The sequence below is a fragment of the Toxotes jaculatrix genome, chromosome 16, assembly GCF_017976425.1.
Source record: "Toxotes jaculatrix isolate fToxJac2 chromosome 16, fToxJac2.pri, whole genome shotgun sequence".
NCBI lineage: Eukaryota > Metazoa > Chordata > Actinopteri > Toxotidae > Toxotes > Toxotes jaculatrix.
In genome coordinates, this window is record NC_054409.1 from 17,923,495 (window position 1) to 17,981,429 (window position 57,935).

A 57,935-nucleotide genomic window follows, 5' to 3' on the forward strand; every position below is an offset into this window, starting at 1 on the left:
TCACACACCCTGGCCTTTTATTGAATGTTTGCTGTCATTATTACAAGTGATTAAGCTTTACGCAAAGTAGTGTTAAAGAGTGGAATACATAGATTAACTACCCAGTTGAGTGTGCATTTGAAGCCTCAGCAGACTCAGAGAAAATGCACTAAAAGTTTATAAAGTATGTGTATGTTTGTGTCCTCGAACATAATGCCAGCACTTTAGAACTACTTAGAAAAATGAAAGAAAAGAAGAGTGACCGATGGTTAAGTGAATGACGGGGAAACGCATATTTTTAAAGCCATGTGTTCAGAGCGCTGACAATCAGAATAGGGATGAGACTCAAAGTGCACTATGGGAGATCTGACATGACTTGCTGTGCTCTTGCTATTTGCTTTGTCTTTCTCCAGCTTGCTTTGGTCTCTGCTAGCTTACTCTCCAGAGTCGAGGGACATTATGATGTTAACCCCAGCCTTCTTAGTTAAGTGTGTGTCTCCGCAACAAGGACTGATTGATATTTGACTGATACCTTGGTGCTTCATGAACAGAGCTGTTCCATGTTGACATGGACCTTATCTGTGATGCTCTGGTAAGCAAGGGCCGAACTCGGTCCACACAACAGTCCATATGACAAAAGAGGATCTTATCATGCAACCCTACACTTTGATCATGGTAATGTTCTTCACTATCAACAGGGCTTGGACCAGGCCAACTGGGATGGGACAATTTCAATGTTGATACTGCTTTATGTTTAAAATGAAAAATGTTAAAATGTTTATGCGCCTTCCGACTCAAGCATCAATAATATATACAACAAAAATGCAAGTTGCCACTTTTGATGTTGCATAAGAATCTACCTTCCATTACCATCATGGTATTTGCCACCTCCAGTTTCAGTTGTGTAGTCCAAGAGTTCCTGATTTCTTTAAATGCAATACAGAAAAATCTGCTTTCTAATAAAAGTCCTTACTTCACCATATACTGTCCCCCTCTTTATTTTGTCTCTGTTTGAATGTTATTCAGTTATTTCATAAAAACAGCTGTTTCCAGAGCAGACATGGCTACCTTCAGGGATTTGTTCAGTGCTAACCCTCAAATACCCATTACACAAGAGGATCTCGATTGAAAAGATTTCAACCCAAAAGAACCTAGTTTGAGAAAGTTTTGCGAGTTCTGAACTGTGTACCGTAGAAGGCATACAGATTGTCAACTTCTAATACGTTCACTGAATTTACTCAGACCGCTTTTCTAACGTAGGTTGTACAGCCTTTGATCTATCTCTCCATTTGTGTGTTAAAGTTTTTTTTTTTTTTTGGTAATTTGTAAGTGGTGTTTCTTCATAAATCCGTGTATTTGTATTTCTTTCTTTCTTTTTTTTATCTGTCTTGAAGATTGTGAGGGAGGTTTGCTGTATGAGCTCGGTGTTCTGATCTCAGGACACTCTGGTATCCATTTGTCATCCTGCGTAGCAATGACGTTATCTTCTTCGCCGAAATCGCGCGGCGGCGTGTGTACAGCTGTGCTCGCAGTCTAATGTGGCTCACCACAAATATATCTCATATAGACGTTTGGACAGAAATAAACTAATACAACCGATCGACTGGAAAAGCAACACCTTCTGTCCCCCACAATGAGTGACGACACAGACTCCCCTCCAGAGAGGGAAATGAAGGTAGGCTCCGTTATCTGCAGGTTATGTTGACAGGTTAGCATGTCTGGGCTAATGTTTGCTAGCGCTGCGCCAGTTCACATCCTATGGTTTTGGTTAGCTTACATTAGCTGGTTAGCTAGCGGGTCGGTTTTATGTTTAGTTAACCTTCACTCAGAAATCTTTATAGGGCTACGTTTATAGACCAGACACGAGTAAAATTTATCAGACTTTAGTCAGTTTAAAAGCCTCACAAGAAAAAGCGCTCACATGTACTTTCATTCTGTTTGTATGCTAGCATGGTAGGTATTAGCATTTAGGTTAATGTGCTCTGACTGTTGAATGCGAACTTGAAGATATGTGAATTAACAACCGTGTGAAATAGACCGATCAAATACTTCATTTAGTACATTTAGCTGCACCGTTTCCAAAACGGTTTAGCATCATTACTTTAGCTAACGTGACATGATGCACTGTAGCTGTTACCCAAGATGTCAGCTTTCTCTTTGAGGCTTTGCGTACTTGTGGTGTCAACAAACTAACGAACTCAGGTTGAAAGTAACATTTGAATAAAAGGCAAGCATGCCGTTTTATATTTCACGAAGGTAAAGAAAACTAGCTCGTCTTGTCTGTAAGCGCATAAGCCATGTTGTCAAGCATGGCTACAGTATTCTGTTGTTTTTCCTCCTGTTCAGTTTAAGTTTCAGTTACTGAACTGGATCCACATTTGTTTACCATCCATAACTGGTTACTCTGAAGTAACAAACAGTGCTTGTCTTTGTTTTATAGGATTTTCAGTTTCGTCAGATGAAGAAAGTGAGAGTTTTTGAGTCCACTGAGGATTTGCCCAAAGAAAGATCCAGTCTGCTCACCATCTCAAACAAATTTGGTTTAACTTTTGTTGGGCTCGACAAAACATTCAAAGTTTACCAAACTAAAGATATACTGGCTGCTGATAAAGTCGACGGCAACTCAAACGAAATAGGTAAGTATATGACCACACAACTTTAAATTTGAATGCTTATCATGTCATGTCATTCTATGTTACTTAGAATACATTTTTCATTTCATTTCATTTCCTCCCAGCTCTCTTACTCACAAGTCACTCCAATTTTCCTCTTTGTTCTAGTCCGTGGGATAGCAGCACTGGCGGAGGTGACGGTGGAACTGACTGTGCACCACTTGGCTCTCAGTTGCGATGAACTTACTTTGTCAGTATGTGGCATGTCTGAAGGGGCGGGTTTGTCCCTCACGTTCTACGATGTCCGCACCTTTATGAACAAGGTGATTACATTAGTCAGTTTACCTAATGTACCTGTGTTTTAGGCACACAACATGCTTATTTCGGGTTCTGCAAGGGGCTCTATGATAAACATAAAGAGCCAGTTAAAGGTAGATTTGGCTGTTGATTTGGATGTTGTTCTAGGTTTCTAGATCTCTGGCTCACTACAGTCCTCCAGTAAAAAAATTTCCAATGCAGATGAGTGACTGAAATGAATGATGACTACAGGGAAATTACTGATTTGGTCTCATAAAAATGTCCACAGTTTGCACAGAGGGGCCTACGAAATAGACTAATTCAGAGCAGGAAATGCCTGACAGAAATAACAAGAGTAAAAATCTGCACTCTCATCTGTAGTATTCAGTTGATGCATCTCTGTAGCAAAATTAATGACTTTTTGAAGGTTAGATTATTATTCAGTGCTATAGTGTTGGCAGCAGCAGACTTGCAGGGATCCTGATATGCAGCCAACAGTTATTTTTCATAATCTAATCAAGAGAGATTAAATTCAGCATAAAGTCAAATTCATCTACCTTTTTTGTATTATAACATTTATAAATACACAGTGTCAGCCTCCACTGCAGATGGGCATTCTTTAACAGTTAAACAGATAGCAGGAGGCAGTAAGTGCATATTAAAACATATTTAGATTTACAAATTTCATTTCATTTGATCATGTGCCTTACCCAGGTATTCAGCTATCAAATGTCCTAGTATCTGCCATATTTAGCCACTTTACCTTTTTTTTTTTGCTTTTGTAGGCGAGACTACAGAAGTTGCCTTTTGCATCGCTGCAAGCAGCCGTACCCTCTGGCACTTTAGTGCAAGACCTGAAGTGGAATCCCGCTCAAGCATCCACTTTGGCTGCCTGTCTGTCTGATGGCAGTATGATGGTTTTGGATGTCACTGACAGCGTCAAAGTGCAGGCTGAGCTACCTGCTTCAAGTGGCATCACTTGCAGTGAGTGAGACTGAGTATAGCAGATGAGTTTACCTGTACTCCATATCTCCACTGCGGCTCCAATGTAATTAATGTACTTTGTTTTATTCAGTTTGCTGGAGTCCAAAAGGAAAACAAGTTGCTGCGGGAAAAATGAATGCCACAGTCAGTCAGTATACACCAGTGAGTGAATCTAATTTACTGTAATCAAAAATGAAACGCTTATTGCCCACTCAGAGCTGCAGCACCCAATAACTGACAAGATGAATAACCGATTTTCTCCTCTGTTCAAAAGGCACTAGAAGAGAAGAAAGTTATTCCATGTCCACACTTCTATACTTCTTCCTCTGATGAACCTGTCAAAGGTAAGATGGTCACTCTGAAGAGGGGTTTACTGTTTGTAATCTTCATGTATACAATCAGTCTTCATATTCAATGTTTGGTCTTCATGTTGTTCAGTAAAAAAAACAAAAAAGTTGTAACCAGGTTGGGAAATAATGGTGTATTCTGTGATGATATAAAACAGAACCCAGATGATCCATAAGCATAATTTGACACCATTAGATTTTGACTAATTTGGAACAGGACTCAAGGCAGGGTGTGAAAACTACCCAGGAGACCTTGAGGAGACACCATTGTTTGGGAGGCACAGAAAATGGTATATATGAGTTAGCATGGCTACTGTAAAATTCCGTCCTCAGGACCAGCACTGGAGTTTATTTGTTGAGTATCATCTGCTGTGAGCACAGTAAATCTTATGCACCAGACTCTGCTGATCTCTGCTCATCATAGAAGACTTACACTGCTCAACATTGAAGACTTTGATTAGGTACCTAAATTAGCTTGGTGTAAAGTTATGAATTAAGGGTTAGCTTTAAAAGTGAGAGCCAAAACTTCAAAATTCCTGCATCTGTAAAATTAAATGAGATCTGTGATGTATTACCACATATTGATTTGGAGTATTAATGATATAAGGACAGTTTTACTTGCATTTTACTGTCATTACTCTGCCATCTGTGGCTAATGTCATTTTTTCCCATTGTCTGTCACAGCTCTGGATGTGCTGTGGCTGAAAACCTTCGTGTTCGCAGTGGTATATGCTGCCGCAGATGGGTCCCTTGAGACCCCGCCTGAGCTAGTTTTGATCTCCCTCCCTGTGAGTACATTCTACATCCACATAATTCACCTGTTCACATTTGGATTTTTGTCAGGTTGCACTCCTTCAGTCTTCAGTGCTGCCTTACTCATCGGTCTAGATAGACAAACTAGATGTTAGATCTATATCGGACAAAGTTTACAGATTGCAACTCAGTATTGATAACTAGTTTTTTTTTTAGTGGATGAACGTGGGCGGTAACACTGACACACAAAAATGAACTGAATGGGCTTCCTATTGCAGTTGACATGCGCATGCTTATCGTATGTTAGTTTATTTGAGTGGGATGCTTCGTGTAGGTGACTTCTAAGTCATATAAGGCTTTTGTTTTTAGTTTCATCAAGCAACTTGCTGGAAGTGACAGCTCATCATACGTGCTTGTTGATCAACTGTCACAGATAATGAAATTTTAATTTGATGTCAGAGGGAAGCATATTAATGCATATACTTCTCAGTATTTGTAGTAGTATTTTTTTTTCTTATAATGATAGTAAAATGATAAATTATCAAGCAGCTAAAATATGTTTCCACCATGCAGAAGTGTCGTTGTTTAATTTTATCTTATTTTTACAGAAAAAGGATGAGAAGGTGGAGACAAAGTATCTGAACTTCAGTGACACAGTGTATGGCAGCTGCACCGAGCGACAACACCACTACTTCCTTAGCCATGTAGAGGACTGGTAAGAATGATCAAAATGCATTACAGTAGGCACTCAGAAGCCTTATTACTGTTGACATTAAATGTGTTGTTTATTCCTTTACACTGTTGTGTTTGTTGTGTTATAACGTCATGTTAAACTGATGTAACGTTTTGCTTTGCTCCATTGTTTATTTCATCCAGGGACCTTGTGTTGGCGGCATCAGCAGCCTCCATTGAGGTCAGCGTCATAGCCAGACAAGACGACAAGGTACCTAATTAAGTGCTAGCTGAAGATGCTATAGAAATCTTGTGTTTAAATGACAGACAGTTATAAATATAGATAAAAATGAAAGGTGTTTATCACAATTAAATTCAAGGGGAGAAGTGAACTGTAGTTTTCAAGGAAAAAACATGACATTATAAGTGTTTGAGATGCTCCAAAGTATCAAGTTACATAACTGTTCTACAAAGATCTTCTCACTCATAACGCTTTTCCTTTTAAATAATTTAGGCCAACAGAGCCCCCCATCTACAGTCAACAAACATTAACTAGCTCATGTGATGACTGTTAGGGAAGCTTGTGGATGTGCTCAAGTTTTTTAATTACTGTATTATCTCTACAGTGCAAAAACACATAATGTTATCTTGTGTTCATTGTATCTAACCAACTGAGACCTGTGGTTGTGAATTAGACTTGATTCAATCAAAAGTACAACTGAATACGCAACATTCTCATTTGTATTTGACATAACAAGCAGATTGTATTCTCTTTTTTTTCCCTTTAATTTAGTTTGATGCTGACTGTATGGTCATAGGAAAACACACCAAATTTCTGTAGACTGATGACCACAAATTATTGTCCTTCTAGGTCTGGGAACTTTGGATCCTGGAAGATGCAAGTAGGGCTGAGCTTCCAGTGACCGAGACAAGTGACGACACTCTACCCCTTGGTTTAGCCATCGACTACACCAACCAGCAGGAGATCCACATCTGTAAGTGAATGTGGCTGTCTGCGGATTTCCTCTCTTCACCTCTTTAATGTTTGTGGTTGAATGTTTATGTCCCTTCAGAAAAGCCCGCACAGAGATGGCAGTCATTTTGCAAATTAAGAACAATCTTTATTCCTAGTAAAGTCTATTTTAGCACTTTTCAAAAGAAAAATAACTAAGGACTCCTTGATGGGAGTATTAGATTTACAGGATTTGTTCAGTGAGGGCCATGGCTTTGATTTGACACTTTATAAGTCAAAAAACAGCGACTATGCTACATCCCAATATAAATACACACTGTTGTGATATCACATATATTGTCAGAGAACAGGTAGGGCTAATATTTTAGACATCAAGCTCACCCCTGTTTGCAGCCACAATCTAACTGAAATCGCCCCAAGATTTAGAAGGTATTAAATTAGATCCCTCCTTCTTGCATTTGCCATCTGTTTGTTTTCGGAGAATCTCTTTTTTTTTCAGTGTCATTAATCATACATAGTGTTGCATGTCTGCAGTGAGACTCACCCAGTTTTTGAGGAAATGGTTAAATGGCACCATGAATGGTGTGGAGAAAATTAAACCAGGTTATGGAGGCTTGTCCACAGTCTGCCACCAACAATACTGCCAACCCCAGTAATCTTGTTAAAGTATTTCATACTGAAACTGGTAAGACATGTTTTACTGGTTCTTAAAAAAACGTTCAAAGCACTTTAGCCTTCTCAGTTTGTCTTTTCAGATTTCTACAGACTAATGGTTTCTGTCATATTTAAGTTAACTTCCACTTTCGGCTTTCTTTGTGCATACAGCATCCACTGCAGTGCTCCATTGCAGCATGTGTAAAGAATAGTGATAAGCTACCGTCTCAGTACACTGTTTTATCTTAACTGGCCCAGTCTGTCAGACATTCACGTAGAGCTGCTGTTGCCGTCTAGTCACATCTCTCGCCGTTCATTCTAAGAACTCCCTCCCCATCCAGAAAAAAACCTGCAATCTGAGCAACATTTTGACATGATTGTAGTCTGATCAAAACCTTTATCCGAAGTGAGACATTAGATAGAGAAAGCGAAAGGAGAGTAACGAGAGCGTTATCTGTGGAGAAAAAAAAAATGGACTCATTAAAATGGCTCAGACAAGCTAGAGGACCACAACAAACAACAAAGCCCAGACAATCCTGTTGCAGAATGCTGATGAGGTTTACCGTGTGCCTCTCCCTTCTGTTCACTCTCTTTTTCACCTTCTATCTCTCAGCTTCTCACCATCTTTCAAACTATAGTTTCATAACAGAGATGGAGCTAAACATTAGATGCTGTATTTTTGTTCTCTGCATTGTGCGCTTATTTTTTGGAGAACTTAGGATCACTTTTCTTTGCTTGAATATATGTTTGTATGTGTATACTGAAGATGTTATCTAATCTTTGTATGTGGGTGTATGTATCTGTTGTATATATAGGTTTGGATTTATGCACACAATAAAATACTAATATACAGTCATAATGGAATGAATACACAGTAGACGCAAAATGTAGGTAGGACAGTAGCCGGAGAGGTGAGTCAGTGGTAATTAATCAAACTCTGAGATGCACTGAGAAAGCCACCGCTGTTATCCCCTGATGACAGTGAAAGTAGCACTTGAAGAATAGTTTTAGATATGAAACACAGCTGTAGTGAGAACAAAGAGGACAAAGTGTTCAGTATACATTTCAGATGTATCTGAAAGGAATAGTGTCAACTCTGACTAATGCATCTTTAATTTGGGGTGTGAATACTCAGTTTCATCATTCAAATGTTGGTTTAGACTGGATTTGCCATTTTTGTCTGCAGCCCACAGCACAGTGCGTGATTTTTGGAAAGAGCAGGAAAGTGGGTGTGAAGAGCAGGAAAGAGTTTGGGGGTTTGGCAAGAAGAGGAATGCGGTGGACTGTGTTTTACCAAATGAGGCGTCTTAGGACAGTCGTCTTTGTATATGACTACAGTGTGCCTTTTTCAACTGAACACTGGTTTGCTTATTTTAACCACAGGAAGGCGGACTGAGCCAAGGTCAGCGAGATAAATGCAGCACTAACATACAGTCTTTGTGCTCAAATGCTGCCGACACTTTAATGATTAAAGTGACAAACCGCGTTTTGTCATAATGAACAGAGAAGGCACAGTGAGCAGACAACGCTTGCTGTTAATTGTTTCCCTTGTGCAGTGGTGTGAGTTGGAAGCATAGAGCTGTGCAGAACGCTAAATAATTTCTCACAAAAGTCTGTTAGTGTCTAATGTAGATTGCACATGGATATGGCTCTCAATTAATAAACTGCCTACATAGAGCTGTAGAGATTCTCACTAATTCTCTGATCTGTGGAAGGTTATAAAATGGGAGGGAAAAAAGGGAGGAAGATGCACTGTGTATGTATGTGGGCGAGAGTGATGTGTTTGGTATGTTTTGTGAAATTATGGTAAACATATTTTTGTCTCTTACTGTAAATCATGTAGACAGTTTCCCTTTGTCTTTTGTCTGAGTGTGTTTGTATTCTTTTTACCCTCTAAAAGCTGATGAGAAGACCTTACCCCCTGCACCTGCTATGCTAATGCTATCCACGGAGGGACTGCTCTGCCCATTTGCTCTGCTGAACCTCAATCCTGGGGTTAAGCAACTGGTCTCACCCCCTGCCCTACTCTCCTTGGAGGGAGAGAGACTGCCCAAGCCAGGTAAGAAAGCTGGTGAATTGGACAGATGTTTTATTCTAAAATGCTGCTGAGAGAGTTTCACAATTCATAAACACACATCACACATGATCTGTTTCCTCAGGTGATACTTATCTAATACCGTGTTTGCCAGATGTTCCATTTCCCGGTGTCATAGGCTGTAGGCAAACTTGGGCATATCAGAGTTTAACAACCTGGGAGACCAGTCAAATAAATGGACTCACATCCAGATATATTCCTCATTAAGCTTATTTCAGTGTCTCAAAGGACCAAGACTTTAATTCTGCATAAAATTTTAGTTCTTAAACAACAAATCCACTAATGACGTTTGTAGGTCTGGTCACCGTGTACATCAGCAAATATGGCCTGCAGCTTGTTTTAAATTGAATATGGATGTAGTGGTGATGAGAGCAGGAAAGAAGAAGAGACTGTTTTTGTTAATTGTTTTCTTTAACAGTTATTGAATGAGACCAGTTGTTTTGGTCGTCCATTCAGCTTTGACTACACTATAAGGTGCTTACTTTTCGATGAAGCTAGAAAACAAGAGTTTTTTTTATCCAGCCAAACTCCTTCAGAAAGAGGGTCAACAACATTTGTGCAAACTCCTTTGAAGTCTGAGAGAACTGCGGTTGTGAGAATCTCGCCAACCATGAAAAACTGTGGACTTATTCTTCTCTCCAAAGCTAATTCAGTTGCTCCTGGAATTAGACAAAAGAGATGAAATCAAATGACACCTCATTTATTTTCTATTCACAGGTTCTTTGGCAACCCAACCACCCAAAATTGCTGCCTCCATCCCATCTGCCCCAGCAGCATTCCCAAACCTCGGTCTTACTTCAGCAGCTGCTTCCACTCCTCCACCTCCTGCTGCCTCCACTGCTCCATTCAGCATTGTTCCTACAGTTCCTGTGTCATCTTCATCATCAGGCTTCACTTTCTCAGTCCCAAGTACCTGTTCCACATCAGCCGCTCCAGCTTTCTCCCTGGGGGGATCCACGCCTTTTGGCTCAGGATCCTCAGGATTCTCCTTTGCCTCCAAACCTCCTTCTGACACTCCCTCAGCACCTTCAGCGTTTTCTTTCAGCACGCCTTCTGTCAAACCATCAGCAGTGGCAGCCCCAGCACCAGCTCCAGCTCCAGCTCCAGCTCCTGCTCCAGCCCCAGCCCCAGCCCCAGCTCCAACACCTCAGAGCCTTGCTACTGCTTCCCCACCTACAGTGAAACTGAATCTAAATGAGAGGTACTGAGCTGTGATATATTAGCGTATTGTGACTGATACATTGACGTTTGTATACATACATACATACATACAAATGTATACAAATCTGCCTCTTCTTTTCTAAGGTTTTCAGCAGTGGAGACCCCAGCACCAGCCCCACAGTCTTTCTCCTTCAATTCTCCACTTCCCAAAACAGCTGTCTCCGGTTCCAGTGGTTTGACTGCCCCTCCAGTCTCAGTCACTAAGCCACCTGCTGTATTAGGTAAAAAAAAGTCTTGCCCTAGTTCCATAACTGCAGAAGTGTGTCGTTTTTATTTTATTTTTTGTAATTAAATAATTGTTTAACTCTTAAAGGGTTCATGACAAGGACTGTGATTCTAATATTGTTGGTTGTGCCGCAGCCCCAGTGCGTCCAGTTCAAACCAGCACGCCACCCGCAGTTGTCCAGAAACCTACTCCTGCTCCCCAGGGCCGTGTCCAAGCTCCTCAGGTCCTGTCTGTTTATTATGAAGGAATTTTTCTGTTCAGGTTAACCAGATTTCTTTGATTTGTTTTGTTGCCACTTTGCTGGAAAAAACACCATCTAATTTTAAAACGTAAAAATTTAAAAACAATTAGATATTTCTCCACTCTTCGTTTAAATCACGGGAACCCTTTTCATGCAACTTTTGCTCAATGGTAATATATTTTATTTGGAGAATACTAAAGCTAAATAGATAAATTCACTTTGTGTGTATAGGTGCACAGTTATGCAGTTAGCTAAACAAACTTTCAGTAAAGGCTAAACAGTTGGAGTTTTTAAAGGAAGCAGTTGTGAAGCTTTGAAAACGATGGTGGTGGTTACAAATTAGAAGAAGATGAGATACCATAAACAAAAGCTGAGACCAGAAGCATTGTGGCATTAAACATGAATTATTGGAGTTAGAAGAAAACTGAATTCACATTAGCATTAATTTGGCTACATTTATTTTCTTCCTGTCATCTAAAATTACAAGGAAAAACAGTATATCAGCATTTGGAAGAATAATATTCAGTCCACTAAGGGAGTACAACACTTTTTATTTTGCTAAATATACACAGAAAGTCCACATGAGAAAAACCAACAGTTCTAAAACACTTAATTAGCTACACATTAGCCTCAGAGTGCTAATAGCTATATATAATGGCTAACGTGGTTAGCAATAAACTGATCACATGAAAATCCAAATTAACAAAAAACATCAACAATCATAAAACAGATATGATAACAAGAATACTAGTAGATAAAACATGCAGTATTTTCGTGGTAACAGATCTAACCACATGGTGGGTGTTACAATGTCAATTTAACTGTAACTGCTATGGAGCTGTTGCTAATAGCAACAGAATATTCATCTGAAACCAACTGCTGGTGGCAGAAAAAAATCTGTTTTATATTCTAACTGATTTAGGTTGTGTATGTATTTTTTGGTCTTTTTTTTTTTTTTTTTTAACCAACTTTGAAAAGCAGGTTTACTTTGTAAAACGTACTTTATCACTTCGCAATGCAGGCAGCTGTTAGTGTGAAAGCCCTGGAGAAGCAGCTACAGCAAAAGAAAGACTCGGATCACATTATGGCTGCTATATTGGAAGAGGTGAGACATTTCAGCCATTCAGCACAGGAGCCTCGTGGCCCAAAGCCTTTTTGGGGAAATATATATTTTTTACACTTATATTTATATATACACTTGTGTTTATGACTACATACTGCTGATGCCACAAAGTACTTTGCTCTATCAAGAATGTCGAAATGAGTCTGGACCATTTTTCCTCAAATTGTTTTGTAACTAAGCATGTCTTTGACACGTCATCAGATTGCACATTTCCAGAAGGAGCTGGATGACCTTAAGGCAAGAAGCACAAGAGCTGACTTCAAGGTTGGCACCATTGAAGAGATGAAGGAGTTGAGGAAGGAGTCGGAGGACCTCCATATTTTCACCCTGGAAATAAAGGAAACTACAGAGGTACGGCCATGGTTAAAACCAGCAAACCATTGCTTGAACCATTTTTGAGACATTAAATATTAAAATTTAAAGTCTAGGCCCATTGTGTCAGCACCCCATTAACACCCTAATGACTTCAAAGTGATCTCATTTATTTGTACACCCTTTGTGCATGTTTGTGCAAGCGAAACAAACATCTGTGCTTCATTGTTTCTCAAGTTATCACAGTTTATTTACCTGACGTGTAATGTTCCTAACTTGAGAATTAATGAAGCAAAAATGTTTGTTTTGCTTGCACGAATGAATGAGTCACCACTCTGGAGTCATTTTGGATGTTAATGCGGTTCTGAGGCCTGTGCTCAAAAATATAATATTTAATTTCTCAAAAACGATGCAATCACAAGTCTTTATTTTGCCTGCAAAAACATACAGAAACTTAGCAAAATGACTTTCTTAATATCCTGACTGTATGGGATGCAAACTTTTAAGCTATTCCTCCACCAACATTCTTAAATATGGGTTTTATACACAATACAATACAAACAAAGCTTTTTAGTTCTTTGGGTAAATGTATTTCTAATCAATAGGCTGACAAATCTTTGTAGACATTTTAATCTGTTGTTTGTATCTAGACTGGTTTGTATTGGAAGAATTACTATGTGAGCTTTGTCCAAAGCTGCACTGTCATACGTATGCAGTTGTTTTGTTGATTTAGTTTAATACTTGCGGCCTCCTTCACAAATCCAGCTTTATATGGCAGGCTGTCCTCTTCTAACTTTTCTTTTTCTTATTCTCAGTCTCTCCATGGGGACACTGGGACTTTGAAGACCACCTTGTTGGAAGGCTTTGCTGGGGCAGAAGAGGCCATAGCCCAGAGTGAGCTGAGCAGAGACAGAAATTACAGACAGCTGCTGTACAAAAAACCTCTGGATCCGCGCAGTGAGGAACAGCTCAAGGTGAGACACAGAAAGACAGATGACTCAAATAATATTTTCACAAGTGGATACTTTAAACTATCGTCAAGCCTTTAAATGTATCACGTACAAGCTCACAGCATTTTTCTATTTTATTTTATTTTTTCTATTATTCAGGAGATTCGCAGGCTGTACCAATATGTGACGTTTGCTGTGGAAGATGTAAATGATGTGTTGGATGTTGAATGGGAGAAACACCTGGAGAAAAAGAAAAAGCAGAAGTAAGCACAAAAGACCAGCCATTTAATACTCAAAGGAGTGAAAGTAATACCCCAAAGTATCATTTGTAATTAAATCATTTTTTTCACAGACATATGGTTGTGCCCGGGCGTGAGGGCCTGTTCACCACACTGTCCAATAACCTGTACATCATCAACCAGCAAAAGAAAAGATTGGACCAGTTGGTTAAGCAGCTCACTGCACTGCGGCTTTACAACAAGACTACCACCCCAACTATCAGCTGCAACACTGCTACAGCAACTGCTACTGGGTAAGGCCAGGCAAGGAACATGGAGTAGAAATGGAAGATTTTGAAAATGTCAGGATAAATACGTATTTGACTTTGTAGATTTTGAGTTCACCATGAGAAGAGCAGGTTTGGGAAACAGAGCCTTCAACTTAACCATGGTTCAGTGGGCTGCAGTTTGACTGTAGAGCAGTTTTTTAATATTTAAAACTGAATAAATTCAACTTAGTTTGAGAACAGTATAAAGACTGCATTCATTTCGTTCAGTGTGCCAGCCTGTACAGGATTTTAACATTCATTTCTGATTATATGTATCAGCACACTTCAAATAGCTCTTAGAAATAGAATTGATGTCTGCAGCTTAAAACATCTTGTTTGTCTGTTTAATGACAGTTTGGAAAGTGAGCTTGAGAGTTTAAGGGACTCGCTTTTGAAAGCCAAATTGGACACTACCCCTACCAAGGCCAAATCCAAATCTCCAGGTACTAATCTTTTTATGTATTTGATATTAAAAGAATAGCATGTTTCTCAGTATTAACAAATACTAACTATAGATGTTTTTCTCCATCAGTCAAGATATCACCAGCAAAACAGTCCCAGCTACGTAACTTCCTCTCAAAGGGGCAGATGCCTCCTGTCCGCTCAACTGCACCAGGTACACATCTCTTACTCAAACTAATTTAAAAAGGGTAAATCTGATATTCAAGTGGGAATCTTAATTTTTTTCACTTTTACTAATTTTATTTATAGGCTAGTAATTTGTGGTTGTATGAAAGTTTACAAATGTATTCATCAAGACCTGTTTGAATGTCACAGTAATTTTATCATCACTGCAGAAATGTGTAAAAATTCAGCTTGCAGAAAAAATATTTGTGGAACTCTATGATCTCAGAATTACCATACCAGCTTTACCACAGATGTTGGTTATTTAGATGTTGTTCATCTATTCTCTTCCAGCCAACCTGTCTCGCTCTGCCTTCCTTTCACCTAAATACTACGAGGACTTGGATGATGTGAGCTCTACCTCCTCCCTGTCCCAGTCCCTGGATCCCCATCCTGCTCACTTGGAGCTGGAGGAGGAGGAACTACAGCCAGAACCCCTTCCCATGCCTGTCATACCCCCAGCATTGTCCACCCCCCGCCACCCAACAGTTGTGAGAACCCCCTCTATCCAGCCAGGCTTCGGAGCCATCCAGTCCACCCCTTTAACCAAAATTCACTCAGTGCAAGGCATGGGCTTTGGACTCAGCCCTATTGCCAGCCCTGGTAAGTAATTCATAGCAACTGTTGCTTGTTCATCAAAGATGTGATGTACAGCCGATTGGCATTCAAAAGCCACAAGATGACTGCTTTTAAATGTCACGCGTAACACAAAGTGCAACCATTAAACACAAACAGACACGCTTCCTTTCCTAAATTGTTCTCATTGTATTGATATTTCAGTTCCAACCAATAAGATCAACCTCAGCGGGGCCGATAGCACTGCTCTTGCCACAAAGACAGTAAAACATGGAGCCCCACCGACTGAGAGGACCATACCTGTCACCATCCCTGCGCAACAGGCTGCAGCCACTGCCGCTCTCCGAAGGCAAATGGCCAATCAGAAGACAGGTAGGAAGAGCATGCAACACTCACCAGCCTTTGACTACAACTGAAAGCAGTTGTTTCTTTGTTTATTTTTGAACAATGATGGCGATTTATTAAGTTGTTATGGGCAACACTGTGTGTGTAAGAAGCTGTTTAACATTTCCTTGCTATACTCACTGTAATTCACCAGGGGGAGTCACAGACTCACAGAACAAATCCATGTGAAACTGACAGCTTTATGTCTCAGCTCACTGCCCCATCACATCTGAGAATCACTTAGTTTCAGTATAATTCAAACCAGGCTTACATCGCCATGGAAACATTCAGGTCATTCAGTTACATCTGTCTGAACTGTTCTATTTTAAATGTAAACATTATATGTACATTTCTGTCTGTGACCTGCTCACACGTGCATTTGTTTGTGTTCCAGCTGTTGTTAGTACTTCATTGACAGAGTCCACGCTGAAGACTGTTCCTCAGGTGGTCAATGTTCAGGAGCTCAATGACAAAGGGTCTCCTGTGCCAGTTTCCAATATCATCAGGTAAAACTAAAAAAATTATACCGATTTTCTGAACTGGGCTGTGGAAACTCATTAAGTAAGGGACAGTCTCTGCTTTGTAATGATAACTAGTATCTGTGGATGCTAGTTAAACTTTGCTAAAACATGACTCCAGTGACTTATTTGACTTATTTGAAAATGTGTACCTTGGCAGACGTAGCATGCATCCAACGCTACATAATGCTGTGTTAAGGGAAGACACTATTTCTTTAATACCCATGAAATACTTTATTAGTATATGTGTAAATTCTCTCTTCATTCCTTTCCCTTTCTTAGCCTCCCTAAAGCTAATGTAGGTAGTGTAGCTGTCTGTCATGTACAACTCAGTCTGTAATTATTAAAACTGTAATATGTGTTTTATTGCTTTGGCTCTACTCCAGCAGCAGAGCACTACATTTGAAATTAAACAGTGATTTCATGTAAGAACCGATATTCTGGAGAATAAAGTCAAAACAAAGCAGCGAGACTGCACTACATGGCCTTTGCAATGGTCTGTTTTCATACTATTATCCTCTTCACTTCCCTTGATTCATGTCTTTCATATGGTTCTTTATTCACTACATGATTCACACACTCGTTTTTTTTGCCCTTTGCTGTCTCCTGCACCTTATTCTTTCTGCCTCAGTGGGCTGTGCTCCACTTTTGTGCTTGATATTTCGGCAGGCCATCCCTCCTTGGGGCTTTTCCCAAAAAAAGCCCTGCTCACAAATAACAAATAAGCAAAGGAAGGCATTGTGAGTGTAAGATGATTATGAAAGTGGGCTTTTCCCTGATTCTGCACAAACATGCTTTACTTTTTCCCTCTGCCGCACAGTAATGGTTCAGACACTCCTTCAAAAGATTCCCAGCCCAATATAGAGAACATATTTGTATATTTTAGACATATATGTATTATAAATATGTATGTATGCATTTAATTTTAAGGTGCACCTGAACACTTTCTTTTGTCCTTCTCTCTCTCTTCCCCAGTTCATCAGTACCAGATCCAACTGCTCAAGTCTTTGCAACAGTTTCTTCCAACCAGGCTAAACGAGTGAGTATTATCTATTCATCACACCCACAGCTGTCGTTCATCTTTTCATGTACTTATGTCTCGCTGCATTCCTGTCACTTAGGTAGCACATTATTCACAAATATAAGCTGCTCATAAACACATACTGAATGACTCGCACACTAAATGTTTTTACAGAATTGATGAAACCTGAAATTAATATCAATATTGTCAAAATACTTTAAACAGTATGAAGATTTCCTTCCCCCATATGAATCACCCCTTCCCCTTTTCTTAGGAACAAATTAATTGATTAAAAGAAATGTGCAAATATCACCATTATACAGTGGCATGGTGCAGACACAAATATCTTCAGCCTATTTTTTTAAATGAATTTTTTTATACTCAAAGTCAAGCAAATTCAGTGTTATTGGATCCTTCCCCCCTCAACTTTGAACTTGTGAAAATTCACAGATTGCTCACAGTTTTGCATGTGACGACAGACCAGTAACAGCATGGGTGAGAACTGTCCCAGTGCCCTCCCATGTTGATGTTACAAATTGCAGCTGGGTGACAAGGGAACTCCTCGCACAAATCTTTGCACTTGTATGGGCCCAAGTTCAATTTAATGGGAATCACTCAAACATACTGATCTTCAGTCACATGTGATTTTTTTTTTTTAAGACACAAACATAATAAAAACATTACAGATATTGTAAATTGTTTTATTAGTAGTACACCCTTGCAGAATTAAGCTCCAATAGTCTGTGCCTATTTCAAAATGTCTTTGCAGAATCCTACCCCGAAGATGGCAACTGAAAGTACAACCACCCCACAATCAAGCTTCGTGTTTGGTAAGCGCCATTTGATATATGAGTACTTTATAGTTTCCTCTTACCTTTCATGACAGATTTTTTCTGACTTCATAAACTTTGTGTCCTTCAGGTCAACCGTCCAAAACTGATGTGTCTGTGGTTCCTGCTAGCTCAGTGGAGCAAAGCACCAACAAAGGTTTCTCCTTCGCTTCAGGGTGAGTCAACTTATTAAAATTAAAGAAACATTGTGAAATACAGACATCACTAAACATTATTTTGTATTTTATTTATCAGAATGACCTAGTAAAATAAAAAAAATGTTCTGAATTCTATAGAGAATTCATATGAATCCCTTTGTTTTCCTGTACAGGCTTGAAATATTTTTGATGTGCCACTCTGTCCTTTTCCATAAACGATAGATTTTTCCAGTCAAATGTGATTTGGGGCAACCAGCTAACCCCATTCCATTATATAAAACTGCACTTGATCATTCACTTGACTGGTCATTGTAGCCACTGGAGCAATATCATTGATCAAATATGTTAAAAGAGTATGGCTCAGGTCTAATGTGTTAATTTCTCCCTTCGCCCATTATCTATCTGCATGGGTGAGCAAGGTGTGGGTGGAGGTGAATAGTTCTGTGCAGCTCTATATCACTGTGATTCCCCAGAGACTCCAGTGATTTGATCAAATCCCTCTTGAAATTACACCCTGCCCAGATACTGTGTTTCACTCTGAAATATGCCTCTTTACAGAAGCCATAGATGCTCTCACTGACGTTTCATGGTAACTTAAAATGTCTCTTTTGCAGGTCCACAGGCTTCAGTTTTGCCTCAGTTGCACAGGGAGCTGGAATGTCACAAGGTAAAAAAATAAGAGAGCAGCTTGATATCAGATAGCTGTAGATGTAAAATATGCACACTCTTATCGTTTTCTGTTTTGTTTTTCCCTCGTGTCTCTCCAGGAAAGGACGGAAATAAATTTTCCTTTGGTGGAAATGGCAAGATGGTGTTTGGCCAGACTGGAGAGGAGGCATTCTCCCTCATCCCAAAGTCCGCCTCCCCTGCTCTAGGCACTGGGTCCCCCACCCTGCCTGCAAACCCGCCAGGCGAAGCAGCTAAAACCACCTCTACCACAACTGCCCTGAGGATAGAGCCACAACCCCCCAAGACAATAGGAGGAGAGACTCTGGGCAGTTTTTCTGGACTACGTGTGGGTCAAGGAGAAGAAGCAAAAGATACCTCCACCAAACCCACTACTGCTTCATTTACCTTTGGAGACACTGGACTTGGGCTGGGAAAAGGAGCAGCACAGTTTAGCTTTGGTGCAGGTCTCCAGAAGTCTGCTGAAGATTCTACAGGAGCAGACTTGTCCAAGGGGGCAGCATCAGGCAGTTTGTTCAAGCCTCCTGAATCAAATACCAAGCTGGCTTTCTCTGTTCCCCAGTCTGGCTCAACTGCCTCACCTTTACAGACGTCTTTCAGTAGTCTTCTTGCAACATCTTCAGACTCCTCAGAGGAACCAAAAGCTCCCCCACAACCTTCAGAACCCACACCACCCCCTGAAAAGGAATCTCCTGCTGAACCCGCTGTAGAGAGCGCCAGTCCCCCTGTAGTACCTGAGACTGCAGGGGATGCAGCCAATGCAGAAATCCCTGCAGCCAAACCAACACCTGTAGTACCAACACCCGCAGCACCAACACCCGCACCTCCTTTGGCTACAACTTCCCCCGCTCCAGATCCTCCCTCCTCCATCGCCGCACCAACTGAAGCCACCCCTCCATTACCAGTCAGCGCTGCTCCCACAATAGAAGCCACCACAGATACCGCCGCCACCACCACCACCACTGCTCCCGGACCCACTTTAGTTGTTGCCACACCTGCTGTGGCCCCAGTCTCCCAGGTAGCACCAGCAGCATTTCAGGTTCCCAGTTCTGACAAACCAGGCTCCATTTTTACTCAGCCTGCTCCTGCAACAACAGACAGCTCTTCCCTTGGAGTCACACCAGTTATCAACACAGTTGCCCATGCAACCACCACTCCCACCCCTACTGTTGTTAACAGTGTAACAACTACAGCTACTAGCACTGTGTTCGGGCAACCTGCTGCACCTCCAGCTTCCTCAGCCCCCGCGGCTGCCTCTGCCCCAGCAATCACAGGATTTGGCTCATCAGGGTTTGGTACATCAGCTGGAACTGGTTTTGGCAAATCTGTGTTTGGCCAGGTGAGTGGCTTTGGCCAGCCTGCCAGCAACACTGGAACATCAAGTGGCTTTTCTTTTGGCCAGTCAACATTTGGAGCAAGTTCTAGTAGTGCAACTACTGGAGGAGGCCTTTTTGGTGCTTCTACTGCTAGCAATGCAAGCTCCTTCTCCTTTGGCACAAGCAGCGCCAACACAGCCAGCAGCACCGGCTCGGGGCTGTTTGGACAAAGCACAGCTCCAGCATTTGGCCAGAGCTCTGGATTTGGGCAAGGGTCAGTGTTTGGGAGTAACACCACCACGTCATCATCTACAGGATTCAGCTTTGGACAGCCGTCAGGTGAGTTTGAATCTGTACTTGAATTACCTCCTAAAAGCCTGATCAGATGTGTAATTTGTAAATCTGTTTTAATGATAAAAACATATCCTTGTTTCTTGGAATACAGGGATCGGTGCTGAAAATTTTAAACATAACCGTTGTTTTTACCTGCTCTCTACTGTTTATGTGTTTTTCAGCTGTTAAACTTCCCTTTGCCTTTATTTCAACCTTGATGACATTCCTGCCTTTCTCACCTTTTGTTATTTGGGCCAAATCTAAACTATTTCTTTTCCTGAAGCCATTCTCACAAAGTCATTTTTCCTTTACATATGCATATGGCCTATGTAAAGCGGTACAACACCATCAGTTCACAAAATTCAATCTGACACGTTCAGGCTTTCAAAAATAATGACTGCTACAGGGTTCCCAATTTCTAACCAGTCAGTCATAAAAAAAAAAAGAAAAAAAGAAACTGTCAGGCAGAGACAAAGTGATGTTATATTCTATAATCAGGGCTACACCGCTACAAACCGTTAAGTTGCATCTGACAATGATGAAGTTAACAATGTCTGACAAGTTGACAACCGCTGAATTATATTGTTATATCTGTAAGGGCAGCGGGCAGTGGGGGAGTCTGTGTGAAAATATCCACTCATTTGCCTGACCTGCACATATTGTGGTGATTAAAGCCAAATGTGACACTTGACACCTTATTTCGCCTGCTGTGTACTGCCAGCGCGAGTGGGCTGGAGGTGTGGCAGTGGCTGTGAGATTTGGGGTGGTGTGGCAGTGTGAGTAAGGAGGGTGGAATTAGGGGAGTTGCCCCATTCCCAGAGATTCTTTAAATTCCCAGGTCAGGTTGGGAATGTCTGTGTCTCTGTGGACAGCTGGTGTCTCTGTTTCAGCTCAGCATTTACACTCAGCTCCTGTCTACAGACTTTGTGGGGGGGCCAAGATTCCAGAGTCAGTTCTTCCTGTTTTATGACACTGGGAGAAGAAAGGGAAGCAATGTTGTATACTGGCGACAAGAAAATGTGTATGGCTGCATCTACTGTAGTAGTGCAGAGTTAGAGTCTCAGTCTTGACTGCTTTTCCTTTCCTCTTTATTACAGCTTTTGGTTGCTCTGCTGCCACCCCTGTGTTTGGCCAACAATCCAGCAGTGGGAGTGTGTTTGGACAGGTATCATCCGCTGATCCGTTTAGTTTGATTGATATTATTGTCTTTCAGTACTGTCATAACATTCAATATATTACCAATTATGTACACATCATATGACTTATATTTCTTATATTATAAGTGTATTATATTATATTTCTCTCCCAGCAGCAGCCATCATCTGGTGGGGGCCTGTTTGGCTCCAGTTCAGCCAATACAGCAGGCTCATCGGCTGGTGGAGGATTCTTCAGTGGCCTGGGAGGCAAACCGACCGAGGAGGCTGCCAACAAGAACCCATTTGGCACCACCGCCTCAACTGGAGGGTTTGGGCAGTCTGCTCAGACCGGTAGGCAAACACGACCTATAAAATAAAAATTGTTAACTGATATAATTTCATTTTTACTCTATCCTCAATGTTTCCACTTATCTGTACCACACTGGAGGCCATTCAGCAAAAGGACTAGGAACAAACCCTCATTTTACTGTCATTGAAAGTTATATATATCTGCCTATTTCTCCTCTAGGTACCAACAGTCTATTTGGGAATAGTGGTGCCAAGACCTTTGGTTTTGGACAGGCCTCCTTTGCTGAGCAGAAACCTAGTGGGACCTTCAGCACTGGAGGAGGGAGTGTCGCATCTCAGGGCTTCGGCTCCTTCTCTACTCCGACAAAACCAGGTACAACTTACTTGTACTTTGCAGTTCATCAGATAGTTTATACGGCGGACATTTTCAGACCAGACTTGTCTCCGTGTGCTGTTCATGCTTAATTAGGGAAGGGATTCATTTATTCATTCAGATAGGGCATGTATTAGTGAAGCTTAATATTCTCTTTTCTTTCATTCTTATTTATTTTTTTTTTTACAAGGTCTGGTTTAGGGGCTCGGTTGATGAGTGAGATTCAGTGATAGTGGGGTGGCTGTGATAGAAACCCTGTGCACACCTATACATAGTCATATTTTACTCAGCAGCCAACTTTTGACAGTACTTTCTCCTTTATCACCTGAGCTACAGCAAGAGTCCTTATCTCCTCACCCCAGCAGAGCAGAAAGTGGGGTAGTCAGATGCTCCTTCGCTACCTGCCAGAATACCCTCTGCTGCAATCAGAACTGCTTAGTCACAGTGCAATGAATCAAAGTTGTGATATATTTATGTAAGGATTAGATGCACGTTTTATATTCAAACTTAAATTATCTAAAATATCATCTTATATAACTGATCTTTATCTTGATTATCACCCTTCTCTAGAGCTGCAGTGTTAAGGTGAGAGAGTGTGGATTTAAATACATGTACACTACTTACGCTGCCATGGTCTACTGTATGTGTGCTACATGTAACAGAGTCATGTATGCAGGTTTTAATATCAGCCACTGATTTCTCTGAGTTAGTGCCACCTCTGTTGAAGTTGTGTACATTAGTGAAAGCAGCTGATCTGACGTTTTAAGCCGTTTCTGGCTCTGTTAGGAATATTTACTTTAAAATGAAAGGTGTGCGTTGACTGTAACCACTTCAGCACCAATCCTGCCAACATTTCTGCGTCAGCTCTGTTTTAGGTAATCACGCTGTGTCTTGTGTGGTTAGAAAATGGATCATTTATTTACTACAATTTACCTTCATCTGGTTTTTGGGACCGTTAAGAACATCTGAAGACACAGTGCGGATGATGCTCATTAGCGGATACTGTGCTTTGTCCTTGTTGATTTGTTCCGTTATGCTTTGTGAGCGAGAGTTACTGTTTATCAGATAAACAACATCCATGTGTTTATAGCATCAAGTCGTGTTGTTCGTTTTGGTTATGGTCGCACTGCTTTGCTGTGATACAGAAAAGTTGTCTTTTTCTCTCTCTCTCTCGCTTTTGTTTCATTCCAGAGTATAGCCTCCAACGTAACAGTCACCTCCTAGGGTCACAAAATATTTATTAGTCACAGAGCTATTTGGGAGCCAGAAAATACAGCCTCTAATAGAAACCATACCAAACACACGTTCAGCTTATTAACTCATATTACATTAGGGCAGATTCTGTCCTTAATAAAAGGACAGTTTTGCCTGTTAAGATCTCCCAGCTCCAAGACTGTATAACAAATTAACAATTTAAAGGAGATCACATGCAAATGAAATTAAGTGTACAGCAAATTTAAGTATCAAGACTTAATGTAAACCCCTCCCAAATAAATTATTTGGTCTCTAAGGTGTAAATTGACCTTCCTTTCATTTTCTCTTTTTTTTTTTTTTTTTTAATTAAAAAATAAATTTTAGCAGCCATCCAAGCTATCCCTCCACTCCACTGGGATGTTGGTACCCCTCAGCACTCTAATGCCTTATCACTGGCCCATGTACGGGGAATGTAATCTTGTTACATTAGCTCAATCAATTATTTACTGGAGTAGGCTGTAATTTCAGTACGCCCTTTTTCTGCCCGGCCGCTGCTACCTCTGAGGCTTTGGGGTGGTGTGAAGTATTCATCCTGTCATCAAGCTGTCACAGTGGGCTGTCTCAAAGCTGTAATGTGATGTACACAGCGAGTATAGTAACTCTATTCACAAATTTTTACACCTAATAACTTGTTATTACCATGTTGAGTTGTGTTAGCCCTGGTTCAGACCACATGTGGAATGTATGTGTAGTAGTATTCACACAGGAGTCCGAGCATAACTCTTCTCACTGATGTGTATTTCAGTCTGTGGCCCAGAAGGCTTCCCTGAGAAGAAAAATACCCTTGACACCGATGAAATGTCCTATGTAAATGAGCTAAAGCCACAAAAACAGCATCGTGACTCACCTTTTTTTATCTGTCCTTCGTAGAAATGGCGATGAGGACCAAGTACCTCAGTGTACATGTTCCTCTTCTTTCTATTAGAAAACTTGTTAAAGAAACTATCCATTAATCTATTTTCCCCTCTACAGGTGGATTTGGCAGCCCTCCAGTGTTTGGGAGTCCTCCCTCCTTCGGTGGCTCCCCAGCATTTGGTGGTACAGCAGCGTTTGGCTCCAGCCCTTCATTCAGCAACACCATTGGTTCCTCGGGTGGCAAGGTGTTTGGAGAGGGAACAGCAGCTGCCAACATGGGAGGATTTGGGTAAGAAATTTAAAATGTTTTATGCAAAGGTTTGAAAAAAGGATTTCCTATGAAAAGTTTATCCACTCAAACCTGAAAATGGTGATACCTGGTTGCTAGTTTCTGAATTAGACAAACAACAGACAAAGATTTGGCAATAGTTTCAATGTATCTGAACTCACTTAGCAACATATAAAAGCATATCTATTTTTACATCCGTTATTGTAATGGTTGTAATTATTGCCTACTCCAAGATTCGGTATTCGGTATGAAGTATTTTGGTTGCTTCATTGCTGCAGACAGAAAGCATTGGAAAGTGTCACCAGGCTTTCTGTGCAATACAGAGGGAGGAGATGGGGTAGCAGGATTTTGCCTGCAGCGTGGAGCAGCTTTTTTGGAAATCAGAACATCTGTGTGTTCTCACTCACCCCACCATCACACAAGCATAACACATAAAGTGACTGAAGAGCAGCATCGACCTCATTGTCAAACACTTTCTTAACATTATAGTGTTGAAATAAAATAAACCTGTTTCAAGGTTTGCTCAGTATTCGTCCGCCTGACATGCTGCTCATGCATGTTGGTTCTTCCTCATCAGTTCAGTCGATGCCGACAAATTTATTACGCCTATAAATGGTTGCTCTTCCATCTCTTTCTCATATATGTTATATTTGTCTTTCTTTCTGCCCCTTCTGCCTCTGCACAGTTCATTGCAGTTCGAGGAGGAATTAGGAACACTTGGTTTGATGTAACCAGTCTCCCTGCTCATGCAAATGCTGAAGAATCTTCGTCATTTCACAAATTAGATTGCAGTGAAGTAGAGGATCAGAATTGCAGTTTTGATAAGAATTAATTGTGCAGCCTTATTCTGAAGCCTAAAGGACATTTTACTTTGAAATGTAATAGACCGCTGAATGGGAACAGTTTTACAGCTCCCAGCAAGTCAAGCTTTAAGCCAAGTGAAATTTCTTTTCAGCTGCAGAAGAAAGGATTAATTCATCTTTTACGTCCTTCCTACACTTCCCACTCAAATGATTTCTCCAGCTTTATCAACCTTTGTGTGTCCACCATGTGCATGTGTTTTGAAACCAGTGAACATGGCACTGAGCCCAAAACCATGGAGCTCTGTGCAGGACTAGATTATTCCCCTCAGATAATCTCACTCTGGGGTCATGCTGCCTGCAGATTAAGCTGGCCTGCTCTCTCTATTCCTCTGTTTTGCTTATTCTCTCTTTTCGGTGGGCGTGGGTCCTGTAGAAGGGATTACTGCTTAAACCCCTGTTTCTCAATCCTCTAGTACCCTGACACACACAGACAAACACACACACACACACACACACACCATCTGACACCTTCCGCCTTGCTTGCATGTTTACTTGGATGGAGCTAAACAAAGAATAGATCCTGGACAAAAGTTCTTCCTCTTATCTCTCTTCTTTCTCTTTGGCCAAATAAATTGTTGGTGTAAAGCATGGCTGCTGAATTGCACCGTTCCCTATGACGTAATGTTTTCACTCATTTTGTCTTATCAGCCCCGGTATCCCTGTTTATTTTCATTGCAGTCGTACCTTTTGGTTTTTTAGTGTGTCACATCCTCTGTGTCTGCTTCTGTTTTCAGGTTTGCCCCACCCCCCAGCGGCCCGTCTTTTGGTGCTCTGGCTAATCAGAACACTCCGTCATTCGGGAGCCTGGCCCAGCAGGGCTCTGGGTTTGGAAGTCAGCCCAGCGGCTTCTCGGGCTTTGGACAGCAGCCACAGGGAGGAGGTGAACTACTACTTCAGTTGCCTTTCTTTTTCTTTTCCTCTCTCCCCTCATGGTCTTCAGATGCCCCCTTGTTTACCAGCACTTAGTTAAATATTGCAGGCAGCGCGGTCAGTGGCTCAAGTGGAGCCACTTGTTTCTGTTTGATTGTTGTGTAGTTTTCCCTCTTTTTTTTTCTCCTTTACTTGTTCAGGCACCTTTGCTTCTGCCACTTTTAATGGTTTCATTGTTGGTCATATACATACAGTACATCATACTCTCCAAATGCTCCTTTCATCTGTTCATCTTTCCACACCGCCCCTGCCTCTATCCTCAGTAGCCCTGGGTGGCAAAGCATATGTGTCAGGTCATGTTATGAACACGGCACACGGACAGATACACAGATCTGTCTGTCAAAGATGATTCATATGCTGAGAAATGAGAATTGCATTAGGATTGTTGGTTTTCAGTTTTTTGCCACACTGACAGTCATAATGTTTTATTGCTCCAATCACCCAATTAACCACTTTTTTCCATTTTGTAGGATTCACTGGAAACACCTTTGGGGCTGCAAACCAGTAAGTGTGGTCAAAACATTAATTTTAATTCATGTCTTTTGTGTTTTGCGTTTTTTTTTTTTTTTTCCTGCGTGTATGAACTGATTGTAGACAGACCCACATTTCTCTGTTCCTCTGTGGCAGGAGTGTGTTGTGCCTGTGGTGTTTGAACTCCACTGTAGCTCACATTTTTTCTTCCACAACACTGCTCCCCATAGAACCTTTCAGATTTAATACCACCTCATCTGCCCTCATTTATTTCCTCTTCTTCATCTTTTCTCTGCTCTTTATTCATTTAGAGTCCCATTCCGTGTTATTGCTTTGTCACTGTATTAAAATACAGGGAAAAATGTTCTCTCTGGCACTTTCAACCTTGGATAAAAACACAAGAGGAAATAAATAATACATTAAATCATGTTTAAAAAGATGATCCAATAAGTAATACATAAATAAAACACACCGCTACACATACTAAATACCCAGTACCTTCATGTGTTTGCAGGTATGGTTCATCATTCTGACTCCCTGAAATGGGTGGTTCATGATTTAATGCTCTAGTGGCTCTTCCTTACTAACTGCCAGCTTGTGATTAGTTTTTCACTTTCATCCTGCTATATCTCCTTTTCATCCCTCAATCCCACTGTCTACCTCTCTCTTACGCTGCCTCCGTTTGCGGTTGTGTGTCACATGGCAGTCGGTGTTCCCCGGGGTGTGTTCCAGTGGAATGCACTCTGAAGTGTGCAGGAGTGTGTGGAGACGAGGCTTAGCGTATTGGACACATTCACATGCTGTTAATAATCCTCCTCTCTTTCTTTGTTTCTTTTTTTTTTGCTTCTTTTTCGTGTCTTCCTCCACTTTACTATTTTACCCTCATGTTCTTCGGACCTGCTGACCTGTACACACACTGTGGATTGCTGCCACATCGTAGTCATCAATAGTTGTCACTTATTTTCTTATTTTCGTGTAGAAAAAGCCTCTAGAATTTTTGGCTGAACAAAAAGAGAAAAAAATCATGTTGTACCACAATTTAACACTCCACCACAGCAGCTCTAGAAAATAAAATCCAGTGTGAACACTGAATCGAATTAAAACAAATTCAGACAATCACAATATTATTTGCAAGAACTTACAGTTGAGTTCAAGCCTTTGCAACATTTCTGCAAAAAAATAAATATAAAATCCCAGATAGAGGACATAGGCTACGTAGTCATTCCTGCATATTTCTACATAAAACAAAAATTCCGACATAAAAAGTTCTTCTGACAAACCAGAGCAGCAAAACTTGGCAAAACCCTGATGGGTGTTGTGAAACTCACAAAAGACTGAATAAAAAAAAAAAAAAAAAAAAAAATCTCAATATTACTTAAAAGTACCTTCTTCTAGGCACCGCCATGCTTTTTCCTCATTGTGTACATGTGGTTTCTATCCTGTCTGCAGTGTGATTACAGGACAGCTCATCACATACACATTAATATCACTAAAATACATAAAACAAACAAACAAAAACAATACATTACAGAAACGTTTAAATCCAGTATGTAACACGTCAACCATTATACAATATATCCATTAATACAGCACCATTAGAAAATTGTAAAGGTGTGAAATGGTTTGGTATCTTGATACCTGAAATGGATTTTCAAAAAAAGGTTCTGTGTTTGATTTGCATTACATTAATTCTAATACTACTACTATTAGTACCACTTCAAGCATTGAAACTCATTTTCAATAATCTCTCCCTTTCTGCTTTGTATGTCATTTCTTCTTCCAGATCAAGCTCACAAACATTTGCCGGTTGGAGAAGCTAGTTTTATTAAACCTCCATGAGCTACAGTACATTCTGCAATCAAGCCCTTTGTGCCACATAATGGGAGGAGGGAAAGGGGAAGACTGTGTTGCATTTGGTTTCTATGCAGGAAACCTGTGTGTTTTAGAACAAAAAAAAATTTTCAAACAGCTTTCGGAGTGCAGTTCATTTTCTACGTACTGTCTTTAGTTAAGAAGTTTATGTGGTGATACTTGGTCTTAATATTTTCGTTGGACAAGAGAATCAAGTACTGACATCCATATAAACAGAAGACAGGTCAGCGTGAGGTACCGGGAGAAAAAGGATTTTCTGCTATGAAATGCTAGCAAGCGCTAAGAAATAATCATTTTGTTGTGACGTTTTTCAGAAAATGTACTCATGTACACTGTGACACCGTACATGTCACAGTGTACATGAAGTTTACAGACTTCAGTATCATGCTCTCAGTCATCATAACATTCATACTCCAGAACAATGTTGCCTTCTGTCTGACATTTAAAAATCTTAGTTTTTGCACTTGGAAACGTCACAGTGTACAAAAGGTTTTCAGCTTTACTTCTGAACATTTCACTCTTTCATCAGCATGGCTACATAAAGCACTGTCTAATATCCAGGTGTCTAACTATCTGCATAGACTTTGTGGAAAAGATACACCCATGTAGAATGTACCAAAATTCAACAAACCTAGCATATTCAGCTATGAGAAAAGGAAGTGTGATTTGAAATGAAAAAAAAGTTATATTTTTCTTTTCAAATAATTTTTGCAGTAAATCCCCTCTTGATGTATATTTTTACACAAAAAAACTGGAAATAAAATGTCTCGAACTAGTCATTTGTTTAAATGTGAATTCTCTTAATATCACATTTTATTTGTTAATACAGTCGTGTTAATGACGCAGTTGACTTGGTTATGTTTTGTTTTTCCAGTGAAAATGTAATGGGTGTAAATTTAAGCAGTAGTAGCTAAAATTTGTGGTCACAGTTGAGACCTTTTCCAAAGCCTTCATCTTCATCCTTCCTTAACTCACAAATTACCTTGCAAAGCAAGAAGATATTATTTTTATTTTGATTTTATACCAATTAAACTGTATAGCAAAGCATCATGACATACATCACAGTTTAAAATACCACGCTGAGTATTTGTTTAACACAAAGGGAAATAAAATCTGTGTATTAGTCTTTTAAAATGAAACAGTTTAATTCGAGGTGGCATGAAGAATAGCATGGTGGCTAGCCCTAAGCTATGTTCAGATGGTTCACTAATTAATGCTAAATCCCTCTTGATATGCAGCTCATTCCTCCATCTTCAGTAAGGAATTCACTGACTCACATACGGAGCTAAATTGGGCTGTGGGAGAGTGCTTATGGGGATCTATGGCTTGTACCAGAGCCTCGATCCTGTGGCATGTGGCCACCATCAACAGAATTGCATTCCCGGCTTATGGCTGTGGAGCATGTCACTGTCACTCTGTCGACCCTTATCTTGCGAGACTCTTGCCAAGGGATGGCAGAGGTCCTGGTCCCTCTGAAGTGGCATGGGAAGGTCGGGGTCATAATGTGACCCGTCGTCGACACCTGCCCAAATGGTCGCATCCACATTTCCCAACAGTATTTAATAGATACTGTATAAACAGTGGACTGGAGCCATTGCCTTTCTATAAATTATTGTAAATTAATCATGACCATGTTTGGGTTTTGTTTTTTTGGTTTTTTTTTTGCATTGGTCCACCAAGTGAGCCAGTTTATATTCCAGTTAGTTTTATATTTTTGACGTACGAGACATAGTAGCAGCATTCAATACATGATCGCAGTGATGTGTGATCTGCACCAGATGTATGTGATGTCTCAGGTAAAGAATTACAGTTGGGCACATTGGCAGATTATAGAGGCACACAGGCAGTTACAGAGCCCAGAGTAATGCTTTCAGCTAAAGCGGATGAGCTTATGAGATTTTCAGCACCCACTCCACAACTGGCCTCTATTAAAGCCTTAAAGGCGGAGTGTGTTTTTTTTTTTTATTATTATTTTATTTTTTATTATACCGCAAACAAAACAAAGATACTTAATAGTGATGATGTTCAGGAAAGTCTCACACTCTGGAGGACGGCAGCTGTCTTCATGGAATCCAGATAAAAATAGATCAGTCCAAACCACCCCTCCCCCAACCCCACCCTTAGTCTCTGTCCCCCCCAACCCCCCACACCCACAGTGAGTGATGATTAGCAACTCTCGAGCACATCCTGCTCTGCTTTGCAGACAGATTCATCATCTCTGTATGTGCCACTGGACTCCCCAGTGTGTGTATCTTTTGGGTCTTAAGGTATTTCTATGAGCAGTGTGCTGCTCCTATGGTGTGTGAGGTGAGTGTTACCCAGAGCGTTTGTGGACACAAGCTCCAAGGAGCATGCTACAATTCTGCCTAATGGGTAATTTTGTCAGCACAGATAATCCAAATCCAATAATCCAGTGGTAGACAAGGGAGACCTCGCTCCCCGTTTCTCTTCCCTCTGCACACTGTGCTGACTTGGTGGTGCACTGCGTATCATTTTTTCCAAGACCTTACCCTGTTTGGAGAGCGACACCCTATTGATTGCCAGTGACCGCATTGTGGCGAAAAGGCTGAAAGATTGAACAAGATTTCTTGAAATTCTTACAAAAGAAAAATAATCAGAAGGATGAATGATAGAGGTCAAAATGAGACCAGTATTTCAGAGGGTATCGGTGTCAGCTTTTGCGTAGCTGAGTGGTTCTTACTCTGTAGAGCAAGAAAGTAAAAGCCTGAGTATTCATAACCTTACATCACAGGAAATCTATCCGTATCGTATGTTGGTGTGCCAACTGGTCCAGCTCCATACTGAAGTATCTCTGCAAGTATTGAATGGATTGTCATTAGATTTGTTGCAGATATTCATGGTGCACAGAAGATGAATCCTATTGGCCATCGAGTGAGTTTTCCTCCGGGACCTCCTTGAAGTTGACAGTTGTAGTTTTGAGTGAAATGTCTCATCAACTATTGGCTGGATTACCATGAATCTTGGCATTTGACACTTCAGTTCCCTGCAGGATGAACTTGACTAACTTTGTTAAACCTTTAGCTTTTTTATGTAACACCATCGTCAGGTCAAAATCTCTTGGTCTTCGCTCTTGGTCTTGTTTTACAAATTCCTCTGTGGAAAGTTTGAATTTTTGATGACTGTAATATATCTCTATAAATCTGCACACATCTTAGCCCACACAACAGTTAATTTAATTAGAGATATCCACTTCCAAGTTTTGCTTTGGCACGGGAAATATTTTCACCTGACACATAAGTCACTAGTGAAAGAGGCCATTTTCAGAAATGCACTGCTGAAAAACAAGTGACAACATGATTATGCTGAGCCATAATCCTGCATCGTAATGTTAAATATTAATATTTGTTTCAAATGGTAACAGAGCGGAGCAGCGCTGAATTCTGTCCATATTTACAGTGACACATTTTTATCGTCCAGCTATATATTCTCTTTAATTGCTGTCACGCAGAGCTGCAAACTGCAACCATTAAGATGCATAATGTAAGGACATGATCAGTTATCATGGCGGCACTCATGCTTAAATGCTGAGCACAGCTTTGAGCATTGTAGCAGCACTGACATGAACATAATGCATGATAAATACAATCCGAGCCACTCCTCCATCCCAACCTTAAATCACCTAGCTGCCTCAGTTCACTCCTTCTCTTTCGCTCTCTATCTGTCTTTAACTCACTCACAGGGATTATGCAGTTCAGTGTCATTACTTACCCTGAAACTTCAAAGGAGCTTTACACTGAAAGTTTTAACTGCCATCAAGCGACATTTAGTCTTCCAAGTATACACACGGCGCCCCTGCAAAATGAGTCAGCTCTCCCTTTTCTGTTTACGTTGGGTCACAACATTAACAGGCACATGCAACAGCAATTTCAACACTTACTTTGCATGTGAATGGATTACTGACAGTGGGCTTAAAGTCTTATCTAATAGACCTGATCATGGATGTCAGGCATTATTGCAGATGTCAGGGGGAAGGCTCTGAGCATCACCAGAGTTGTGCACAGTTGCTGAGGTTTTTGAAAGAAAGCAGTCCTGAAAGGTCTCAAGACACCTAGCAAGGCAGCAGCTACTCTCTCTGGTGTTCCCATAGAAATTATTTAATAAGCTCAGCTGGGGCACAGCTGGTTTCCCAGAGTCACCTGTGAATTTCCCACTCAGGTGAGCATTTTCTGCTTCTACAGCACCGGAATCCAGTTTGAGCTTACGCTTCATCACCCAGTCGTCACCCAGTTTTCATCATGCTTTGTCAGAACTGATCCCAAAAGTAACTACGCTGTCAGCTAATCCAGCCTCTTGAGGTGTAATTTGATTGCAGGGATTTTTATGTAATTTGTGGAGTCTGTTTTGCAGCAAAGGACGTGGTTAGTTCATTATTTCATCAATATCCCTTTGAGAGTTTCGCGTTGAGCTCTTGAATCTCAGTCAACGCTTACTGTAGTTAATTCTTTGTATTTGCTGAATCTAGGACTTTTCCCTTTTCACTAAGCAAGCATCTTGAATTTGAATGCATGTTAAACACTGCTGCTGTCAGCAGATGTGTTGTACTGGACGAATTTTGGTGTGCATAAATTAACAAAATCCATATCCAGCCCTAGAATTTCTCTTTTTTTTCCCTCATCATTAGTAAAATCCAAAGACCTGTTGTTTGACAACCATTGCAAATGATTCATAACAAATAGCTTGAGCTTCTGCTTTGTAAGACATTGTCATGTTTGTCATACAGCTCTGTGGTCTGGACACAACCCTGTGTCAACTCAAGAGCCTGTAGCTTGTGTTTTCGACATATGCTTAATGTGCATGATATCTAGAAAATAATTGCTGCTGTATGTGCAACACAGATTTTTTTGAGTTAATTAATTTAGTTAATTGAGTTAATTCATTAAATTAATTGAGTTAATTGTCAACATCTACGCTCATTGAGCTTTTACACTAATCATATCCAAACATGTTGATATTGTAATGCCAGAGTATACCAGCAGCCTTGGAGAAAAATAAAACAAAAAAAATTAATGAAATCCCCCCTACAGATAATGTATTGTTTCCATATGTCTGAACAATCTAATTTAGGATTGACAAATTAATTTGTTTGCTGCTGAATAATTTATCAGTGTATTACCAACAACTGCATCATTACAATATAGAGAGGGTAAATACCAGCTAATAGGATTTTTTTCACATCCTGGCAACCCAAAATGTGTTCTAAATAATAGCTTCTAACTGATCTACAAAGCCTAGATAATTTTGGTAACCATTAATAAAGCCATTAGTTACAACTCATAAACCCTTGATTGAATTCAAGGCTTTTTTGTTAGAGTTTCTTGATATATGGAGGTGCAACACATGACACAGTGGTGTGGAATGACGAGACATGACAGTCCACACCCATGAGTTCAGTGTAAGCAAACTGGTTTCGAAGAATGTTTCACACGTAGTCTTTACTGCTATCACACATAATGAAACGCTCAGAAAACCACATGACAGACTGTGAAGGGACCGTGTTAGTCAGCCAAGACACATGAACATACACTACAATGCTGCCGAGCGCTGAAAATAGCACGCCAACACAGCCGGTGTAAAGAATTATCGAGGTGGCCTTTGTAACACGATCCAGCACTTATTCAAAATGTTTCTCTATCTCTTTTTTCTTTTTTTTTTTTTTTTTTTTTGCCCGTTTTGGTCTCGCTCTCATCCTTCTGAATTTTTTGTGTGAAAAGTGTGAAGAGAGAGACAGAGAGAAGTTATGAAACAAAAGGGGGTAATGTTTTATTAATGTGTGTGAAGGCATTAATATCCACAGAAGTTAATTACGGACCAGACAAGCACAGGTCAGAGGAGGTGATCAGTTTAACTTCTCAGAAAGTAGCTCAGTTTATACTTGTGCAAAGCCTCGAGATGCTTTCCCCCCGGAGCTGCTTGTGATGTCTGGGTTTATTACAAAATCCTTTGACAGAGTGTGGGAGGTGTGGGATCCAGCTACATCACATGCTGTAATTACACTGATGGCAATTAAAGGTTGCCTATAAGTACCCCTGTCCCAGCTTGTGGGATGTTCAGTGTTTAATGATTGTCATTAATTTAAATGGAAAACTGCATTATACTGTATAGTGAGTAGTTATTGTCCTGAGTCCAGGCTTAGTTTGACAGTTCAGATGTAGTACTGATGTCCATGTTGTTTAATCAATCTCTTATGTAAAGTAGGGGTTGCAAAGTGAATGCCTGGCTTAAGTGTAACAATGATTTACTTTGCTGCAATTATACATTTAAATAAGTGACATAATATTATCTGTCAGCTTCAAAAGCCTTAAAAAAGTGTTATATTCAGTTTCCTCAAAAAGGTGCTAAGAAGGTATTAAAGAGCGTAGTTTACTAAAGTCTTAAATATTTTCTCTCGCCTGCTGCAATACTAGATAAAAATATGTTTTTGTATGCGATTGCAGGCTGAAACATTACAGTCACCAGTGCCAGCTACAGTAAGCTCATTGTCTCATAACGGGCATGTGTCGATTTAGCAATAATTTAACTGATTAATCAATCCACCCATTTTCAGCCACTTGCCCAGGTCCAGGCTGCATTAATTTAATCAATTATATCATCAGAAATTATTGTTATACACGGCTGGTAAGCCCTGAAAAGGTGTGACACAACAAGGCCACATCATCTCTCCTAGTTTTCCATCATACTTTAATACTTTGGCCATTGTGATTCTAAAACATGGTATTAAATTGCATTCTGTGTTGGATTAAAAGGGTCTTACAGTGTTTTAAATCTAACTTGGTGAACCGAGTCCTGCTCCAGTTTGCAGGGTCAGACAGAGGTAAATCCTGGTAAAGATGAAAGTCTTATTGAGCCAAAATTGGCGAGCCAGTAGATTTCTGTGAATCAGTGGCTGATAAGCCCCAATATTGTCTGGTGTGCCTGATGCTGGTGTGCTCCGGTCGGTCGGGTTAGGGACAGATGACCTATACGGTTGTTTAGGTTGGAGGCAAAGAATGATAAAGAGTTATCGCTAACTCTAGCAGTGGCAACGTGGAAGTATTAATAGTAATGTCTGGTGCCAAATATACAGTGGAGCAGTGATTCTTTGGTATAACAAATAGGAACAGGTGGACGGATGCAGGGAGACACTGCAACACACTCGCAGACTCTGGGCCATGTAAATATAGCATAGTGAATGTGCAGCTCAGGAATGTGACAGAGATAGCATAGACAGTAGAGGCTGCAGGTCTGGAACTGAATCCAACGAGCAGAGGTATACAAGCTGCTCGACTCAGATATATGACCCAGCAAAACAGCCATTAAAACAAAGGATGGCATCGCTTTAAATCAGCCCCCCTATTCCCTCTACTTCACTGTTACAGAGTTTTCACAGTTCTCACTGGAGCCACCGGCGGCTAAGTCCCAAGCTTGTCTTAAAATTTGTGAGTCAATGCCTTCCATCATATCTTCAGTGATTCTCTGAGCCTGTACTGAGAGAAAAAAATATCAGCTCCCCGCTCATGCTGCAGACTAGAGATTAATTATAAGCCCTTACCTACACGCTAAACGTGGTAATATTATATACCAAGTGATGAAGAGGAGAAAATTAAGGAACCCAAAAGGGCACTCCTGCAATCTTTTGAGAACTCCTTGGAGAGTTATAATGGAAGAGGTGGAAACAAAAACCTCCTCTACTATCGTTGCTGTTCAGCAAACCTGTGTACCCTTCTTGCATTTCAATTACTCGACTCAGATGCATAAGTTTTGATTCATTTGACGCAGTGATTGTGTGTTGGTGGGATACAAAGAGTTTCTGATGCCACTGAGAGTTAGTTATGGCTCCTCCGCTTTTAATCTTATGTGATGTAGCTCTGATGCTCGAAATTTAAGCCATTTAATCTTTCTGATAACTCTTTTATCCCCCGTGACGAGACGATGCATACAGATTTGACAGTTCAGGGTCAAACACATAAACTGTTAATTTAAACTTTAGAACATGTGAAAGGAAAGGAAAAGGCTGGGGATATGTTTTTTCTTACTGTCAAATGAAATACTGGAAACATCCAGTGGCCTGACTCATGACAATTCTCCACTGTATTCTCTTTCCGTTTCGTTTTATATCCTCTCCCTAGATTTTAACCAATTCTTTCACTCTACCCAGTGTCTTTTCTATGCTGTATTTTCTTCTATTGCTTTCAGTCACTGCCATCAACAATAAAAAGAGGCATATATACAGCAGTAACATCCCCTTTAATGCTATAGAAATCTCTTGACCAACCGAAGCACACCGTACATCATGTGCTCAGCAGCGTACGTGTAGCCTCAGGGATCTTCGTGTGCATGCAGGCTTTCAAGATTTTTCAGTTCAGCTCTTAAGACTGTGTTTCTTTATCCTGGCTCAGGGGGTATCTGGTCCTTTGATTTGTGCAGATTGGATGAACACAGAGACCAACATGTCTAGAGAGAAAACCTCCCTGAAGTGACACACGTATAGATGAAACTAGTAGATACACACACATCAAGAAAGGAAATGCTGTGTGGACAGTAAAGGAAACGCATTGTTGGTTTCAGTTTTGTTGCACAACTCAGACCAGTGAAGATGGCCCCTGATAAAAACATTACATTTATAAAGGAAACATATTGGCCATAAGTTTTCTTATTATGGTATAAAAGAGCTCGAACATAATCTTAAAGCATTCATTTTCTACATGTATGAGTTTACCTAAAAAGAAAAGGAAAGACAACCAGTAACATTTGTACATTTTATTCATTCATGAAAAAGACCTTTGTTTATATATATATTTTTTTTTCATGGGGTTGTTTCCCCAGTGTTGTGCATTTTCACAGTTTTAAATATTTGCCAGAACTGACCCATTTTCAAGTATTGGTGTAAAAGCTGAACAAAAGAACACATACTGCTATAGCTACTCCAGTGCTGTATTTCCAGAAAACAAACCAAACAAAATGAGAAACATACACAGTTGCTCATAGTATCTTATGTACTACATTTGGGGTTGTACTTCAAACACAGAATTATGTTATTTCATTTCTGAATTGAGGAGAACAGGAAGATGAACTAAGTTGCGGAACATCATTTTGCCTTTTTCATGGGATAGAACCAGTAGTAAAAGCCAAGGAAATGAAGGCAGGTGGTCCTGAGTGTGAACTTGGGATGTTTTATTGGTTTAAATTAAGGATTGTCTCACGGGGGTTAAATAACTACATAAAGAGCTGAAGCAAGGGTAGCAGCCCTCAGAAGAACTGTAAGGGTGGGTTTAGGAGAGGAGGCTTTTGACTGATCGCTTGGCACAGCCGTACAAGCAGAAAACTCTACAACAAATAATGTCCCACATGGCTACACTTTGCATTTGGGATTTTTCTCTGGAAATACAAATATGCTAAATACAATTAATGATCAGAAACAGATGAAAATACACCTATTATTAAGTGCCAAGAGGTTTCTGAATTCACGAGTTACTCACAATATTATACTGCATAGTTTTGGCTTTGTCCAATTTTGGCACTTTTTGTCCTCCGTACAGCAAACAATGTGCGGTTTTGTTTTTCTGTGGCTTAATTAAGGAAGCACATAAAGCATCTATGACGTCTTTCTGTGGTGTGAGTATAAAATACACACCTATTAACAAATTCAAGCACACAAACACACACACAAGAAAATTAGTGCCCTTTTCCGAGCATCAGACGCTGTTGATAGATGTCAGGCACCCACACACTGACCACAGTACTTCCATTTCTTTTTCACATAAAAATGTCGTCACTCTAGTTTATCACCAGAAGAGATACATATATCACTTCCTGTTTATTAGCGGACAGATGTGTCTGTGCATATGGCTTTGTAGCATGTGCATGTGTTTAGACAGTCCATGTGCAGGACTGATAAATGAGTTCGCACTGCCAATGTGACACTGCTGTGACAATCAGATACCACACCAGGCCTGCTTCTTTCCCCTCAGGGTGTTTGTGTATGTATGTGTGTGTGTGTGTGTGTGTGTGTTTTTTTGTGAGGGCAAGCTCTGTCCCTTTTATGACAAGGACATAACCTTTCCTATGCTGTGTGTCTGTGTGTGTGAGAGAGAGAATCATGACTCAACAACAGCAGTAGTACATCAGTGAAACTCCTCATCCTCCCTAAATCCCTCCAATGGGATTTAACACACACACTCACATGAAAACACACACACACACATTGAGAATGCAGGCCACTGTGTGTCGTGGTTTAATAACATTAGATGTAGTCAGGCTTGAATACTATCCACGGTGTCCAAAGGTCGCTGCAAGTCATCACGAGGCAGTCCACGATACAAAAATGACCCCACACTCCGTAAGGTGAAAGGTGGCTGAATTCATAACATGAGTCACCGTTTTCTAAATATTCAGTTTGTTGTCACCTTCACACTGATTCCCCCACAGCCTCTCGACTATCTACAGTTCAGTTCAGGACTGTAACGGCTCCTCTCACATGGACACGATGCCCCTGACCTTTGCTGTTTGACCTCACTTAAACCTCACCCCTGACCCTAGCTAGCCCTCGCGTTACACACCACACAACTCGGCACAGTTCAGTCCATCTAGGGCGCACAAGTGTGTCACTGCAGATCTAATTATGACAGCAGTCCCCAACTAGCCTCTTACTTCTCTTCTCCTTGTCCTGTCATCACGCTGCCCTGTGATTCAGCCCAGAGCAGAGGCTATCGCGGTTACACCGAGCGTAGCAGCAGTGTCTGATGTAGCCATATATGGGCTTAGAATCTAATCACAACATCAACAAAGATATTTACCTAATGGCATGAATGGATTTGATCTTTGAGCTCTGGTTCAGCTGGATATCATTTGACATTAGTTGAAATGGTGCACTGCAGTGGTTGTAGCTAGCTAACTTTCCAAAGCCTGGTTAAATAAATATTTCAACATTTTGGACATTAACATTTTCTTAGCTTTGGACAGATGTGAAATGTTATCAATCTTCTCATCTAAAGAAAGCAAATAAGCATATTTCCCAAAATACTGAACTGTTCCTTTAAGGTCTTGGTTAAACAAAAAATAGCAGCCAAATCAAAGTGGCTTAAGTCACATAATAATTCTGTTTTGTAAAAGTAAAATGGACAGAATATTCTAAAAAAAAAAAAACTCACCCAAAGACGTGGTCTGAACCAAGTCAGAAGGCGTTGTTCACTCTGTGGTAAGGAGATGCTAATACACTGAAACAGCAGCAGCTTACAAATCTTTGAGAAATACATGAGGAGATTAGACTTGCATACAGATTTTTTTTCTGTTGAAGCCAAAACACTTGGTGAGCACAGTGAACTTGCAAAAATGTTTATAGCTTCTGAAAGTAAAAAAAAAAAACTGGCCATTAACAGAACAAACTTGCAGAGTTTGTTCTGCAAGATGAAGAAGAAAAAATGGCTGAAGCCATGCTCAAAGATTAACATTTAAATGGGCATTATTTCATTTAATGTTGGTATTTAGCTGACCAGAACTGTTTGTTTATGTGTGTGTCTTACATTTGCTGGCGGTGAAATAAAGAGAGACAAGCCCCACATTTCTGCAGCAAGAGCTACAACTGGCAAAGCAGAGAAGTGGGTCATCTATATGCCAACCGAGCAGTCGGGATCAAACTCGCATGCCTCCTGCTCGGCTTTTCAGCCTCGACAACAGATACAAAGCGAAAGAAAGAAGAGGGGAAGGCAGGGGAGAGGAAAGGAGGAGCAGGCTGAGAAATATTGGTGTCGATGAACGTTGCAGATGACTGAGGATACGGGACAAAAAAATTAGTAAACAATGTTAACATGAGACAGACATGTTTTGACTTTAAGATTATAGAAAGAAAGGGGATGTTATTGATTTAAAGGAAGGTAACAATAACAAATACAATGTGTATGATTGTCAGACGAGTGAATGACAAAAAGGAGGACTGGTACAGCAGATATTCTGCTGTTTTTTTTAATCATCCAGTTACTAAAAGTTATTTCCCCTGCTTATTAATTTAAAGTATCGATTGTTCAATGTGAGCAATGCAAACACTCAGTGTGGGAAGAAAGAGCCGGCAAGACAGGGTGGATAAAAAAAAGAGAAGGGAAGGAAGTGAGAAGGGACCTTGAGATAGAGTGATACAGAAAGAGGAAAACTTGTTTTCAGATGTTGAATGTTACGGCTGCCACTAAATAGAATAAAGTGAATGAAATGAGGTTAACTGAGGAGTGCTTTGAGCGCCCTTTGCTCAAGTTGTTATTGCACGTTTAGTTTAATGTGCTGAGTGTTACTGATAAGGGATGGCTTTACTGATGTTCTCTGTATGTCCATCTGCACGGAGCATGTCTTCTGTTGCATAAAGCACTTGAAACACTACTAGTTATCCTGGTTGTATAACTGCGTCTGCACATAGTGCTGGCTGTATTTGTTAGACAATACATTTGTCAGATAAATGCAACTGAACATAAAAGCCTAAATTTCAGACCCGGGTCTTCTGTGGTGTCGCTTTTGTCCTAAACCCACACACGCCAGCACCAACAGTCTGGAAGAGACGGGACGAATGAACAAAATACTGCATTGCACTTTGTTTAAGGCTAACAAGTTTGCAGTGGAAAGCGATGTAAACTTAAGGCAGCATGGATTGAATGTCTTGCATGTTTTTAAAAAAAGTACTAAAATCTAGTATGTCACACAATGCAGCTTGCCATGTGAAGCACATGACAACAACAACAAAGAAAATTAAATGCACTCTCTCCTAACCCATAAATAAAAACACAACTGGTATTTGTACACAACATTTGTGCATATCCATGTATGTAGCACGTGCGCAGACATGGTCATGTAAATACGCGACTCCACCCACACTCAAAAACCTCGTATCACTCGGCCCAAACAGCCAAAATATAAAATTTAAAATAAAAAAACAAAGATATACCCTTGTTTTTCATTTTTGCAATGACTTCATTTAGCACAGTGAGACCCGACCCAGTTTGAAGGTAGAATGGTTGCAGTTTGTTCACTCCAGTTTTAAAAGTTATGTTCAACTAGCCCCCACCCTCATAGCAACAGCTGGTCTTTTTCTCAGAGCTGGTTTCATTTGTCTCTGCCTGTTTTTCTCTCTAAGTTGTTTTAAAACATAAGAGAGAAGAGTAAAGAGGCAAAGACAGAAGAAAATTAATGTCAAAGAAGGGTTAAAGCAGTGAGAGCTGGTGAAGAGCAGGAACGAAAGAAAGAGAAAAAATAAAGAGATGATACTAAGTATCCAAGGCCAGCCTGGTCAATGAAACAGGTCAGTATTTGGGTGGAATGACCACCACGGGGTCACCATTCTTTGGCCGCCACATCAGCACCTGGGCGTCATTGGCGTTGGGCTTGACCAAGGCATTAGGGGGGATGGGCTCATTCTTGCCCAGGATCTGAGGTTGCTCCTGGGCCACAGGCTCGTTCAGGACAGCCCTCTGACCCAGAGGCTTTTCTGGGTCCACTTTGATGTGAAGCCGCATCCTCCAGCGGATTGTCTGCAGGACAAGTGTCTCTGAGGTGGCCTGGTTGATGGCCACCAGCCAGGTCGTAAAGCTCTGATCGCGGTGGATGCTGCTAAGCTGAGGCACGTTGCTGTCACTGACCGGCACACCCCAGGTCACGCTGGGGTAGAAATTGTCATTCATACTAACGGTGAACTTGCTGTCCTTCTTGGTGGGGCCCACAACAGTGCAGGTCTCCGTGGTGTTGCCATACCATGGGTAGTTGACGCCATCCGAGTCACTGATGGCCTGGATCTTGCCGTCACGCAGGTTGGGGAGCTCCCAACTCGACCTGGAAGTTGAAAGGAAATGGAAACGGAGCTCATAGTAATTAAGTAGTTAGATATCTTTAATCTTTAGTTAGATTAAAGATATTTATCAAACAACATGTGACAGACGAAAGAAGTTCATTCAAAACTTCACAGTCAACTCTTTCCACCAATTGCTGAAGAAAAATACTGAAAAATAAATACTGTGAACACACAGCAGGCAGCACTGAATGGCTTAAGTTGACCTGGTACCTCTAGTCTGCACACCTATCGATTTTCCATTTTCCCCCCACTGCAAGAAAAAGATCACCTTTCCTTCCCTGATGCTGGGGACCAGCAGAACAGAGGAGATAACAGTGTGATCACAGCCACATGACTTACTGCCAGCTTGGCCTGGCTGCACATTGTGATTTATATATTCACCCAAGGGTGTGAATTAGCATGTCAGGCATGATATTAGCTGTCCCTTGTGTGTGTGAATGTGTGAGTGTGCATGGCGATGCATATATAGACTTCTGTTCTGAAAATTCGCTTAATCCTCTCAACTGATGCCTCCAAAACAATTTGCAGTAATTTCCATTCTGTCAGTGGCATAAACTCAGGTAACTCCAATACCAAAAAAAAAAAAAAAAAACAACTTACTCATTTATTATTTCTGAGAACATTACTTGATATTAATAATTCGTTTTTAACTGTACAGAAAATATGGCCTCACAAATCCATCATTCTTTATTATATACGTGTAATAATTTTCCATCATCAGGTGATACTGTGAATAAAGAACATAGCAGCAGTAGGTATAAACGGGGATATGCCAACTTAAAGCACATCAACCTGAGTAGACTGCACATAAATACCATGTAGAGTCGTTTACCCACTGAGGAACCACTGAGGCTCACTTCCTGTTTGTGTCTTCGTTGCCTACTTTGTCACAGCCTGCAGTACGTGGTCTGAGAAAGCCCTGTGAACTACACACCAAAACCGAGAGCTCTTTAGCAAACGTTTGACTGAACCAATATCATCTTAAGCCAAAAACAATATGGGATATTTAAAATAGGGAGGGAAAAATTAGGGAGATGGAGAAATTGTGTATGTACTGGGACAGTTTGGTCATGACTGAACAAAAGCAATGTAGAAACGCAGCTCATTTCCTGTTTCTGCAGCTTTGCGGCTGCATTCATTTGCATGTCAAGGGCAAATGGCTTGAAGTAGCAAAATTCTGTCAATGAGACATAAAGACTCAAGAGGTGGCTTCTTTGACAGATGGTAGAGATTGGAACAAGTGTGCAGGAACAGGGTGCCAGTGCAATCAATTAATCCATTACAGCATGCTTTATCCTCACCACCAGTAAGTTTGTGTGTGTGTAGAGTACAATATTCCCACACTGCCCTACAAAGGCTGTTGGCAGCAAGTTTTCTGTGCGATGTTAAAGCCTGCGACCAGGGTTAACTGTAATTTGAAGATGCCTTATAGCTATAACTGTTTTATTTCACTTCTATCACATTTCCTATTTTTAGCACTTTTACATTTTTAGGGCAGCAGAGCAGGCCTCATCTAATCACAACACACATCGGCATGTGCATCAGCCTGTGTGCGTCCCTGTTTATGAATACACACATACTGTCCTAAGCTACAAAACAGTACCTCAGTAAAGCTGCTCTCAAAGGTAAACAGGGGGAGAGACGATGAATGTGACCAGAATCCAGAGCATGTCATCCAGAGCCAGCCGAGAAATCATCCACATTACCGTCCTCAGCTGTTCTGACTAATTACAGCACACTGAAGTTTTATTGCCATCAAAGAAACTACTTAGTATGAGAGTATCAGCAGTGAGAGCAGAATCATCTCTTGCATCCTAAGAGTGACTTCAAACATGAACGTCAGGAACAAGTGGCCTTGATATTCTCGTGAACTTCTGTCATTATCTGCCTTTGCTGGCAAGAAAAGTTGAATGACTTTAATAACGGAAATCCATAATATATGAAACACAGTTCTAGAGTGCGTGAGCTACAGGGGCAGACAAAATAATGTAAACACTGCAAGAGGATATATATATAATTTTGTGCGTTTGCTGTAATGTGGGCATTTCCCTTCTTTAGAACTGTTAGTTGCCTCATTTAGCTTTAAAGCACATTATCATATGTGAAAATGCTGCTTACCATTGCACTTTTCTAGCTTACAAACACTATGAAGTGGCATTTAACCTGATAAGACCCACCTTTATAGCAATGTTTGTAATTTCAGAATTTAAGTCCTAAACAGAGATGAGTTCATGTTATTTTGGAGCCACACTTGGTTCCAGCCCTGTAAAGGTGAGGATTTTCAGCTTTTCTCTGTTTTATATCATAGTAAATTGATTCTCTTTGGGTTTTGGACTGATGGTTGAACAAGACAAGGCATCTGAAGACACACCATGAGCTCTGGGAAACTGAAGATATACATTTTTTTTTTTACAGTTTTGAAACACTTTATAGACGACTTAATCAACTGAGAAAATGATGCTTCAGTAGGACTGTAAATATGCACAATACAATAGTGCAGCTTGGATGCATTTGATAGAGAAACTCAGGGTTTTGTCACTTTCTCACCATCTCTCTCATACCGGCAGACATACACAGGGCCACAATGGGGTGGGGGTGCTGGGGAGGGGACTGGGTCTCTAATCTTAGACGTGCAGCACTCAAACATCCTCTGCTGCAATGTCTACAGATAAAGAATATTCTGGCTGCACATCAGCTTGTGGTTGCCCACTACGGGATACGAGGTAAACGCTACTTGTATAACATTTGTACACACACTCACGCACGCATAAAAACACACACACTGCGAGAAAGCAGAGGTAAAAGTGACAGGGCATGCAAAAGAGATCTGTTGACAATCGCTCGGCGTCCTGAGCATATTTTAAAGCTGCATTTGTTGGTGTTTGTCTTGTTAATAACCACCGGAGCAAAATAACTGTCTTGACAAGCGGAGGGATCATAGCAATTATTTTCCATCACAATGTCCTACACCCATATCTCTCAGGTTTTGAAGTACTTTGCAGCCTGCAGGCGTGCAGCCACAAGTCCACAAACTGCAGTTAGCTGCGCTACTGTTTGAATTAAAGCGCACTTACAGACAATTCCATTTGTCTTCCTTTTCTGTAAATGCTATCTTCCTGAAAACAGATATTAACATGTAATCTTTTGAATACACTACACAGAGTGATGCTGGACAACTCAGATGCAGACGTCAACAAGTTTCACTACTGAAAAAAGTTTTCACTTTAGGGTGATTTTGGTGTAACATGTAATACAAAAACAGGAACTCCAGCACTCTCACAATCCAGCCCATAAAATTACACTGAAACGTAGGTTCTCTTTTGTTTTTTGGAACTGAATCTTTATGTTACTAAAAAAATGAATAGGGTCACCTGAGTGATTCCAGTAAGGAAGTTTTGCCTTGTATGTCTATACATACATCAAATCTATCAAAGAATTTCAGACTGATAGGAATAACTTCTTAACTGTCTGTAACTCATGGGTTCTGATACATTTACTGTTATAAAATACATTTCGTATAAGCAACTAATTATTACATCATGCCAACTATTACATCATCTGAATTGCAGAAGTCTCATTTGCAGCAAATTAACCTAACAGAGGTCAAATGGCTTTGTTGGTCAGTGTTGTGGTTCAGTGAGTCCAACATAAAGTCTATGTTCATTTCAAAATATTCCTTATTAATCCCTGGAGAATCTAAACCAAACAACGATGATCACAGAGGAAAAAGAGCCCATGATACTTACATCCCTTTGTTTCCATACGTATTGTAGAACTCCATGTGATTACACGCTTGAATCCAGCCGATGGTCCATGTCTCTTGGCCGGCTACCGGCGGCACCAGGACCTGGGCGTAAGCTCGGAAGTGCGGTGTCCGGTAGCGCAGGACCACGCTGTTTGACTCGTCGATGCTGGTGGGGTTGGAATCGATGCAAGTGTTCACCTCCAGGACGATGATACTGTCTCGGAAACTCTTGGGCTTACACCTGATACTCTGGATACAGCCCATTGCATTAAACAGCAACACAATCCACAACAAGGTCCAGAGGTCTGGAGGAGAAGAAAGACGCATGGAAACAGCAAGAAAATCACCACAGTTGGATCCTCATCATGTTTCCCACACCCCAAAAAACAGCTTACCAGAATCAAAAATATGTATTTAAAGCAGACTGTCTCGTTTTTTTAAAAAATCATGCATCTTTCAAAACCACTTTCTGACAAGAAGAAGAAGACGAAGGAGACGGTCTTAGAAAGTCTTCATATTTGTAGAGCGCATGCTTTCCGGTGCGTAAGCGAAACTTCACCAAACACGCGCAGGTGCAATAACTTTCCTTATCCGTGCATTGTTGTTTTCATGCCGTACAGATTCAAGTCTTTGCCTCCTAAATGAGTTCTATCGCAAAAAGACTTGACCTTCTGGCAACATGCATCCTTTGGAAAGGTGCGCGTAAAAGGTCCGGGTTAATTACGAGCTAAATAATTAACAAAAAACTACTAATGTTACATGCTGGCGTCGTATTGTCTTTTGTGCGATTCTCTGTTTCATTGTAGGGTAATCCCTGGGCTGTCATCTAATGGTTAAAGCTCGGTGTCCAGCTGGTAACAAATCATACGAGAAAAATGTTAAGCCGGACAGTTATAAACGACAAATGGCAGCTCACGTTGAGCAGAGCTGCCCAGTGTCCATTTAATCCGCAACAGCCTCAATTCATCAAAATTTAAAAAAAAAAGTGTAATTTAACGATTTAAGAACGTTACTGGACTTTTTTTTTACGTCAATACAACATGTGCGGATTAAGTGTTCGTGCGCTGCAACTGCATGAACTGTGGTCTATTTTTAACCGACAAAAACAACATGCAAAAAGAAGTCTACCTATAAAACAGTTCACTGGAAAGTCTCCAGTGTCTTCAGCAGGGCGAAAGCGTGGAGAAATTCAGAGTGAACGGTGGCTCGCACAGTTCTTCGGTCAGGGAGAGGTAGCCTAGTTCCTTTATCTCCTTCACGCCCGCTCCCGTTATTTCTCCCCCTCCTATTGCTGCAAACGATTTCACCGTCCCACAGAGAGAGGTAGCTCAGCATTTCCACAAGCACCGAAATCTAGTTTTCTCGTTTGAGACGGAGCACCGCAACATCCAAAGGACACTGCCGGGTCAACTTTAGCACCCATTTCACCGGATCCATTCTCAAAATGAAAAAATAAATAAAAACATAACGCATATCAAAGGGGAGAAATGTCAGCTGTCACATAGTTCGACCGAGCCGACAGTTGCAGTCCTCTCTGTGATGGGATGCGGTTCAGTCTAAATTCCTGCACAAGCTGTCATTTCTCCGTGCTCGTCCCATCGCTGCCACGGCAGGTTCACCCCGCTACGCATTGGTCTATTTCAGCTGCCGGGGAAGCAGCTCTATAAGTATCTCTGAAACGACACTTCCGCCCTCAGCTGCAGGCATGCTGGGAAATGGAGGCGCAAAGATTTCTGCTGGGTGCAGAAAATTGTCTCAGAGCACTTTCTTTAAGCTGCTATGTAAAATTAAATGAATGTGCACATTTGATTCCTTAGCAGGGTTGACTTCTGACCTAATTTACGGCCTACAGAAACCTGACAAATGTATACACATTCACGTAACAACAACAACAACAACAATAATAATAAAAATTTAAAAGCAATTAATTATTACTATCATCATAGGCTAGTAGTAATAATGAAACAATAGCATTTTTACTTGCATGGTTTCAATTGGAGATAAATCACAACTTAATTTATATAGCTATAATAACCATAATAATTATAACTTATAATAACTTGATATTAACTTGTGATTATTTATTTATTGCAACGGAACATAAACATCCATACCGGTGACGTTTTGATTTGATTGATAATCAATAATCATTATGGTCTGCGGTCTGACAATCCTGGTTTGTTCTGTTGAGTCAGAACATTTTCTCTGTTGTGATTAATCATCAGTCTTTTCGCCGCAAGCGCACGTTTATTCATTCATTCATTCATTCATTCTCCTTTTCTTCTATTTATTTGACTTTGTTTGAATTTTTGTTCGGTGGCACAGTCGTATTTGAATCCCCCCCTCCCCCGCCCGAGCAGACAGCGTGATGAGGTGCTCCTCTGTCCCGCCGCTGTCTGTTTAAGCACCTTGGAGAACTCCACTCCACGGCAGAGCGCACGTACCGCAGAGGCTGAATCGGGACTGTGCGTAAACTACGTCAAATCCGCACGGAAGAACAAAACGCTGCACTGGCTCTGCTGCCTTGTCCTCACCATTTGTTGGTGGTTTTGGGTAATTGTTAACTTCTTTAGGTTTTTACTTGCATCGCTTTTTACTAAAGCCCTCTCTCCTCGCTGCCGGGACATCAGAGGTGTTATTGAGGCTGCAGGGGAGGTTTAGAGTGATGCTCTGTGCTTCATAGCTATTCATCCTTCGCCTGGTAAGATAACAACACCGCGCTCTGCGTATTTTTTGCACCTTCTCTACACTGAGCTTGTTTTTCACAGAGCTACACTTAGTAAAGAACCTGTTATCTGTGTAGCTATGCAGTGCTGTGGCGTAACAAGATGCTCATGTTGTTATTTTATCTCCATGCTGTAGATCGCGTTTCACTGGATTGGCCGAGGCAAATGCCATTCAGTACACTCTCCCTGCCTGCATGGTATAAACAGCATGGCCATCGCACATTCCAGAGGGTCTAAATATATCTATTAAGGCCACAGGAGGGGGAGGACTGGTGTAGGGGGTTTATCCTGGGACATTTCACTGTCGTGGTGAACTCGCACCACTTGAATTATCTTCTGGAGATTGACAATCGGTTATTACACCCACAGAGGCGAGTTTGGCCCTATCCAAACATGCCCTCCAGTTACAATGTGAGATCCAGGGCGCGGGAGAGAAACAGCGTCTTGAGCAGACCTGAGTTCATGTCCTTGAACCATCAGCCCCTCCGCGGCGGCGGCGGCGGCCCCTCTGAGAACCGAGGCAGCGCAAGGCGACCGGCTCAGAACAAGCACCAAACAAGCCAGCAGAGTGAGGAACCTACCGACAATGGCAGCAAGGACAGAAGAGAGTCCAACAAAATGCCAGAGGAAGACTGTATGCAGCTGAACCCTTCATTCAAGGGAATAGCAATGAATTCCCTCCTCGCCATTGACATCTGTCTGTCCAAGCGCATGGGGGTGTGCGCCTACACGTCGTCCCCCTGGGGAGGCTGCCGGTCTATGGTCGCCCTGTTAGCGCTTACTGGGCATGGCATCACGTGGATCATTGGCACTATAGTGTGTCTCACAAGGAGTAACACTCTGGCTGGACAAGAGGTCCTGGTCAACCTGCTGCTTGGTAAATGCCACATCACACTCATCAGCCTGTCCAAAACACGCAGTTCATCCACAAAACGCACCACATAAGTCGAGAGACCAAACTACTGGAATGACCTGCACCCACAATCTTTGTGCAGTAGACAACATTGTGTATTAAAAAGGAGGGTTTGTTTATGTTGCAGCTTGTCTGTCTACTCTTTACCTTTGTTTTACAAGTGTCCCTCTCAGAACAGTAGCCCCCATAATAAATACCTTTAATCATCCTTATTTTATGAAACTTTTTTTGTTGTGGTTTTTAGTGTGAGGTACACATTGCTGCATGTAGTAGCAATATAATACAGTCTAATACATTCACACTCAAAGAGACTGCTTCAGAATTACAAAAATACAGAAAAGTTGTGTTTTTGCAGCATTTTTTAAATTGAGTGGTGGTTCACATTATGTTTTGCTACATAGCTTTAGCTGCAAAAAAAAAAAAAAGATGCCCCAGATTAATGCTCATTCAGAAGCAAATGATTTGCAAACATTTCAAAGTCCTGGACATATGCTCAGACGTTAAGCTTGTTAACAGCCTTTATTTGATAAGGCTTTGTCCTGTGGATTCATTCATAAATGTTGTTGTTGTTGTTGTTGATCCAGTATTGAATTGTTGTCTCTGTTGGAGGCAATAACAGTGTAAAGCAGCAGCACAGCACATTTTATTTCAACACATTTCAGCAGCAAAGAGCAGAAAATATGACGTCAAAAATTTCAGAATGATTGGGGGACGTGTGTGTGTGCGTGTGCGTGCGTGAGTGATTGCAGGCAAGTTCACATATACACACATTCAAAGTCTTGACCCAAACACGGATTGTTGACCAAAAAGCAGTGCCAATCCCCTGGCTGTAGCTACATTGAGCTCTGATTGGAAGCCCGTAAAGCTCTGGATTTGGGACACTGTTGTATTGTGTTTGAGATATTGTTCAATCCCAAATGCTTGTTCATTATTTGTAGGTCCAGGATAATTTCTAGTCTGTTGAGGTATGTCAGGAGAAAATCTACAAGCATACTGAATGGTGGGTGGGGAATTAAAATTTAATGCTGGCTGAAATTCTGATTTGTTTTCATCAAACAGGAAAGCAATCAGCTGAGACTGGTCTGTCAGGATTGGTTCAGTCCACTGTTATGACCATATGAACTGTGCAATGCAGAATTGTTTCCCATTTGGTGTTTTGAAAAGAGTCTAGTCACAGAATGGCTGGACTATAAGACAACTGAACATCTCGGAGACTCCATAAGCAGACCTTGACTGTGCAGAGGATGTTCCCACCCTTATCAGCTGCAGTCTTGTCCAGCTTTGGTGTTTTCTGGCTACTTCGTCTGTGTGACTTAGCTTCTCCAGTGATCTAATTAGTCCATTTCTCAAAGAGTCCATGTTTACTTAAAGTAATTCAACTCAATTCAAAGTGTAGACAAAGTCCTGTTTGCACTAATTAATCAACCTTTGCATTAAAAAGACTCTTAAATAATTTAATCCATATCAGTAATAACAGAGCAGTTTACTACACGTTCAGTTTTAGTATCTATGAGTGTGGTAGTGAAATACCACAATTTCAAGCATTAAAATGTGGTTCAGTGAGTTGATGCACAATGCAGGCTTTTCATGCATGTAACATCAAATCTGTCATCCTGAAACTTAAGTTTCAAAGCCACAAAAAAGTTGTTGCTGTTATTTCATTTTTATTTCATTTATGTATTTATAAAGACAGCGCACATTAATCAACATTTCTGTAAATGTGCCAGTGTTAGTCTACTGGCTAACTACAGAAGACAGAAGAAAACAAGACCATAAAGACAGTAATAGCATCACTTTAAGCATTCTCAAGATAGTGCATATACCATGCATATTTACATATTTGCACAGTCAGTAGGGCAGGTGTAATTGCAACAATAAGAATAACATTGCTATCACCAGTCTCGTGAGGATAAATGGGGCAGAGTTTGGTGTGCACTATAGTTGAGGCCTGCATGGACAGTAATGGTAACAAACAGAGATGAATGGGCCAGCTCTTGTCTTTAATTAATTTTTCATTAAGCTTCATGGAACAGATAAATCAGTATTCAGCACTATAGTTTAAGTGGCTCACCTGTGTGCACCTATTATTTCAGTCATTAAAGCAGCTGGAATCAATATTTTTAATGTTAAAAATGGATCACAAGACAGCTTGTATCAGAAAGGAGTCGATCATAGTGATAAACCTACAGAGGATTATCACAGAGTTTTCTAATGGCTTTTTAGGCCTCTCTGTTTTCTGGCTGGCAGCTTCACTGTTTTGTAGTGTGTTTTGTAAATCAGAGCAGCGGCAGAAGTAGAAAGGATCAGAGATGGACTGGCAAGCTTTCTTCCTATCATGGACACCTCATAGGCTTATCACCGATGTGCTCTGTCCTGATATGGCAGTAGCTCATCCTCATTATTCATTATTCAGTAGGCTGCTGTTGTGAGAAACAACGGGCATTGTGGGATTTCTGCGCAAGGCAAGTCTGCGGCAGCCTGACCGGTTATCAGCCCGCACCTGTTGCACTTCTTGGAGGTGGAGTTTATACTCCCATATCAGCAGGTTCCCCTTAAACACTGAATCTGAATCCAGCACCCAGGATCTGACTCAGTGATGGAGAGTGTGTGGCCGCTCAAAGCTAACTGTTGTTATGTTGTGATCAATAACTCTGTGCTGGCTAACTGGGGGCTGACTTCAAACGTGTTATCAGACTGTGCTGACTGCAGTTGTGCTGTCTGTCCCGACAGTGTTTCACAGCAAAGAACACAGACTGTTACACAATCTGCCAGCACGGATTTCTAGAGGGTGCAAGTGAGATTTTTCTCGAAAACAGCTGCAAAAATTAAGACCAGATTTTTTTTTTTTGCACAATTATCCCCACATTCTTGAAGACTTTGATCTGTTGATGATGCCAAACAAACTTATCAAGACAAACTGAATCATCACTACAGCTGAAAAGCACCCCAACCAGGCTTGTGCTTACAGCTGGTAGCGTGGCTCACCTTCTGCCTCCCCTCAGTAATTTTGAGATGTTGACTGACAGGGCACCGTGGGGCTGCTCCAGTCTCATTTCCTGTCTGTTTTTAGTTTTTACAAGCCTGCCCACCTCTCCTTTATTCCTTCATCCCTTCCTTTAGTATTTGGACTGGTTTTTTTTCCCCAGTGACCATGAAAATGACAGCGCCTCACTAGCCGGCCTTTAAGCTGGAATGGAAGTTAAAATAATTGCCCCGTTTGGGCAGTGAGTAGGCGAGTGGAATGAGAAACAGGGCTGCATAACCAATATGTCAGATAACTGACAGTTATTTAGTGCAGGGTTGGTTGAGTGTGTGTGAAGGTGGCAGACTTGAACAGAAGTTAAAGATGGCGATGGTAGGGATATTTTTGGGAGTGCTATGGAGCTATAAAAGGCCTGTGCAAATGTCTGGTATGTGGACTCAAAGCAAATGCTACTCTGGATTGTATGCCTTATCAGTTATTCTTGGTCACCAAGCTATCTATTCACATATGAGTACTATAGCTGTTTTCTGCTCTATTTGAAGACTCTATACATTATATGACAATACATTATGTCATGATAGTCCACCCATTAGTTATTTTACCCAAAACCACACACGTGAAGCTCATGGTGGTGCTATAGGGAAAGTCAGTACATCATCAACATCAGTAGGATACATTCTTTTGGAACCTTGATTGTCTGTACAAAATTTTGTGGCAATCTATGCAATAGTTGCTGAGATATTTTAGTCTGGAACAAAGTAGTAGGGTCGCTGACCGAATAACAGACTGACATTGCCATGCCTAGAGCCATGCTGCTAGCATGGCTAAAAAAAACACACCACTGGAGTAGTGCAAGGATATGCTGAGAAGTTCTTCAAGTACAAAGCGGTACTGTGACTCTGTTGTGGAGATTTCACAGTCCCCATGAAAGTTTAAGTACAATTTTGAGGTTCTTGTCCTTTACTTGAGTGTCCTACTCCACTGCATGTCTGTCAGAAATATTTTCTATCAATAATATTTATCTATCTATCTATCTATCCTTCTGCCACTGGCATTATCTGGCAAGTCAACACAAATTCTTAGTCTTCATAATCTAACTCTATTTTTTTGTGACAGCCCTCATCCTTGATGTCATGACTGTGGCTGGAGTCCAGAGGCTGGTGAAGCGCAGAGGACCCTGGGAGATGACACCAGGCTTCTTCGACTGCGTCGCCATGGACTTCTACTCCTTCCCTGCCGCTCATGCCAGCCGGGCCGCTATGGTCTCCAAGTTCCTGCTGTCCCACCTGGTCCTGGCTGTGCCGCTACGCATCCTGTTGGTGCTGTGGGCCTTTCTGGTGGGCATGTCTCGGGTGCTGCTAGGGAAACACCACCTAACTGATATGGTGTGTGGCTTTGCACTGGGCATGTTCCACTTTAGCTTGATGGAGACGGTGTGGCTCTCATCAAGCACCTGTCAGACTCTTATTTCCATAAGCACACTCAGCTGGAGCCCCTTTTTCTGAGCTATGCTAGCGCACAAGGCCTGTTTGATACACAAACCCTGCAATGTCAAGGACCTAAGTAGGTCTTGTAAGTTACTTCTCCAAGGGTCTGGCGCTCTTATTGCAGGCTGTGAACAGAGAAGCATTATTATCTGGATGCAGATGCTGGCTTGCATGTAACACCCAAGACAAAACCTTCATAACGCTTCACAAATCCTACCATCGCCATACATATCTCTCCTGCTCTTTCAAAATAAAGGGAAAAATAACTGCAAACTGACAACAATTTGGTGTACAATTAAGGGTTTTTCAATATTTTTTTCTTCTTTTTAGATTTTTGATTCTCATGCAGAATGAAAGCTGGTACCATTAATCCACAACTGAACCCCCTGCAATTTAGTAAATTCGGTCTTCAGTCTGTGTGCCTCCTTCTCTTCACCATCTTAGTTCCTTTTACTTCCATTCTGTTACCTCTTCCTATTTTTTCCAAATGCTTTTATTTTGGGCTAGTGAAATACTTAAACCATGTTGAACACTGAACAGTGTTTGGTGTAAGGCTGTAATATTGGATGTAACTAAAATATATCAAGTGATTGTTGGTTGGATATTCCACGTTGTTCCTAATTGGCATGACTATTGATGGGATTATGATCTTTTTACCGTATGTTATTTTTGTGTAAAACAAATGTCACTTGCACAGAATTTAATATTTTTCTTACAGGGTCAAATATTATTTTCTTCAATGTGCCATTTGCACGATGCTTTTATGAGTTGCAATGTTTTTTTTATGGCTCTGCTGCTCTTTCATTGCAGGCTGCTGCAGTCTGCACATTCGCCTAACAGAAGCTTACGGTTTGTCAGTGATACTGATTTTATGCCCCAATAAACAACTGAAGTGTGTACACTATGTGCGTGTGGATGCAAAGCAACAATATCAGTCTGAAGTATCAGTTTTTAAGAAATTATGCCTTTATTATCTCAATGTGTTTTTTATGGACATTTGAATTTTTTTGTGGCAAAAATATTTCAGTGCATTGGTTTGGTGTGTAAATACAGTTTTGTGTACAACAGTTCAGTTTGTTCTGTACAGGGATCTGTATTCCATGTTTTTACTTTGCTCTTCCATCTTATTAATAAAATGAGGTGGACCGTCAGTAAAATGTGGAATGTCTTATTTTTTAAATTAAAATTCGGAAACTGTGTGCCAACCAGAATGAGGAAAACACCGTTAAACATAAATTGATGAATGATGTTCACAAATCAGCTGAATCCTATAAGAAACCTAACTGCCTAGTTAAAATGCAGCTTTCCACAATAAATTGTTTTGATTGCTTCAAATATCACATGGACACTAAGGCATCACATGTTGCATGACTTGGTCAGCAAAAGAATAAAGAAGTGTGGTCTGTCAAAACCTCAGACGCACTCTTTCAGGCAGTGATAAACTTCAGAGAAAAAAAGTGATCTATGGTGAGAAGTAAAAAGTTTGAACCAGTATTCATCCTCTTGACTTTTCTCTCTTTCTTCTGTGTTGAGTGTTTAGTTACTGTAAGTTGAAATTAAATTATTCAAATGCATTTCCATGAAAGTGCAACACCTCTAGAAGAGTGCTCTACTTGACATGAAGCTTCAGTGGTTTGTTATATAGATATTGTTTCGGTTTTTGCCTCATGGTTTCCTAGTAACTGTATTACTATGAAGTTGTTTTCCTGACTGAGATTTGACCCGGGCAGCAAACAGTTATGTACTAGTGCAACAATCTTTATGACTATCATCGAGGCTGTGTGTCTTCACAGCCTCTGACATGCCTTCCTGTCACCCTACTCTTACCACATGCAACCTGACAGGAAGTAACACCACTGCAACAATATGTGTTCTGAAACAGTTCGAACAGCAGGAACAGAAACTACTCTGAAAAAGCTTTCCGGCAGAGTGAGTCAGACAGTATGACTTTAAATATCTTTCGCTGAATTTTCACAATTCAGATTGTTTCCTGGTTATGTGCACAGGTAGCGATCAGAATAAGTTGACAAATTTCTGATGAACATTTGGACCAAAATAATTCCATCTTCATTTTTTAAAGAAGCAGAGACATAAACAGATTGTAAACAAAGAAGGCACGTGTCTTTTTGTTTTGCAAATGAAGATATACACTGACATACTGTATCTCGAACATCAAAGGCCTTAGACCTAGGCCTTTAGATCAAGAACTAATGGACTGTATACAGGATGCACAAAGAGAGAGAATGACAGTCATTGAGCTGGAGTCGCCCTACTTGACACCATTGTATTCACCATGTAGAATTAAAATGGCCTTCCTCGCTCTGAGAGCCTGTCCCTTCATTCTAACCAAGTCGTACGTTCGCACTGGATTTTTGACAAAAAACATGAGAAACATCACAGTTTGTTACAATATCCAGGTTTGTTTGAATTGTGGGCCAAAACCAAGGCCTCGTCTACCCTGCAAAACATGCACCCAAAATACCCCTGTGAGTAAGTGCTGATAGTGCTTGCAGGCCAGTTTCCACATGCACTGAGTCAACAGACACCACACTTCCTACTGTTGTGTCTTTGTGCTCTGTTTGTGCCATGCTGTTAGTTATATAAAAGACAGATAGAGGTAACCTTAGACATCACAACTTTACAGGTGCTATTGATCTCTGTCTGTGCTGGAGATGTTTAGCTCTGCGCAAACAGCTATTCTAGTGATTGTAAGTGACATTTGCATTTAGAAGTTCATTCAGAACTGTTTCTTCAACAGGGTGAAAAAACAAAACAAAACTATGATTTAAAAGACTTGTCCTGAAAGCACTGAAGGGTAATAAAAACATCTGTCAGCATACAGGTTTGGACTAAATAGCTGGAATGAAGTACAGTGTGTGGTTAGTTGCACATCTCTATCATATACTTTAAAAAACATTTATGTTGCAGTTTTGTGTGTTGTTTATTTATTTATTTTACACTTTTTTCCCAATTATTTATGAGAGCAGCACAAAGATCAATGACAATCAGTGATTTGAAAAACGCACACCACTAGCTGGTAGATCAGTGGGAGATATTTGCAGCGTTTTGGAAGACTAGTTAAGGACGGGTAATACGAGTGCTCCCTCTAGAGGAATCTGCTTGGTTACACTGGAACCAATCTTGGAACCACTCCATGAACCAATCTTGGTTGACACAATCATGCAGGCTGGCAATGCCATTAAAAGATTACCTTTGTTCACTCACAAAACAAAAATCTAGTGATTTGACCTTATCTAGTATAACACGCAGAGAAGCTACTGATCTGAACTTCCTTGTAAATTGAAGCAGATATAATACTGATTTTAAAAAAATACATTACAGATGCATGAACATCATGAAGAACATCTCATGTCCGCTTCACAACTGTGGAGTACTTTCAGTCAGAGACTTGTTCAGCTCTGCTGTGACAAAAAAAAAAAAGCTACAGGAAGTCATTCCTGCCAGCTGCCATCA

The 57,935-nt window shown here is 40.8% G+C and overlaps 2 protein-coding genes across 11 annotated transcripts; one reads left to right on the forward strand and one right to left on the reverse strand.

Annotated features, from left to right (window-relative positions):
• The first annotated feature begins 1,484 nt into the window (after positions 1 to 1,484).
• On the forward strand, positions 1,485 to 55,612 carry LOC121195080 (inactive phospholipid phosphatase 7-like). 8 transcript variants are annotated; one of them, XM_041058293.1, is made up of 36 exons: positions 1,485 to 1,654; positions 2,420 to 2,615; positions 2,760 to 2,914; positions 3,674 to 3,872; positions 3,964 to 4,034; positions 4,147 to 4,216; positions 4,904 to 5,007; positions 5,581 to 5,687; positions 5,849 to 5,915; positions 6,516 to 6,639; positions 9,172 to 9,330; positions 10,084 to 10,567; positions 10,672 to 10,808; positions 10,948 to 11,036; positions 12,076 to 12,159; positions 12,379 to 12,528; positions 13,305 to 13,463; positions 13,599 to 13,702; positions 13,792 to 13,971; positions 14,341 to 14,429; positions 14,519 to 14,602; positions 14,905 to 15,213; positions 15,391 to 15,558; positions 15,965 to 16,076; positions 17,064 to 17,127; positions 17,879 to 17,939; positions 18,031 to 18,115; positions 18,712 to 18,764; positions 18,865 to 20,439; positions 21,531 to 21,598; positions 21,743 to 21,920; positions 22,099 to 22,251; positions 24,478 to 24,649; positions 26,247 to 26,392; positions 26,913 to 26,946; positions 54,091 to 54,243. In XM_041058293.1, exons 1-36 carry the CDS (start codon positions 1,613 to 1,615, stop codon positions 54,101 to 54,103), a joined length of 6,045 nt encoding a protein of 2,014 aa, XP_040914227.1. In that variant the 5' UTR covers positions 1,485 to 1,612; the 3' UTR covers positions 54,104 to 54,243. The 8 variants fall into 8 exon arrangements, with proteins under 8 accessions (XP_040914227.1, XP_040914225.1, XP_040914226.1 ...); XM_041058291.1 differs by lacking the exon at positions 54,091 to 54,243 and adding an exon at positions 28,697 to 29,562; XM_041058292.1 differs by lacking the exon at positions 54,091 to 54,243 and adding an exon at positions 28,697 to 29,562 and having other exon boundaries at positions 21,746 to 21,920.
• Positions 37,512 to 47,971, reverse strand: fam78ab (family with sequence similarity 78 member Ab). Of its 3 annotated transcripts, none has more exons than XM_041058303.1 (3): positions 47,481 to 47,971; positions 46,354 to 46,657; positions 37,512 to 42,588 (listed from the first exon to the last, which is right to left on the reverse strand). In XM_041058303.1, exons 2-3 carry the CDS (start codon positions 46,614 to 46,616, stop codon positions 42,063 to 42,065), a joined length of 789 nt encoding a protein of 262 aa, XP_040914237.1. In that variant the 5' UTR covers positions 46,617 to 46,657; positions 47,481 to 47,971; the 3' UTR covers positions 37,512 to 42,062. The 3 variants fall into 3 exon arrangements, with proteins under 3 accessions (XP_040914237.1, XP_040914238.1, XP_040914236.1); XM_041058304.1 differs by having other exon boundaries at positions 46,748 to 47,971; XM_041058302.1 differs by having other exon boundaries at positions 46,354 to 47,971.
• Positions 55,613 to 57,935: the final 2,323 nt, after the last annotated feature.

Bases quoted from the DNA above. Each gene is read 5' to 3' on its own strand.
- LOC121195080 (XM_041058291.1), top strand. From the start codon at position 1,613: ATGAGTGACGACACAGACTCCCCTCCAGAGAGGGAAATGAAG. The intron at 11,037-12,075 runs GTCCTGTCTGTT...TTCGCAATGCAG, and splicing joins GCCGTGTCCAAGCTCCTCAG to GCAGCTGTTAGTGTGAAAGC. The intron at 21,921-22,098 runs GTAGGCAAACAC...TTTCTCCTCTAG, and splicing joins TGGGCAGTCTGCTCAGACCG to GTACCAACAGTCTATTTGGG.
- fam78ab (XM_041058302.1), bottom strand. From the start codon at position 46,679: ATGCGTCTTTCTTCTCCTCCAGACCTCTGGACCTTGTTGTGGATTGTG. The intron at 42,589-46,353 runs GTAAGTATCATG...TTCAACTTCCAG, and splicing joins ACGTATGGAAACAAAGGGAT to GTCGAGTTGGGAGCTCCCCA.